The sequence below is a fragment of the Myotis yumanensis genome, unplaced genomic scaffold (assembly GCF_028538775.1).
Source record: "Myotis yumanensis isolate MYYU_CA2020_CCGP unplaced genomic scaffold, mMyoYum1.0.hap1 SCAF_19, whole genome shotgun sequence".
In the NCBI taxonomy this organism is placed as follows: Eukaryota; Metazoa; Chordata; class Mammalia; order Chiroptera; family Vespertilionidae; genus Myotis; species Myotis yumanensis.
In genome coordinates this window covers 26163501-26233660 of record NW_027223770.1, presented here as the reverse complement: position 1 = coordinate 26233660, position 70160 = coordinate 26163501, and the positions used below count along the sequence as shown (strand labels likewise).

Genomic DNA, 70160 nt, shown 5'->3' with positions numbered 1-70160 from the left:
GCCCCCTCCTGGCCCCAGCAATGTAGTTCATCCCAATCGAAACCCACCCTTAGGATCATTGCTTCCTTCCTCAGGAAACCCCTCCCATCTTCTTTGGAGGATTTTAGCAGTCAGTCCTCCCTCCAGCGGTGAGTCCTCTGTCCAGCCATGTTAGTTCCCGTCCCAGGAAAAGAGGTCTAGGGACCAGGGTTGGGGTTCCTGACTCAGACAGTTGCCCTGCCAGGCAGGGGTGGCCACTCTCTTTTGTTCTAGGAAGACATCCATTATATGGGATAGCTTTCAATGAAATACAGCTTTGAGGAGAAAATGTCACCATGATATTGTGAGAAACTGATTAACATCTGATATAACGAAATAGAAGCATGTATGTTGTGATCAGAAATGAGATCAACACAGTGTAAGCAGTTGGTGTGAACATCACAAAGCAGTTTAAAAGTCCCTTTCCCTGAGGGGCAGGAAGAATGGGAGGGATGGAGAAATGTAAGGGGATGAGCAGGGGACAACATGTCTCCAGTCTTTGGGGAAGGTAATGCACACACTGGCATCCATGAGAGGGGAAATGACACTGTGATTTATGGTATTTATGTTGGAATCAGTAGCCAATCATTTACATATTAAAACTATTACTTTGCTAATAGTTGTATGATTGCTTCTCTCTCTTTGCCTGTGAATGAGGCCTGGACAATGACTCCATGAGGGAGGGGTGAGACATGAGACAAGTGTGGGTGTCAGAGCTGAGGGCTCATGTGGCTCCTGGGTCCCAGGTGCAGGGAAGTCACACTTGAGTGAGGACCTGCCTGCCCAAGTGTGCAGGGGCCAGGAGAGTGTGTTCCTAGCTGCCTGGCCCAGAGCCCTGAGCTCTCAGTCCCAGTGCACCAGCGCCCCCTGCTGGTCCCAGAGCACCTGTCCTCCAGCCCATTTCCTCCACCCAGGCCTCCTGGAAGGGCTCTGTGATCTTCCTGAGGCCACTCCCCAGGCAGGAGGATGAGCAGGTCCCACCTCTGCTGCTGGGGTTGAGCCGTTATTTCCTCAGATTCCTCGGGACCTGCACTAAAGTAAATGACACGCTACGTTCCCAGACCTTAAAGGAACCTGCTTGTTGGCTTTCCCTCTGTCAACCTGGCCGCTGGGTTAATTTCTGGTACATGAGCATTTGGAGCAAAGTTTGAGGCTTAAGGTTCCCCAGAAAGCCCGTCAGGTCCTACCTGGTCGTGATTCCACTGGGTGATCCTTTAGAGCCGAGGTTCTCAACCTTCTGGCCCTTTAAATACAGTTCCTCATGTTGTGACCCAACCATGAAATTATTTTCGTTGCTACTTCATAACTGTAATGTTGCTACTGTTACGAATCATAATGTAAACATCTGATATGCAGGATGGTCTTAGGTGACCCCTGTGAAAGGGTGGTTTGACTGCCAAAGGGGTCATGACTCACAGGTTGAGAACCGCTGCTTTAGGGTGAAATTCATGGTTGCTATTGTTGTTGTCTCTGTGGCTGTTGTGAGGGGCTCCTGTCAGAGTCCCAGCCCCCAGAGGACTTGTCATGGCTTTTTCCCTCTGCCTTTGCCAGGAGAATATGACAATCTCTTGTGTTCTTGGGTTACTTCTGCAGGTTCTCATTTACTCTCAAATGTTATATTGGCAATACTTGCTTTTGGCTCTTGACGTATTTAAGATGTGTTTCTCTAGTTTTCTCATTATGTTCAGGACAAGGTTTGACATAAAACTGTGTTAACATTCATGTACTCTACCCCGTTGTGGAGTTCTCTTCTCCCTCATGGGATGTAGAAGTCCTCACTTTCTGTTCTCCAATCTTTTTGGCCTTAAGTATATGTGTGAGGATATCCATGGATTTCATGGGAATTGGGTTTCTAAGGTTTAGGGCCAAATCAACTAACCTTGATCACACATCATCCCAACAACAACAGCAGAACGCAGAGAGGAAAGAGGGAGAGGCCTCGGGATAAACTGGAGGAAGTGCGCCTCCTCTGAGAGCCACGTCCTTCCTGGGGAGGGGCCCGGAGCCTGGAGATCAGATGCTCCTCACAGTGTAATTTCCAGGAAGAAACACCCAGCTTCCCTCAGGTGTCAGGGTTTAAGAAAAAACATCAGGAGCAAGGCAGGGAGCAGGAGACACACAGGGCCTGGGTGAGGTCACCTCGGTCTCCCAGGCCACAGAAGCTGGGCCTGTGCTTAAAAAAAACAAAACACTTTTATTTTTCAACTTTAGTTCACATTTAATCTTATTTTGTATCGGTTTCACGTGCACAGCATAGCGGTTGCACAATCCTGTGCTTTCCAAAGTGTTCCCTTGGTACCTGGACCCACCTGGCACCGCACAGAGTTATCACAGGCTATTGTCTGGCTTCCCTGTGCTGTGCTTTCACTTTCCCGTCACTGTTTGGGGAAGCCATCCATTATATGGGATAGCTTTCAATGAAATACAGCTTTGAGGAGAAAATGTCACCATGATATTGTGAGAAACTGATTAACATCTGATATAACGAAATAGAAGCATGTATGTCGTGATCAGAGGGAGACACTGAGGGAGGGGGTTGATGTCTTTCACCAAGTCAGTGTCCTAGTGTCCTGGTGACCTGAGTCCTCACTTCCTTCCCTGGAGGGTCTGAGGCTGAAGGAGGAGGTGGGAATGTAGTTCATCCCAATCAATGTAGTTCATCCCAATCCAAACCCACCCTTAGGATCATTGCCTCCTTCCTCAGGAAACCCCTCCTGTCTTCTTTGGAGGATCTTAGCAGTCAGTCCTCCCTCCAGCGGTGAGTCCTCTGTCCAGCCATGTTAGTTCCCGTCCCAGGAAAAGAGGTCTAGGGACCAGGGTTGGGGCTCCTGACTCAGAGAGTGATCAGAGGGAGACAGTCTCCTAGAACCCCTGCCCTCAGGAAACCATGAGTTTGTACTCTGAGTCCACATCAATTTTTTTTGTTTATTTTGGTCTTTACATTCCACATATGAGTGAAATCATCTGGTATTTGTGTTTCTCTGTCTAACTTACTTTACTTAGCATAATACTCGCTAGGTCCATCCATAGTGTTATAAGATTTCAATGTTGTTTTTATAACTGAGTAATATTCCACTGTATACATGTACCACCACTTTTTATCCATCCTCTCTTGGTGGGCACCTGGGTTGCTTCTATAGCTTCGCCGTTGTAAATAACGCTGCAGTTAACATAGGGACTCATGCATTTCTTCAATATAGTGTTTTGGGGTTTCTTCAGATAAATACCGAGATGTGGAATCTCTGAGTAATGAGCCACTTTGGCCTGCAATTATTCAAGGCCCCTCCGTACAGCTTTCTAGAGTGACGGCACCAATCTGCATTCCCCCCAACAGTGCATGAGGGTTCACTCTTCTTCACATCTTTGCCAACACTTGTTGTTTGTGGATTTGATGACAGCCATTCTGAGGATGTGAGGTGGCATTGCATTGTGGGTTTAGTTTACATTTCTGAGATAGTCAGTGATGTGGAGTATCTTTTCCTCTGTCTGTTGGCCTCTGTGTGTTCTGTTTGGAGAAGTCTATTCAGGTCCTCTGTCCATGTTTTAATTGGATTGTTTTGTGGATTTGGTTTCTCTTCTTGCTGTTGAGTTGTGTGAGCTCTTTATAAATGTGGGACATGGACGTCTTTATGGGATGATCATTAGTGAATACCTACTTCCATTATATCACTGTAGACTGTCTTTTTGTTTTGCTGATGGTTTCCTTTGTAGTGCAAAAAACTCTTTACTTTAATGTAATCCCTTTGATTTATTTTTCCTTTTGCTTTCCGTGTCTGAGGAGATGCATTAGAGAAAATGTTGGTAAGATTAATGTCAGAGACTTTAGTGCCTACGTTTTTTTCAGAGTTTTATGGTTTTGAGTCTTACATTTCAGTCTTTCATGCATTTTTAGTTGATTATTTGATGTGGAGGAAGGAAGGTAACAATGGAAGGAGAGGAGCTTCTCCAGCATTCATGTTGAACCTTTTACTGGAGAGCGTGTGACGGAGAGATTCTGGGGCAACAACACGTTTCTGACTCAGTGGGTCTATCATGGGAATTGCATTTCTAACAAGCGCCAGGTAATGCGCCATTTCAAGGCCAAAATAAACATTAACTTTGTCTCAACTGTCGAATTCATAACTGAGAATATCTTGTTATTGCTCTTTAAGTTAGGGGAGTCTTATAGGTACTGCTAAGACTTCGGAGTCTCACTGTAGGTTGATCCAGTTGGGAGCTGAGCCCTTGCCTGTAACTATGGGCGGAGAGGAGGAGGGAAAGGCCGTTCTTGCAGGAGTCTCATGACAATATGGACACACCCTGGGAGAGACTGAGGAAACACAGGACAAAAATTTCTGGACAGGAGAATGGGGCCATGGAACATGCCCTCCTCCCATGGTGTGTGGCCATTTCCACCCTCACTCTTCTTTCTGCATCTAAGCCTGAGCCAGTCTGAGCCCATGAGGAGGTTTTGGTTGCACTTCCCCGTGGGTTTACATCACCGTGTAAACATTACTACCCACGTGCAAATTACAGTAATAGTCATCTTCATCCTCAGGCTGGGCCCCCGAGATGGTGAGGGCGGCTTTGTTCCCAGAGATGGAGCCAGAGAAGCGATCAGGGACCCCAGAGGGGCGCTTGTTTGTGTCGTAGATGAGCATGCGGGGAGGCTTGCCTGGGGTCTGCTGGTACCAGCCAGGGTAGTTACCGCTAGAGACGGCCCCAGAGCTAAGGCCACAGGTGAGTGTGACTGTCCCTCCTGCAGATACTGACAGTGACGGCTCCTGGGTCACCACAGTCTGAGAATCCACCCCTGAAACCAACAGGAGAGAGACAGGTGTTATGAGGGACAAAGGTCACCTGAGACCCTGCTGTTCTGTGTCCCCCAAGGATGCAGAGGCCCTTCCTCTGACCTGAGCTGTGCGCCAGGAGCTGGAGCAGAAGCACCGTCCAGACCATGGTGGGGACACTCACAGGATGTGGCTCCTCAGGCTCCTGGGCTGCAGTGGGGAGTCCTGGGCCTTTTCATGCCTCCCTCACCCATTAGGGGGAGAAGGTGCCTCATGCAAATCAGCTTCCCCTCTAGTCCTGCCCAGGGTCACCCTGCTGTCCCCTGGGGGATCTCTAAAGGGGCAGATGCTGGGCCCTCACACAGACCAATAGACTCCACATTAACTGAGACACTGAGGGTGGGGGTTGATGTCTTTCACCAAGACAGTGACCTGGGGTCCTGGTGACCTGAGTCCTCACTTCCTTCCCTGGAGGGTCTGAGGCTGAAGGATGAGGTGGGAGTGTCTGTCCCTCCTGGACCCAGCAATCTAGTTTATCCCAAATCCAACCCTACCCTTGGGAACACTGCTTCCTTCCTCAGGAAACCCCTCCTTGTCTTCTTTGGGGGATCTAACCAGTCAGTCCTCCCACCAACTGTGAGTCCTCTGTCCAGACATGTTAATCTTTATCAAGGAATAAAGATCTGGGGACCAATGTTGGGGGTCCTGAAACAGACATTTGGCCTGCCAGGCAAGGGTGGCCACCCTCTTTTGCCCTAGGAAACCATCGGTTATATGATGGACCTTCCAGTTAAATAGGGTTTGAGGAGAAATGTCATAGTGTCACCATGATATTGTGAGAAACCAATTAACATCCGATATAACAAAATAGGAGCATGTATGTCATGATGAGACATGAGATCAGCACTGAATGTGCGGGAGTCGGTGTGAACATCACAGAACAGTTTAAAGTCCTTTTCCCTGAGGGGCAGGAAGAATGGGAGGGATGGAGAAATGTAAGGGGATGAGCAGGGGACAACATGTCTCCAGTCATTGGGGAAGGTAATGCACACACTGGCTTCCATCAGAGGGAAATGACACTGTGATTTATGGTATTCATTTTGGAATCACTAGCCAATCATCTGTGTATTCAACCTGCATGATCAATTCAATTTTCTCATCGGTCATGTTTCTTCAAGTAAAATATTTTTTGTTGTGTGATTGCTTCTCCCTCTTTGCCTGTGAATGAGGCCTGGACAATGACTCCATGAGGGAGGGGTGGGATAGGAGACAAGTGTGGGTGTCAGAGCTGAGGGCTCATGTGGCTCCTGGGCCCAGGTGCAGGGAAGTCACACTTGAGTGAGGACCTGCCTGGCCAAGTGTGCAGGGGCCAGGAGAGTGTGTTCCTAGCTGCCTGGCCCAGAGCCCTGAGCTCTCAGTCCAAGTGCACCAGCGGCCCCTGCTGGTCCCAGAGCACATGTCCTCCAGCCCATTTCCTCCACCCAGGCCTCCTGGAAGGGCTCTGTGATCTTCCTGAGGCCACTCCCCAGGCAGGAGGATGAGCAGGTCCCACCTCTGATAATTGGGTTGACCGGTTATTTTCTCAGGTTCCTAGGGACCTGCACAAAAGTAAAGGACAGGCTACGTTCCAAGACCTTAAAGTATCCCTGATAGTTGGCTTTCCCTCTGTCTGCCTGGCCACTGGGTAATTTCTGGTGCATGAGCATTTGGAGCAAATTTTGAGGCTTGAGGATTCCCTGAAAGTCCGTCAGTTCCTACCTGGTCTTGACTCCCCTTGGTGATCCTTTAGGGTGAAATTCATGTTTGTTGTTGTTGTTGTCTCTGTGGCTGTTGTGAGGGGCTCCTGTCAGAGTCCCAGCCCCCAGGGGACTTGTCCTGGCTTTTTCCCTCTGCCTTTGCCAGGAGAATATGACGATGTCGGGGAACAAGTGTCTTGTGGTCTTTGGTGACTTCTGCAGGTTCTCATTGACTCTGGAACATTATACTGGCAATACATGCTTTTGGCTCTTGAGCTATTTCAGATGTGTTTCTCTAGTTTTGTCATTATGTTCAGACAAGGTTTGACATAAAAGTGTGTTAATATGCATGAAACTCTACCACGTCTTGGAGTTTTTTTTTCTCCCTCATGGGATGTAGAAGTCCTCACTTTCTGTTCTCCAATCTTTTTGACCTTAAGTATATGTGTGAGGATATCCATGGATTTCATGGGAATTGGGTTTCTAAGGTTTAGGGCCAAATCAACTAACCTTGATCACATGTCATCCCAACAACAACAGCAGAACGCAGAGAGGAAAGAGGGAGAGGTCTCGGGATAAACTGGAGGAAGTGCGCCTCCTCTGAGAGCCATGTCATTCCTGGGGAGGGGCCCAGAGCCTAGAGATCACACGCACCTCACAGTGTAATTTCCAGGAAGAAACACCCAGTTTCCTCAGGTGTCAGGGTTCACAGAATAAACATCCAGGGCAAGGCAGGGAGCAGGGGACACACAGGGCCTGGGTGAGGTCACCTCGGTCTCTCAGACGACATAAGCGAGACCTCTGCTTTAAAAAAAACACAAAACTTTTTATTTTTCAACTTTAGTTTACTTTTAATATTATGTTGTATTGGTTTCATGTGCACAGCATAGCGGTTGCACAATCCTGTGCTTTACAAAGTGTCCCCTTGGTACCTGGGCCCACCTGGCACCGCACAGAGTTATCACAGGCTATTGTCTGGCTTCCCTGTGCTGTGCTTTCACTTTCCCGTCACTGTTTGGGAAGCAGCAATTAGTACTTTATCCCTCCAACTTTTTCACTCAGTCTCCTAGACCCCCTGCCCCCTGGAAACAATATGTTTGGACTCAATTTACTTTGCTTATTTATTTTGTCCTTGACATTCCTCATTTGAGTGAAATGTTATGGTGTTTGTGTTTCTCTGTCAGACCTACTTTACTCAGCACAATCCCCTCGAGGTCCCTCAGGGCACCTGGTGCTTCCACAGCGCGGCCATTGTCAGTGACGCTGCAGGGAGCACAGGGGGCGTGCAGTTCTTCACATCAGCGTTTGGGTTTCTTCACATAAATACCAGATGTGGCATCGCTGGGTAATGAGGCACTTTGGCCTGTAGTTTTTAAGGCCCCTCCGTACAGCTTTCTACAGTGACAGCACCAATCTGCACTCCCACCAACAGTGCATGAGGGTTCGCTTTTCTTCACGTCTTTGCCAACACTTGTTGTTTGTGGATTTGATGACAGCCATTCTGAGGTTGCGAGGTGGCATTGCAGTGTGGGTTCAATTTACATTTCTGTGATGGTCAGTGATGTTGAGTATCTTTTCCTTTGTCTGTTGGCCTCTGTGTGTTCTTCATGAAGAAGTGTGTTCAGGTCCTCTGCCAATGTTTTAATTGGATTGTTTTCTGTGTTTGCTTTCCCTTCTTGGTGTTGAGTTGCGTGAGCTCTTTATAAATGTGGGACATGGACCCCTTCATGGAATGGTCATTGGTGAATATCTACTTCCACTCAGTAGGTTGTCTTTTTGTTTTGTTGGTGGTTTCCTTTGTTTTGCAAAAAGCTCTTTACTTTGATATAGTCACTTTGGTTTATTATTCCTTTTGCTATTCATGTCTGAGGAGATGCATTAGAGAAAATGTTGGTAAGATTAATGGCAGAGATTTTCGTGCCTACATTGTTTTTGGAGTTTTATGGTTTTGAGTCTTACATTTCAGTCTTTAATCCATTTTGAGTTTATTATTTGATGTTGGGGAAGGAAGGCAACAATAGTAGGAGAGGTGCTTCTCCAGCATTTATGTTGAACCTCCTCCTGGACAGCTTGTGGGCATAGAGTTTCTGGGACAAGAACGGAGTCCCTGATTCAGCGGCTCTATCATGGGAATTGCATTTCTAACCACCCGAGGTAATGCCCCCATTTCAAGGCCAAAGTGAATATCAACGTTGTCCCCACAGTGGAATTCATAACTGGGGTTGTGTCGTCAATGCTTTTTGAGTCACAGGAGACTTACAGCCTCACAGTGCGGTCTCTGAGTCTCACTGTAGGTTGATCCAGTTGGGAGCTGAGCCCTTGCCTGTAACTATGGGCAGAGAGGAGGAGGGAAAGCCCATTCTTGCTGGAGTCTCATAAAGAGATGGACCCGTCCTGGGAGAGACTGAGGAAGCTCATGACCACGATCCCTGGACACAAGAATGGGGCCAGGGAGCCCCCTTCCCATGGTGTGTTGGCCATTTCCAACCTCAGTCTTTTTCTGCATCAAAGGCCGAGTCAGTCTGAGCCCATGAGGAGGTTTTGGTTGCACTTCCCCTTGGGTTTACATCACTGTGCAAACGTAACTACCCATGTACAGACCACAGTAATAGTCGGCTTCATCCTCAGGCTGGGCCCCCGAGATGGTGAGGGCGGCTTTGTTCCCAGAGATGGAGCCAGAGAAGCGATCAGGGACCCCAGAGGGGCGGCTGTTTGTGCTATAGATAAGCGTGCGGGGAGGCTTGCCTGGGGTCTGCTGGTACCAGGCAGGGTATTTACCAGAGACTGACCCAGAGCTGAGGCCACAGGTGAGTGTGACTGTCCCTCCTGCAGATACTGACATTGACGGCTCCTGGGTCACCACAGTCTGAGAATCCACCCCTGAAACCAACAGGAGAGAGACAGGTGTTATGAGGGACGAAGGTCACCCTGAGGCCCTGCTGTTCTGTGTCCCCCAAGGATGCAGAGGCCCTTCCTCTGACCTGAGCTGTGCGCCAGGAGCTGGAGCAGAAGCACCGGCCAGACCATGGTGGGGACACTCACAGGATGTGGCTCCTCAGGCTCCTGGGCTGCAGTGGGGAGTCCTGGGCCTTTTCATGCCTCCCTCACCCATTAGGGGAGAAGGTGCCTCATGCAAATCAGCTTCCCCCCTAGTCCTGGCCCAGGGTCACCCTACTGTCCCCTGGGGATCTTTAAAGAGGCAGATGCTGGGCCCTCACAAAGACCAATAGATTCCACATTAACTGAGAGTCTAAGAGAGGGGGTGGAGGTCTGTCATCAAGTCAGTGCCCTGGAGTCCTGATGACCTATGTCCTCACTTCCTTCCCTGGAGGGTCTGAGGCTGAAGGATGAGGTGGGAGTGTCTGCCCGCTCCTGGCCCCAGCAATCTAGTTCTTCTCAAATCTGAACCCATTTCCAGGAACATTGCTTCCTTCCTCAGGAAACCCCTCCTTGTCTTCTTTGGAGGATCATAGCAGTCAGTCCTCCCTCCAGTAGTGAGTCCTCTGTCCAGCCATGTCAGTCCCTGTACCAGGAACAAAGATCTGGGGACCAGGATTGGGGGTCCTGATGCAGACAGTTGCACTGCCAGGCAGGGGTGGCCACTCTCTTTTGTCCCAGGAAGCCATCAGTTATGTGGTGTACTTTCCAATTAAATAGGGTTTTGAAGATAAAATGTCAGGGTGTCACCATGATCTTGTGAGAAACCTGTTAACATCTGACATAACAAAATAGGAGCATGTGTGTCATGATCAGAAATGAGATCAACACTGAGTGTGAGCGAGTTGGTGTGAACATCACAGAACAGTTTAAAAGTCCCTTTCCTGAGGGGCAGGAAGAATGGGAGGGATGGAGAAATGTAAGGGGATGAGCAGGGGACAACATGTCTCCAGTTGTTAGGAAGATAATACACACACTGGCGTCCATCAGAGGCTGAAATGACACCGTGATTTATGGTATTCATTTTGGAATCACTAGCAAATCATCTATGCATTAAAACTGACATGATCAATTCAATTTTTTCATAGGTCATGTTTCTTCAAATAAAATATTTTTTGTTGTGTGATTGCTTCTCTCTCTTTGCCTGTGAATGAGGCCTGGACAATGACTCCATGAGGGAGGGCTGGGATAGGAGACAAGTGTGGGTGTCAGAGCTGAGGGCTCATGTGGCTCCTGAGCCCCAGGTGCAGGAAAGTCACACTTGAGTGAGGACCTGCCTGGCCAAGTGTGCAGGGGCCAGTAGAGTGTGTTCCTAGCTGCCTGGCCCAGAGCCCTGAGCTCTCAGTCCCAGTGCACCAGCGCCTCCTGCTGGTCCCAGAGCACCTGTCCTCCAGCCCATTTCCTCCACCCAGGCCTCCTGGAAGGGCTCTGTGATCTTCCTGAGGCCACTCCCCAGGCAGGAGGATGAGCAGGTCCCATCTCTGCTGCTGGGGTTGACCCGTTATTTCCTCAGGTTCCTCGGGACCTGCACTAAAGTACATGACACTCTACGGTCCCAGACCTTAAAGGAACCTGCTTGTTGACTTTCCCTCTGTCTGCCGGGCCGCTGGGTTAATTTCTGGTGCATGAGCATTTGGAGCAAAGTTTGAGGCTTAAGGTTCCCCAGAAAACCCGTCAGTACCTCCCTGGTCATGATTCCACTCGGTGATCCTTTAGGATGAAATACTTGGTTGTTGTTTTTGTTGTTGTTGTTGTCTCTGTATTGGTTGTGACATTCCGGGCCCCAGTGGGCATGTCTTGGCTTTTTGCCTCTGCCTTTGCCTGGCAACTATAATGACGTGAAGGGAGACATGTTTGTGTTCCAAATTAGTCCTGTAGCTTCTCCTTTATCCTTGAATGTTACACTGACAATACCTTCTTTTGGCTCTTGAGGTGTTTAAAATGCGTTTGTCTAGTGTTGTAATGTTTTTAAAGTACAAGGGTTGATATAAAATGAATATTATTATGAATGACACTCCACCCTTCTGTAGAACTTTTCTCCCTCAAGGGAGTTAGAAGTCCTCATTTCCTGTTCTCCCGTCTCCATTGGCCTCATCAAGGATATTTGTGAGGAGCCCCACGGATGCCATGAGAATTGGGTTCTAAGGTCCAGGCCCACGTCAGTTAACATTGATCACACATCATCCCAGCAACAAGAACAAGTGCAGAGGAAAGAAGGAGAGGCCACGGGATAAACTGGAGGATGGAGGCCTCCTCCGAGAGCCGTGTTCTTCCTGGGGAGGGTCCCAGAGCCTGGAGACCACACGCTCCTCACAGTGTAACTTGCAGGGAAATCCATACTCAGCTCCCTGAGGGGTCGGGATCCAGAGAACACACATCCCGCCAAGGCCAAGAGCAGGGTATGCGCAGGGTGTGGCAGAGGCTGCCTGGGCTCCCAGGTCACAGAAGCTACACTTCCGCTTTGCTTTCTATTGAATTTTATTTCTGAATGACAGTTATAATAAGTATTCTCTTGTATTCGTTTCATGGGTGTAACATAGTGGATAGATAATCATATACTTTACAGAGTGTCCCCTGGATATTTCCAAACCCACATGGAACCATAGGCAGTTCCTACAATGTTAGTCACTGTATTCTCTATGCTGTACCTACATGCCTGGGCTATTTTATAACCAATATATACCTCTTACTCCCTTCAACATCTTCACTCACTCCTCCATCCCCCCTTTCTTCTGGCAACCATCACTCTGTTTTCTGAATCTATGAGTCTGTTTGTATTTTGTTCATTCATTTATTATTTTGTTTAGGTTCCACATGTGGATGAAATGATCTGGTGTTTGTTTTTCTCCCTCTGACTTATTTTAATTTGCCTAATACCCTCTAGGTCCATCCCTGTGTCATAGGCTTTCATTGTTGTTTTTCTACAACCGGGTAATGTTCCACTACATAGAGGTACCAGCACTTTCCATCCACCTTTCCCCTGACAGGCACTGAGTCGCTCCCATAGCTCGGCCATTGTAAAGAAGGCTGCAGGGAGCATGGGGTGCATGTACTCCTTCCAATCAGAGCTTCCGGTTTCTTCAGAAATACACCCAGATGTGGAGTCACTGGGTCATGAACAGTCTTCCTTGGAATTTGGATGTTGTTTCTAATCCTCACTTGAGGGTATTTGTTCTACTGATTTTCAAGGAGACGAAAAGGGAGGAACAGCCATTTCCACCCTCGCTCTTTCCTCTGCATCTCAGGCTGAGCCAGTCTGAGCCCATGAGCAGGTTTTGGTTGCACTTCCCTGTGGGTTTACATCACCGTGTAAGTATCAGTACTCATGTACAGAGCACAGTAGTAATCAGCCTCATCCTCAGGCTGGGCCCCCGAGATGGTGAGGGCGGCTTTGTTCCCAGAGATGGAGCCAGAGAAGCGATCAGGGACCCCAGAGGGGCGGCTATTTGTGTTGTAGATGAGCGTGCGGGGAGGCTTGCCTGGGGTCTGCTGGAACCAGCTGGGGTAGTTACCACTAGAGACAGACCCAGAGCTGAGGCCACAGGTGAGTGTGACTGTCCCTCCTGGAGATACTGACATTGACGGCTCCTGGGTCACCACAGTCTGAGAAAATGCCCCTGAAACCAACAGGAGAGAGACAGGTGTTATGAGAGACAAAGGTCACCTGAGACCCTGCTGTTATATGCCCCCCGCACCCCCGACCCAAGGATGCAGTGTTTCTTCATTATACCTGATCCAGAAGCAAGGACCTGGAACAGAAGCACCGTCCAGACCATGGTGGGGACACTCACAGGATGTGGCTCCTCAGGCTCCTGGACTGCAGTGGGAAGTCCTGGGCCTTTTCATGCCTCCCAGACCCATTAGGGGAAGAGGGCCTCATGCAAATCAGCTTCCCCTCTAGTCCTGCCCCAGGGTCACCCTGCTGTTCCCTGGGGGTTTATTGAAGGGCAGATGCTGGGACCTCAGCAGTGACTACATGGTGACTCAGACACTGAAGGAGGAAAGCTGACTTCTGTCACCAAATCAGTGCCACCACGACCCTGGTCACCTCAATCCTAAATTTGTTTTTTGGAAATGGCTTTGGGCGACATGACCAGATAACTGTGTTCTCCTCCGGGGCTCAGCAATCTAGTTCGTTTCAAATCTGACCCCATTTCTGGGAAAATTTTCTTCCTTCTTCAGTGACTCCCCTGCCTATCTTATGTGAAGGAGCTTAGCAGGCAGGTCTCTCTCCTACAGGGAGTCAGTCCCCTAGGAAATCATAGCATTGGTGTCAGGGAGTGAAGGGACAGGGTCTCCCCCTGGCACAGTCCCGACCAAATAAGAGTGGGGAGTAGACCAAGGCTGAGTGTGCGACACACAGGGCTGCACTGCCCACATGATGGCAACTCACATGTGTCCTAGGAAGCCAACAGTTATATGCAGTAGGTTCATTGTAACACAGTGGTTCTCAACCTTCTGGCCCTTTAAATACAGTTCCTCATGTTGTGACCCAACCATAAAATTATTTTCATTGCTACTTCATAACTGTAATGCTGCAACTGTTATGAATGGTAATGTAAATATCTGATATGCAGGATAGTCTTAGGCGACCCCTGTGAAAGGGTCATTTGACTGCCAAAGGGGTCACGACCCACAGGTTGAGAACCGCTGCTTTAGGGTGAAATTCATGGTTGTTGTTGTCTCTGTGGCTGTTGTGAGGGGCTCCTGTCAGAGTCCCAGCCCCCAGGGGACTTGTCCTGGCTTTTTCCCTCTGCCTTTGCCAGGAGAATATGACGATGTCGGGGAACAAGTGTCCTGTGTTCTTTGGTGACTTCTGCAGGTTCTCATTTACTCTGGAACGTTACACTGGTAATACTTGCTTTCAGCTCTTGAGCTATTTAAGATGTGTTTCTCTAGTTTTGTCATTATGTTCCGGACAAGGTTTGACATAAAAACTGTGTTAATATTCATGAAACTCTACCCTGTTGTGGAGTTCTCTTCTCCCTCATGGGATGTAGAAGTCCTCACTTTCTGTTCTCCAATCTTTATGGCCTTAAGTATATGTGTGAGGATATCCATGGATTTCATGGGAATTGGGTTTCGAAGGTTTAGGGCCAAATCAACTAACCTTGATCACACATCATCCCAACAACAACAGCAGAACGCAGAGAGGAAAGAGGGAGAGGCCTCGGGATAAACTGGAGGAAGTGCGCCTCCTCTGAGAGCCACGTCCTTCCTGGGGAGGGGCCCAGAGCCTGGAGATCAGATGCTCCTCACAGTGTAATTTCCAGGAAGAAACACCCAGCTTCCCTCAGGTGTCAGGGTTCACAGAATAAACATCCAGGCCAAGGCAGGAGGCAGGGGACACACAGGGCCTGGGTGAGGTCACCTCGGTCTCCCAGGCCACAGAAGCTGGGCCTCTGCTTAAAAAAAACAAAACACTTATTTTTCAACTTTAGTTCACATTTAATCTTATTTTGTATCAGTTTCACATGCACAGCATAGTGGTTGCACAATCCTATGCTTTACAAAGTGTCCCCTTGGTACCTGGGCCCACCTGGCACCGCACAGAGTTATCACAAGGCTATTGTCTGGCTTCCCTGTGCTGTGCTTTCACTTTCCCGTCACTGTTTGAGAAACAGCAATTAGTACTTTATCCCTCCAACTTTTTCATTCAGTCTCCTGACCCCCTGCCCTCAGGAAACCATCAGTTTGTACTCTGAGTCCACATCAATTTTTTTGTTTATTTATTTTGGTCTTTACATTCTACATATGAGTGAAATCATCTGGTGTTTGTGTTTCTCTGTCTGACTTACTTTACTTAGCATAATACTCGCTAGGTCCATCCATAGTGTCATAAGATTTCAATGTTGTTTTTATAACCGAGTAATAGTCCACTGTATACATGTACCACCACTTTTTATCCACTCCTCTCTTGGTGGGCACCCGGGATGCTTCTATAGCTTCGCCATTGTAAATAATGCTGCAGTTAACATAGGGGCTCATGCATTTCTTCAATATAGTGTTTTGGGGTTTCTTCAGATAAATACCCAGATGTGAAATCACTGGGTAATAAGGCAGTTTGGCCTGCAATTTTTTAAGGCCCCTCCATGCAGCTTTCTAGAGTGACGGCACCATCTACATTCCCAACAGTGCATGAAGGTTCATTCTTCTTCACATCTTTGCCAACACTTGTTGTTTGTGGATTTGATGACAGCCATTCTGAGGATGTGAGGTGGCATTGCATTGAGGGTTTAATGTACATTTCAGTGATGGTCAGTGACGTTGAGTATCTTTTCCTCTGTCTGTTGGCCTCTGTGTGTTCTGCTTGGAGAAGTCTATTCAGGGCCTCTGTCCATGTTTTAATTGGATTGTTTTGTGGGTTTGCTTTCTCTTCTTGCTGTTGAGTTGTGTGAGCTCTTTATAAATGTGGGACATGAACTCCTTTATGGGATGATCATTGGTGAATACCAACTTCCATTACATTACTGGAGGCTGTCTTTTTGTTTTGTTGATGGTTTCCTTTGCAGTGCAAAAAACTCTTTACTTTGATGTAGTCCCTTTTGCTTTCCATGTCTGAGGAGATGCATTAGAGAAAACGTTGGTAATATTAATGTCAGAGATTTAGTGCCTACTTTTTTTGGAGTTTTACGGTTTTGAGTCTTACATGTCAGTCTTTCATGCATTTTGAGTTGATTATTTGATGTGGAGGAAGGAAGATAACAATGGAATGAGAGGAGCTTCTCCAGCATTCATGTTGAACCTCTTCCTGGAGAGCGTGTGGACATAGAGATTCTGAGACAACAACACGTTTCCGACTCAGTGGATCTAACATGGGAATTGCATTTCTAACAAGCGCCAGGTAATGCGCCATTTCAAGGCCAAAATAAACATTAACTTTGTCTCCGCTGTCAAATTCATAAATGAGAATATCTTGTTATTGCTCTTTAAGTTAGGGGAGTCTTATAGGTACTGCTAAGACTTCGGAGTCTCACTGTAGGTTGATCCACTTGGGAGCTGAGCCAATCCCTGTAAGTATGGGCAGAGAGGGAGAGGGAAAGCCCATTCTGGCAGGAGTCACATGGCGAGATGGACATGCCCTAGGAGAGTCTTGGGAGGCACATGACCACAAATTCCTTGACAGGAGATGGGGCCATGAAACATGCCCCCTTCCCATGGTTTGTTCGCCATGTCCACCCTCGCTCTTCTTTCTGCATCTAAGGCTGAATGAGTCTCAGCCCATGAGGAGGTTTTGGTTGCACTTCCCCGTGGGTTTACATCACTGTGTAAACATTACTACCCACGTACAAATTGCAGTGATAATCGGCCTCGTCCTCAGGCTGGGCTCCCGTGATGGTCAGGGCGGCTTTGTTCCCAGAGATGGAGCCAGAGAAGCGATCAGGGACCCCAGAGGGGCGGGTGTTTGTACCGTAGATGAGCATGCGTGGAGGCTTGCCTGGGGTCTGCTGGTACCAGCTGGGGTAGTTACCACTAGAGACTGCCCCAGAGCTAAGGCCACAGGTGAGTGTGACTGTCCCTCCTGGAGATACTGACATTGACGGCTCCTGGGTCACCACAGTCTGAGAATCCACCCCTGAAACCAACAGGAGAGAGACAGGTGTTATGCGGGACCAAGGTCACCCTGAGGCCCTGCTGTTCTGTGTCCCCCAAGGATGCAGAGGCCCTTCCTCTGACCTGAGCTGTGCGCCAGGAGCTGAAGCAGAAGCACCGTCCAGACCATGGTGGGGACACTCACAGGATGTGGCTCCTCAGGCTCCTGGGCTGCAGTGGGGAGTCCTGGGCCTTTTCATGCCTCCCACACCCATTAGGGGAGAAGGTGCTTCATGCAAATCAGCTTCCCCTCTAGTCCTGCCCCAGGGTCACCCTTATGTCTCCTGAGGGATCTTGAAAGGGGCTGATACTGGGCCCCCACACAGACCAATAGTCTCCACATTAACTGAGATCCTGAGGAAGGGATTGAGGTCTTTCACCAAGTCAGTTCCCTGGTGTCCTGGTGACCACATTCCTAACTTCCTTCTCTGGAAGGACTGAGGCTGAAGGATGAGGTGGGAGTGTCTGCCCTCTCCTGGCTCCCGCAATCTACTTCCCAAATCTACCCCTGGGAACACTGCTTCCATCCTCAGGAAACCCCTTCTTGTCTTCCTTTGGGGAACTTAGCAGTCAGTCCTCCCTCCAGCCGTGAGTCCTCTGTCCATCCGTACTAGTCCCTGAACCAGGAGTAATGCTCAGGGGACCAGGGTTAGGGTTCCCGGTGCAGAGAGCTGCGCCTCCCGGCAGGAGTGGCCCCTCTCTTTTGTCCTAGGAAGCCATCAGTTATATGATGTACTTTCCAATTAAATAGGGTTTGAGGAGAAAATGTCACAGTATCCCAGGTTATTGTAAGAAACGGATTAACATCTGATAAAACAGAATAGAGCATGTAGCTCATGATCAGAAATGAGATCAACACGGAGTGTGAGCCAGTTGGTGTGAACATCACAGAACAGTTTTAAGTCCCTTCCCTGAGGGGCAGGAAGAATGGGAGGGATGGAGAATGTAAGGGGATGAGCAGGGGACGACATGTCTCCAGTCGTTGGGGAAGGTAATGCACACACTGGCGTTCATCGGAGGGGAAATGACACTGATTTATGGAATTTATGGTGGAATCACTAGCCAATCATCTATACATTAACACTGGCATGCTCAATTTAATTTTTGATAGGTCACAATTCTTCCACCAAAATTACTTTTTGTTGTGTGATTGCTTCTCTCTCTTTGCCTGTGAATGATGCCTGGACAATGGCTCCATGAGGCAGGGGTGGGATAGGAGACAAGTGTGGGTGTCAGAGCTGAGGGCTCATGTGGCTCCTGGGCCCCAGGTGCAGGGAAGTCACACTTGAGTGAGGACCTGCCTGCCCAAGTGTGCAGGGGCCAGTAGAGTGTGTTCCTAGCTGCCTGGCCCAGAGCCCTGAGCTCTCAGTCCCAGTGCACCAGCGCCCCCTGCTGGTCCCACAGCACATGTCCTCCAGCCCATTTCCTCCACCCAGCCCTCCTGGCAGGGCTCTGTGATCTTCCTGAGGCCACTCCCCAGGCAGGAGGATGAGCAGGTCCCACCTTTGCTGCTGGGGTTGAGCCGTTATTTCCTCAGATTCCTCGGGACCCGCACTGAAGTAAATGACACGCTATGTTCCCAGACCTTAAAGGAACCTGCTTGTTGACTTTCCCTCTGTCTGCCTGGCCACTGGGTTCATTTCTGGTGCATGAGCATCTGGAGCAAAGTTTGAGGCTTAACATTCCCCAGAAAGCCCTTCAGGTCCTACCTGGTCGTGATTCCACTGGGTGATCCTTTAGAGCCGAGGTTCTCAACCTTCTGGCCCTTTAAATACAGTTCCTCATGTTGTGACCCAACCACAAAATTATTTTCGTTGCTACTTCATAACTGTAATGTTGCTACTGTTACGAATCATAATGTAAATATCTGATATGCAGGATGGTCTTAGGCGACCCCTGTGAAAGGGTGGTTCAACCGCCAAAGGGGTCACGACCCACAGGTTGAGAACCGCTGCTTTAGATTGAAATTCATGGTTGTTATTGTTGTTGTCTCTGTGGCTGTTGTGAGGGGCTCCTGTCAGAGTCCCAGCCCCCAGAGGACTTGTCATGGCTTTTTCCCTCTGCCTTTGCCAGGAGTATATGACAATCTCTTGTGTTCTTGGGTTACTTGTGCAGGTTCTCATTTACTCTTGAACGTTATATTGGCAATACTTGCTTTTGGCTCTTGACGTGTTTAAGATGTGTTTCTCTAGTTTTGTCATTATGTTCAGGACAAGGTTTGACATAAAACTGTGTTAACATTCATGAACTCTACCCTGTTGTGGAGTTCTCTTCTCCCTCATGGGATATAGAAGTCCTCACTTTCTGTTCTCCAATCTTTATGGCCTTAAGTATATGTGTGAGGATATCCATGGATGAATGGGAATTGGGTTTCTAAGGTTTAGGGCCAAATCAACTAGCCTTGATCACACATCCCAACAACAACAGCAGAACGCAGAGAGGAAAGAGGGAGAGGCCTCGGGATAAACTGGAGGAAGTGCGCCTCCTCTGAGAGCCGTGTCCTTCCTGGGGAGGGGCCCGGAGCCTGGAGATCACACGCTCCTCATAGTGTAATTTCCAGGAAGAAACACCCAGATTCCTCAGGTGTCAGTGTTCACAGAATAAACACCCAGGCCAAGGCAGGAGGCAGGGGACACACAGGGCCTGGGTGAGGTCACCTCGGTCTCCCAGGCCACAGAAGCTGGGCCTCTGCTTAAAAAAAACAAAACACTTTTATTCTTCAACTTTAGTTCACATTTAATCTTATTTTGTATCGGTTTCACATGCACAGCATAGTGGTTGTACAATCCTATGCTTTACAAAGTGTTCCCTTGGTACCTGGGCCCACCTGGCACCGCACAGAGTTATCACAGGCTATTGTCTGGCTTCCCTGTGCTGTGCTTTCACTTTCCCGTCACTGTTTGGGAAACAGCAATTAGTACTTTATCCCCCCAACTTTTTCATTCAGTCTCCTAGACCCCCTGCCCTCAGGAAACCATCAGTTTGTACTCTGAGTCCACATCAATTTTTTTTTGTTTATTTTGGTCTTTACATTCCACATATGAGTGAAATCATCTGGTGTTTGTGTTTCTCTGTCTGACTTACTTTACTTAGCATAATACTCGCTAGGTCCATCCATAGTGTCATAAGATTTCAATGTTGTTTTTATAACCGAGTAATATTCCACTGTATACATGTACCACCACTTTTTATCCACTCCTCTCTTGGTGGGCACCCGGGTTGCTTCTATAGCTTCGCCATTGTAAGTAATGCTGCAGTTAACATAGAGGCTCATGCATTTCTTCAATATAGTGTTTTGGGGTTTCTTCAGATAAATACCCAGATGTGAAATCACTGGGTAATAAGGCAGTTTGGCCTGCAATTTTTTAAGGCCCCTCCATGCAGCTTTCTAGAGTGACCGCACCAATCTGCATTCCCCCCAACAGTGCATGGGGGTTCACTCTTCTTCACAACATTGCCAACACTTGTTGTTTGTAGATTTGATGACCGCCATTCTGAGGATGTGAGGTGGCATTGCATTGTGGGTTCAATTTACATTTCAGTGATGGTCAGTGATGTTCAGTATCTTTTCCTCTGTCTGTTGGCCTCTGTGTGTTCTGTTTGGAGAAGTCTATTCAGGTCCTCTGCCATTTTTTAATTGGATTGTTTTGTGGATTTGCTTTCTCTTCTTGCTGTTGAGTTGTGTGAGCTCTTTATAAATGGGGGCCATGGACCCCTTTATGGGATGATCATTGGTGAATACCTACTTCCATTACATCACTGGAGGCTGTCTTTTTGTTTTGTTGGTGGTTTCCTTTGCTGTGCAAAAAACTCTTTACTTTGATGTAGTCCCTTTGGTTTATTCTTCCTTTTGCTTTCTGTGTCTGAGGAGATGCATTAGAGAAAACGTTGGTAATATTAATGTCAGAGATTTTAGTGCCTACTTTTTTTGGAGTTTTATGGTTTTGAGTCTTACATGTCAGTCTTTCATGCATTTTGAGTTGATTATTTAATGTGGAGGAAGGAAGGTAACAATGGAAGGAGAGGAGCTTCTCCAGCATTCATGTTGAACCTCTTTCTAGAGAGCGTGTGACAGAGAGATTCTGGGACAACAACACGTTTCTGACTCAGTGGGTCTATCATGGGAATTGCATTTCTAACAAGCGCCAGGTAATGTGCCATTTCAAGGCCAAAATTAACATTAACTTCGTCTCCTCTGTTGAATTCATAAATGAGAATATCTTGTTATTGCTCTTTAAGTTAGGGGAGTCTTATAGGTACTGCTAAGACTTCTGAGTCTCACTGTAGGCTGATCCACTTGGGAGCTGACCTCATCCCTGTAACTATGGGCAGAGAGGAGGAGGGAAAGCCCGTTCTTGCAGGAATCACATGACGAGATGGACCCGCCCTGGGAGAGAAGGAGGAAGCACATGACAAAAATTTCTGAACAGGAGAATGGGGCCATGGAACATGCCCTCTTCCCATGGTGTGTTGGCCATTTCCACCCTCGCTCTTCTTTCTGCATCTAAGGCTGAGCCAGTCTGAGCCCATGAGGAGGTTTTGGTTGCACTTCCCCATGGGTTTACATCACTGTGCAAACATAACTACCTATGTCCAGAGCACAGTAATAGTCGGCCTCATCCTCAGGCTGGGCTCCCGTGACGGTGAGGGCGGCTTTGTTCCCAGAGATGGAGCCGGAGAAGCGGGCAGGGACCCCAGAGGGGCGGCTGTTTGTGCCGTAGATGAGCGTGCGTGGAGGCTTGCCTGGGGTCTGCTGGAACCAGCCGGGGTAGTTACTAGTAGAGACGGACCCAGAGCTGAGACCACAGGTGAGTGTGACTGTCCCTCCTGGAGATACTGACATTGACGGCTCCTGGGTCACCACAGTCTGAGAAAATGCCCCTGAAACCAACAGGAGAGAGACAGGTGTTATGAGGGACAAAGGTCACCCTGAGGCCCTGCTGTTCTGTGTCCCCCAAGGATGCAGAGGCCCTTCCTCTGACCTGAGCTGTGCGCCAGGAGCTGGAGCAGAAGCACCGTCCAGACCATGGTGGGGACACTCACAGGATGTGGCTCCTCAGGCCCTTGGGCTGCAGTGGGGAGTCCTGGGCCTTTTCATGCCTCCCACACCCATTAGGGGAGAAGGTGCCTCATGCAAATCAGCTTCCCCTCTAGTCCTGCCCCAGGGTCACCCTGCTGTCCCCTGGGGGATCTTTTTTTTTTTAAATATATTTTATTGATTATTTACAGAGAGGAAGAGAGAGGGATAGAGAGTTAGAAACATCGATAAGAGAGAAACATCGATCAGCTGCCTCCTGCACACCCCCTACTGGGGATGTGCCTGCAACCAAGGTACATGCCCTTGACCGGAATCGAACCTGGGACCCTTCAATCCGCAGGCTGCTGCTCTATCCATTGAGCCAAACCAGTTAGGGCCCCTGTGGGATCTTGAAAGGGGCAGATGCTGGGCCCTCACACAGACCAATAGTCTCCACATTAACTGAGAGGCTGAGGGTGGGGGTTGATGTCTTTCACCAAGTCAGTGCCCTGGTGTCCTGCTGACCACAGTCTTAACTTCCTTCCCTGAGGGTCTGAGGCTGAAGGATGAGGTGGGAGTGTCCACCCTCTCCTGGCCCCAGCAATCTAGTTATTCCAAATCCCACCCCTGCGAACACTGCTTCCTTCCTCAGGAAACCCCTCCTTTTCTTCCTTGGGGGATCTTAGGAGTCAGTCCTCCCTCCAGGAGAGAGTCCTCTGTCCATCCGTACTAGTCCCTGAACCAGGAGTAATGGTCAGGGGACCAGGGTTGGGGTTCCTGGCGCAGAGAGCTGAGCCTCCAGGCAGGGGTGGCCACTCTCCTTTGTCCTCGGAAGCCGTCACTTATATGATGGACCTTCTAATTAAAAAGGCTTTTGAGGAGAAATTGTCACAGTATCACCATGATATTGTGAGAAACCGATTAACATCTGATATACCAAAATAGAGCATGTGTGTCATGATAAGACGTGAGATCAACGCTGAGTGTGAGTGAGTTGGTGTGAACATCACAGAACAGTTTAAAGTCCCTTTTCCCTGAGGGGCAGGAAGTTGGGAGGGATGGAGAAATGTAAGGGGATGAGCAGGGGACAACATGTCTCCAGTTGTTGGGGAAGGTAATGCACACACTGGCGTTCATCGGAGGGGAAATGACACTGATTTATGGAATTTATGTTGGAATCACTAGCCAATCATCTATACATTAACACTGGCATGATCAGTTTAATTTTTCATAGGTCACAATTCTTCCACCAAAATTACTTTTTGTTGTGTGATTGCTTCTCTCTCTTTGCCTGTGAATGAGGCCTGGACAATGACTCCATGAGGGAGGGGTGGGATAGGAGACAAGTGTGGGTGTCAGAGCTGAGGGTTCATGTGGCTCCTGGGCCCCAGGTGCAGGGAAGTCACACTTGAGTGAGGACCTGCCTGCCCAAGTGTGCAGGGGCCAGGAGAGTGTGTTTCTAGCTGCCTGGCCCAGAGTCCTGAGCTCTCAGTACCAGTGCACCAGCGCCCCCTGCTGGTCGAGAGCACATATCCTCCAGCCCATTTCCTCCACCCAGCCCTCCTGGAAGGGCTCTGTGATCTTCCTGAGGCCACTCCCCAGGCAGGAGGATGAGCAGGTCCCACCTCTGCTGCTGGGGTTGACCCCTTATTTCCTCAGGTTCCTCGGGACCTGCACTAAAGTAAATGACACGCTACGTTCCCAGACCTTAAAGGAACCCTGATAGTCAACTTTCCCTCTGTTTGCCTGGCGACTGGGTTAATTTCTGGTGCATGAGCATTTGGAGCAAAGTTTGAGGCTTAACGTTCCCCAGAAAGCCTGTCAGTTCCTACCTGGTCATGATTCCACTGGGCGATCCTTTAGGGTGAAAGTCCTGGTTGTTGTTGTTGTTGTTGTCTCTGTATTGGTTGTGACATTCCGGGCCCCCGTGGGCATGTCTGGGCTTTTTGACTCTGCCTTTGCCTGGCGACTATAATGATATGAAAGGTGACATGTTTGTGTTCCAGATTAGTCCTGTAGCTTCTCATATCTCCTTGTTATACTGACAATACCTTCTTTTGGCTCTTGAGGTGTTAAAATGCATTTGTCTAGTGTTGTAATGTTTTTTCAGTGTGAGGATTGATATGAAATGAATACTATTATGAATGAAACTCCACCCCTTTTAGAACTTTTCTCCCTCATGGAACTTAGAAGTCCTCATTTTCTGTTCTCTAATCTTCATTGGCCTCATCAAGTATATTTGTTAAGAGCTCCAAGTGTTATATTGTAAATTAGAAGATGCCTTAATCAATCAGCCAAATTAATTTGGAGTCTTTTTGGTCCACTAGCACTAGCCGGCCTAGAGGAAATATTGCGTCTCAAATTCTGGGGCCCAACATGGTGGAAGTCTTTCCTATTTATACTTCTTTCAGTTCTTTGTTTTCCAAATTTGGAATGAGCCTTCCGGACCTTCTGAGAAAAAGGTCCTGTGTGCTGGGAAGGGGCCGTAAGACCATATCTCAAGGCCTGGGCTGGTGCCAGCACTGAGCTCTGTCTGGGGCATAGCTTTTGGCCTCTCTGGAATGGGAGTAGTCTTATTTTACCCTATTATTTAAGCAAGCCAATGTTTACAGTAGCCAGAATAGCAGGGTTAAAATTTCAAAGAGCAGTTTTTTTACACAGGATGGAGGTTACTGTGCTTCACATGGATTCCATGGGAATTAGGTTTCTAAGGTCCAGACCCACGTCAGTTAACATCGATCACATATCATCCCAACAACAAGAACAAGTGCAGAGGAAAGAAGGAGAGGCCACGGGATAAATTGGAGGACGGGGGGCCTCCTCTGAGAGCCGTGTCCTTCCTGGGGAGGGTCCCAGAGCCTGGAGACCACACGCTCCTCACAGTGTAATTTCCAGGGAAACCCATACCCAGCTCCCTGAGGGGTCGGGATCCAGAGAACACACATCCCGCCAAGGCCAGGAGCAGGGTATGTGCAGGGTGTGGCAGAGGCTGCCCAGGCTCCCAGGTCACAGAAGCTACACTTCTGCTTTGCTTTTTAATTTAAAGTTATTTCTGAGTGACAGTTATAGTCAATGGTCCTTTGTGTTCGTTTCATGGGTGTAACATGGTGGATAGATAATCATATGCTTTACAAAGTGTCCCCTTGATATTTCCAAATCCATATGGAACCATAGGCAGTTCCTACAATGTTAGTCACTGTATTCTCTGTGCTGTACTTAGATGCCTGCGACTGTTTTATAACAACCACCAACTTATACCTCTTACTCCCTTCAATGTCTTCACTCACTCCTCCATCCCCCCTTTCCTCTGGCAACCATCACTCTGTTCTCTGAATCTATGTGTCTGTTTATTTTGTTCATTTATTTCTTTTGTTCTCTAGGTTGTACATGTGGGTAGAATCATCTGGTGTTTGTTTTTCTGTGTCTGACTTACTTTACTTTGCATAATACCCTCTAGGTCCATCAATGGTGTCATAGGCTTTCATTGTTGTTTTTCTATAACCGGGTAATGTTCCACTACATAGAGGTACCAGCACTTTCCATCCACCTTTCTCCTGACAGGCACTGAGTCGCTCCCAGAGCTCGGCCATTCTAAAGAAGGCTGCAGGGAGCATGGGGGGCATGTACTCCTTCCAATCAGAGCTTCCAGTTTCTTCAGAAATACACCCAGATGTGGAGTCACTGGGTCATGAACAGTCTTCCTTGGAATTTGGATGTTGTTGCTAATCATCATCTGAGGGTATTTTTTCTACTGATTTTCAAGGAGACAAAAAGGGAGGAACAGCCATTAGCACCCTCACTCTTTCCTTCTGCATCTCAGGCTGAGCCAGTCTGAGCCCATGAGCAGGTTTTGGTTGCACTTCCCCATGGGTTTACATCACCGTGTGAGTATCAGTACTACTACCCGTGTACAGAACACAGTAATAGTCGGCCTCGTCCTCGGGCTGGGCCTCGGAGATGGTGAGGGCGGCCTTGTTCCCAGAGATGGAGCCAGAGAAGCGGGCAGGGACCCCAGAGGGGCGGTTGTTTGTGTTGTAGATGAGCATGCGTGGAGGCTTGCCTGGGGTCTGCTGGTACCAGCTGGGGTAGTTACTAGTAGAGACGGACCCAGAGCTGAGGCCACAGGTGAGTGTGACTGTCCCTCCTGGAGATACTGACATTGATGGCTCCTGGGTCACCACAATCTGAGAATCCACCCCTGAAACCAACAGGAGAGAGACAGGTGTTATGAGGGACCAAGGTCACCCTGAGACCCTGCTGTTCTGTGTCCCCCAAGGATGCAGAGGCCCTTCCTCTGACCTGAGCTGTGCGCCAGGAGCTGGAGCAGAAGCACCGTCCAGACCATGGTGGGGACACTCACAGGATGTGGCTCCTCAGGCTCCTGGGCTGCAGTGGGGAGTCCTGAGCCTTTTCATGCCTCCCACACCCCTTAGGGGTGAAGGTGCCTCATGCAAATCAGCTTCCCCTCTAGTCCTGCCCCAGGGTCACCCTGCTGTCCCCTGCAGGGGAGGGGAGGTTTTGAAAGAGGCAGATACTGGGCCCTCATACAGACCAATAGACTCTACATTAACTGAGATGCTGAGGGAGCGGGTTGGTTCTGTCACCAAGTCAGTGCCCTGGAGTCCTGGTGACCTGAGTCCTAACTTCCTTCTCTGGAGGTTCTGAGGCTGAAGGATGAGGTGGGAGTGTCTGCCCCGCTCCCGGCCCCAGCGACCTAGTTCTTCTCAAAACTGACCCCATTTTCAGGAACACTGCTTCCTTCCTCAGGAAACCCCTCCTTGTCTTCTTTGCAGGATCTTAGCAGTTAGTCCTTCCTCCAGCAGTGACTCTTCTGTCCAAAAATGTTCATTCCTGAACCAGGAAAATAAATCTGGGGACCAGGGTTGCGGGGTGTGACACAGACAGCTGCACTACCAGGCAGGGGTGGCCACCCTCTTTTGTCCTAGGAAGCCATCAGTTATATGATGCACCTTCCAATCAAATAGGGTTTTGAGGAGAAAAATGTAATATTGTCACCAGGTTATTGTGAAAAACCGATTAACATCTAATATAACAAAATAGGTGCATGTATGTCATGATGAGACATGAGATAAACACTGAGTCTGAGCGAGTGGGTGTGAACATCACAGAACAGTTTAAAAGTCTCTTTTCCCTGAGGGTCAGGACAAATGGGAGGGATGGAGAAATGTAAGGGGATGAGCAGGGGACAACATGTCTCCAGTCGTTGAGGAAGGTAATGCACACACTGGTGTTCATCAGAAGGGAAATGACACTATGATTTATGGTATTTATGTTGGAATCACTAGCCAATCATCTATACATTAAACTGGCATGGTCAATTCAATTTTCTCATAGGTCATGTTTCTTCAAGTAAAATATTTTTTGTTGTGTGATTGCTTCTCTCTCTTTGCCTGTGAATGAGGCCTGGACAATGACTCCATGAGGGAGGGGTGGGATAGGAGACAAGTGTGGGTGTCAGAGCTGAGGGCTCATGTGGCTCCTGGGACCCCAGGTGCAAGGAAGTCACACTTGAGTGAGGACCTGCCTGGCCAAGTGTGCAGGGGCCAGTAGAGTGTGTTCCTAGCTGCCTGGCCCAGAGCCCTGAGCTCTCAGTCCCAGTGCACCAGCGCCCCCTGCTGGTCCCACAGCACATGTCCACCAGCCCATTTCCTCCACCCAGCCCTCCTGGAAGGGCTCTGTGATCTTCCTGAGGCCACTCCCCAGGCAGGAGGATGAGCAGGTCCCACCTCTGCTGCTGGGGTTGACCCGTTATTTCCTCAGGTTCCTCGGAACCTGCACTAAAGTAAATGACACGCTACGGTCCCAGACCTTAAAGGAACCTGCTTGTTGGCTTTCCCTCTGTCTGCCTGGCCGCTGGGTTAATTTCTGGTGCATGAGCGTTTGGAGCAAAGTTTGAGGCTTAACGTTCCCCAGAAAGCCCGTCAGTTCCTAACTGGTCGTGATTCCACTGTGTGATCCTTTAGGGTGAAATTCTTGGTTTTTGTTGTTGTTGTTGTCTGTGTGTTGGTTGTGACATTCAGGGTCCCCGTGGGCATGTCTGGGCTTTTTGCTCTGCCTTTGTCTGGCGATTATAATGATGTGAAGGGAGACATGTCTGTGTTCCAGATTAGTCCTGTAGCTTCTTGTTTATCCTTGAACATTACACTGACAATACCTTCTTTTGGCTCTTGAGGTCTTTAAAATGCCTTTTTCTAGTGTTGTAATGTTTTTTCAGTGTGAGGGTTGCTATACAATGAATACTATTATGAATGAAACACCACCCCTTTTAGAACTTTTCTCCCTCATGGGAGTTAGAAGTCCTCATTTCCTGTTCTCCCATCTGCATTGGCCTCATCAAGGATATTTGTGAGGAGCCCCATGGATGCCATGGGAATTGGGTTCTAAGGTCCAGGCCCACGTCAGTTAACATCGATCACATATCATCCCAACAACAAGAACAAGTGCAGAGGAAAGAAGGAGAGGCCACGGGATAAACTGGAGGACGGGGGGCCTCCTCTGAGAGCCGTGTCCTTCCTGGGGAGGGTCCCAGAGCCTGGAGACCACAAGCTCCTCACAGTGTAACTTCCAGGGAAACCCATACCCAGCTCCCTGAGGGGTCAGGATCCAGAAAACACACATCCCGCCAAGGCCAGGAGCAGGGTATGCGCAGGGTGTGGCAGAGGCTGCCCGGGCTCCCAGGTCACAGAAGCTACACTTCCGCTTTGCTTTCTATTGAATTTTAGTTCTGAATTACCTTTATCATCAATGTTGTTTTGTATTCATTTCATGGGTGTAACAGAGTGGATAAATAATCCTATACTTTACAAAATGTTCGTTTGATGCTTCTAAACCCCCATGGAACCATAGGTAGTTCCTACAATGTTAGTCACTGTATTCTCTGTGCTGTACTTAGATGCCTGCAACTGTTTTATAACAACCACCAACTTATACCTCTTACTCCCTTCAATGTCTTCACTCACTCTTCCATCCCCCTTTTCCTCTGGCAGCCATCACTCTGTCCTCTGAATCTATGAATCTGTTTAAATTTTGTTCATTTTTTTTCTTTTGTTCTTTAGGTTCTACATGTGGGTGAAATCATATGGTGTTTGTTTTTCTGTGTCTGACTTACTTTACTTTGCATAATACCCTCTAGGTCCATCAATGGTGTCATAGGCTTTCACTGTTGTTTTTCTATAACCGGGTAATGTTCCACTACATAGAGGTACCAGCACTTTCCATCCACCTTTCCCCTGACGGGCACTGAGTCGCTCCCAGAGCTCGGCCATTGTAAAGAAGGCTGCAGGGAGCATGGGGTGCATGTACTCCTTCCAATCAGAGCTTCTGGTTTCTTCAGAAATACACCCAGATGTGGAGTCACTGGGTCATGGGCGGTCTTCCTTGGAATTTGGATGTTGTTCCTAATCCTCACCAGAGGGTATTTGTTCTCCTGATTTTCAGAGAGACGGGAAGGGAGGAACAGCCATTTCCACCCCCGCTCCTTCCTTCTGCATCTCAGGCTGAGCCACTCTGAGCCCATGAGCAGGTTTTGGTTGCACTTCCCTGTGGGTTTACATCACCGTGTCAGTACCACTACTCATCCACAGAACACAGTAGTAGTCAGCCTCATCCTCAGGCTGGGCCCCCGAGATGGTGAGGGCGGCTTTGTTCCCAGAGATGGAGCCAGAGAAGCGATCAGGGACCCCAGAGGGGCGGTTGTTTGTTTGGTAGATGAGCGTGCGGGGAGGCTTGCCTGGGGACTGCTGGTACCAGCCGGGGTAGTTACCACTAGAGACGGACCCAGAGCTGAGGCCACAGGTGAGTGTGACTGTCCCTCCTGGAGATACTGACAATGATGGCTCCTGGGTCACCACAGTCTGAGAATCCACCCCTGAAACCAACAGGAGAGAGACAGGTGTTATGAGGGACGAAGGTCACCCTGAGACCCTGCTGTTCTGTGTCCCCCAAGGATGCAGAGGCCCTTCCTCTGACCTGAGCTGTGCGCCAGGAGCTGGAGCAGAAGCACCGTCCAGACCATGGTGGGGACACTCACAGGATGTGGCTCCTCAGGCTCCTGGGCTGCAGTGGGGAGTCCTGGGCCTTTTCATGCCTCCCACACCCATTAGGGGGAGAAGGGCCTCATGCAAATCAGCTTCCCCTCTAATCCTGCCCCAGGGTCACCCTGCTGTCCCCTGTGGGGGGTATTGAAAGAGGCAGATGCTGGGTCCTCACACAGACCAATAGACTCCACATTAACTGAGATGCTAAGGGATGGGTTGAGGTCTTTCACCAAGTCAGTGACCTGGGGTCCTGGTGACCTGAGTCCTCACTTCTTTCCATGGAGGGTCTGAGGCTAAAGGATGAGGTGGGAGTATCTGCCCCCTCCTGGACCCAGCAATCTAGTTCATCCCAAATCCAACCCCATTTCCAGGAACACTGCTTCCTTCCTCAGGAAACCCCTCCTTGACTTCTTTGGGGGATCTAACCTGTCAGTCCTCCCACCAACTGTGAGTCCTCTGTCCAGACACCTTAATCATTATCCAGGAATAAAGATCTGGGGACCAATGTTGGGGGACCTGACACAGACATTTGCCCTGCCAGGCAGGGGTGACCACCCTCTTTTGTCCTAGGAAGCCATCAGTTATATGATGTACCTTCCAATTAAATAGGGTTTGAGGAGAAATGTCATAGTGTCACCATGATATTGTGAGAAACCGATTAACATCTAATATAACAAAATAGGAGCATGTATGTCTTGATGAAACATGAGATCAGCACTGAGTGTAAGCGAGTTGGTGTGAACATCACAGAACAGTTTAAAAGTCTCTTTTCCCTGAGGGGCAGGAAGATTGGGAGGGATGGAGAAATGTAAGGGGATGAGCAGGGGACAACATATCTCCAGTTGTTGGGGAAGGTAATACACACACTGGTGTCCATCAGAGGGGAAATGAAACTGTGATTTATGGTATTTATTTTGGAATCACTAGCCAATCATCTATACATTAAACTGGCATGGTCAATTCAATTTTCTCATCGGTCATGTTTCTTCAAGTAAAATATTTTTTGTTGTGTGATTGCTTCTCTCTCTTTGCCTGTGAATGAGGCCTGGACAATGACTCCATGAGGGAGGGGTGGGATAGGAGACAAGTGTGGGTGTCAGAGCTGAGGGCTCATGTGGCTCCTGGGACCCCAGGTGCAGAGAGGTCACACTTGAGTGAGGACCTGTCTGCCCAAGTGTGCAGGGTTCAGTAGAGTGTGTTCCTAGCTGCCTGGCCCAGAGCCCTGAGCTCTCAGTCCCAGTGCACCAGCGCCCCCTGCTGGTCCCAGACCTCACGTCCTCCAGCCCATTTCCTCCACCCAGGCCTCCTGGAAGGGCTCTGTGATCTTCCTGAGGCCACTCCCCAGGCAGGAGGATGAGCAGGTCCCACCTCTGCTGCTGGGGTTGACCCCTTATTTCCTCAGGTTTCTATGGACCCGCACTAAAGTAAATGACACGCTACGGTCCCAGACCTTAAAGGAACCTGCTTGTTGGCTTTCCCTCTGTCTGCCTGGCCGCTGGGTTAATATCTGGTGCATGAGCATCTGGAGCAAAGTTTGCCGCTTAAGGTTCCCCAGAAAGCCTGTCAGTTCCTAACTGGTCGTGATTCCACTATGGGATCCTTTAGGGTGAAATTCTTGGTTTTTGTTGTTGTTGTTGTCTCTGTATTGGTTGTGACATTCAGGGCCCCCATGGGCATTTCTTGGTTTTTGCATCTGCCTTTGCCTGGCGACTATAATGACGTGAAGGGAGACATGTCTGTGTTCCAGATTAGTCTTGTAGCTTCTCCTTTATCCTTGAACGTTACACTGACAATACCTTCTTTTGGCTCTTGAGGTGTTTAAAATGCATTTGTCTAGTGTCGTAATGTTTTTAAAGTGCAAGGGTTGACATAAAATGGAATATGACTCAGTTATAAAAACAACAACATTGAATCTTATGACACTGTAGATGGACCTAGAGCTGTGATGGTGAACCTATGACACTCGTGTCAGAGGTGACACACGAACTCATTTTTTTGGTTGTTTTTTTCTTTGTTAAATGGCATTTAAATCTATACAATCAATATCAAAAATATAAATCTTGCCCTAGCCGGTTTGGCTCAGTGGATAGAGCGTTGGCCTGCAGACTCAAGTGTCCCCGGTTCGATTCCGGTCAAGGGCATGTACCTTGGTTGCGGGCACATCCCCAGTGGGGAGTGTGCAGGAGGCAGCTGATCGATGTTTCTCTCTCATCAATGTTTCTAACTCTCTATCCCTCTCCCTTCCTCTCTGTAAAAAATCAATACAATATATTTTTTTAAAAAAAGAATGATCTCTTGAAAAAAGGAAAGAAATACTTTAAAAATATATAAATCTTACTATGGTTGCAAATATCAAAAAATTTCTATATGTGACATGGCACCAAGGTTAAGTTAGGGTTTTACAAAATGCTAACATGCTGAGCTCAAGAGGTTCGCCATCACTACTCTATACTGGACCTACATGCCTGGGCTATTTTATAACCTATTTATACCTCTTACTCCCTTCAACGTCTTCATTCACTCCTCCATCACCCCTTTCCTCTGGCAACCATCACTCTGTTCTCTGAATCTATGAGTTTGATTACATTTTGTTCATTCATTTCTTTTGTTATTTAGGTTCCACATGTGGGTGAAATGATCTGGTGTTTGTTTTTCTGTGTCTGACTTACTTTACTTTGCATAATACCCTCTAGGTCCATCCCTGGTGTCATAGGATTTCACTGTTGTTTTTCTATAACCGGGTAATGTTCCACTACATAGAGGTACCAGCACTTTCCATCCACCTTTCTCCTGACGGGCACTGAGTCGCTCCCAGAGCTCGGCCATTGTAAAGAAGGCTGCAGGGAGCATGGGGTGCATGTACTCCTTCCAATCAGAGCTTCCGGTTTCTTCTGAACTACACACAGATGTGGAGTCACTGGGTCATGGGCAGTCTTCCTTGTAATTTGGATGTTGTAGCTAATCCTCACCTGAGGGTATTTGTTCTCCTGATTTTCAGAGAGACGGGAAGGGAGGAACAGCCATTTCCACCCTCGCTCTTTCCTTCTGCATCTCAGGCTGAGCCAGTCTGAGCCCATGAGCAGGTTTTGGTTGCACTTCCCTGTGGGTTTACATCACCATGTAAGTATCAGTACTACCACCCGTGTTCAGAGCACAGTGATAGTCGGCCTCATCCTCAGGCTGGGCCCCCGAGATGGTGAGGGCGGCTTTGTTCCCAGAGATGGAGCCAGAGAAGCAATCAGGGACCCCAGAGGGGCGCTTGTTTGTGTCGTAGATGAGCTGGCGGGGAGGCTTGCCTGGGGTCTGCTGGTACCAGCCAGGGTAGTTACCACTAGAGACGGACCCAGAGCTAAGGCCACAGGTGAGTGTGACTGTCCCTCCTGGATATACAGACTTGGACGCCTCCTGGGTCACCACAGTCTGAGAATCCACCCCTGAAACCAACAGGAGAGAGACAGGTGTGATGAGGGATGAAGGTCACCCTGAGGCCCTGCTGTTCTGTGTCCCCCAAGGATGCAGAGGCCCTTCCTCTGACCTGAGCTGTGCGCCAGGAGCTGGAGCAGAAGCACCGTCCAGACCATGGTGGGGACACTCACAGGATGTGGCTCCTCAGGCTCCTGGGCTGCAGTGGGGAGTCCTGGGCCTTTTCATGCCTCCCTCACCCATTAGGGGGAGAAGGTGCCTCATGCAAATCAGCTTCCCCTCTAGTCCTGCCCCAGGGTCACCCTGCTGTCCCCTGTGCGGGGTATTGAAAGAGGCAGATGCTGGGCCCTCACACAGTCCAGGCTGCATGGCGACTGAGACGCTGAGGGACGGGTTGACTCTGTCACCAAGTCAGTGCCCTGGGGGCCTGGTGACCTCAGTCCTAACTTCCTTCCCTGGAGGGTCTGAGGCTGAAGATTGAGGTGGGAGTGTCTGCCCCTCTCCAGGCCCCATCAATCTAGTACACCCCAAATCCCGCGCCACCCCTGGGAACACTGATCCTTCCTCGGTGAAACCCCTTTTTGTCTTCGTTGGAGGATCTTAGCGGTCACACTCCACCAGTGGTGAGTCAGGAGGAGGTCACAGATCTCAGGTCTGGGCTGTGAAGGGACTGGGGTCTCCCTGACTCAGTCCTGGACCGTGTCCCACTAACACTGTTTGGAGACACGGCTGGGGGTGCTCACACGGGCAGTTGCACCTGCAGGCAGGGATGGCCCCTCTCTGTTGTTCTAGGACAGTGGTCGGCAAACGGGCTCGAGAGCCACATACGGCTCTTAGGCCCCTTGAGTGTGGCTCTCCCACAAAATACCGACTTCTGCACTTGGGCCACGAAGTTTCAGTCGCACTGTATATGCACCCCTCACATGGTCTTTTGTGGTATTTTGTGGAAAAGCCACACACTCAAGGGGCCAAAGAGCCACATGTCGCTCTCGAGCCGCAGTTTGCCGACCACAGTTCTAGGAGGCCATTAGTTATATGGGGTAGTTTTACATTAAATGGGATTTTGAGCAGAAAATGTCACAGTGTCTCCATGGAATTATGGGATACCTATGCACATCTGATGTAACAACATAGGAGCTTTCTCAAAAATTTGAACAATGTTGTGTGTGAACACGTTGGCGTGAACATCACATAGGACATTGTAACGGCCCCTGTCCCTTTCCCGTCTGCTGTGGGGCAGGAAGAATGGGAGGGTGAGCAAGGGATTGGGATGTAAGGGGGGTGAGCAGTGCACGTGTCCCAAACTGACATCCTTCCCATCCCTCTAATGAAACTACTTGTCCAGCGAGGGAGGAGGGGGAAGAGCAGAGGGACCTGGGTCCCCATGGGGAAGCCCCAGAGCTCCTCGGGCTCAGGCCTTGTTGTAGGCACTGAGTCTCCCAACCACAGGTGTCTGTGATCCTGTGTCCAAGGCACCCACAGGCCATGTTTCTTCATGCACACGTGTCCCGGGATGTGACTGTCCATCTGTCTCTCCTTGACGTCAGGCGAGAACAACACCTCTAGGAAGGGAGAGGGGGGTGATTAAAAAAAAAAAGGCGAGTGTGTGAGGCAGGCGGAGCGCTCAGGTGGTTCCAGTGATCCCTCAGGCTACAGGGCCCATCAAGGCTGATCCTGTAGACCTTCCCCTCGCCTGGGCCTAATGAGATATGACAGGCCTCCTGCTGCCCACCCATTGTCTCTGAGGAATTCGAGGACTCCTGCTGTGCAGACAGGAGCACAGCCTGGGTATGTGATTTCAGCAAGAATTCAGTTAAACCACCACAGATCCTTGGATCTTATTCTAACTGAGAAGAGCATGTAGCACATGGAAGGATGCTCAACGTCGTTGATCCTTTGAAAAGGACCAGTGAGAACTGCAGTGAGTTGTCACCTCCCCAGGCCAGCAGGGCTGTGTGAACGTGAGACGTAGTGACAAAGGTGGGTGCAGCCTTGGAGAAATCAGAACCCTGGTCATTGCAGGGACAAACGACAAGCAACGCAGCCATATTGGAAAATGTCCACCAGTGACTCAAAAGCTGTCCTGTCCAGTCATCCTCTGTCTCCGTAATCCCACTCCTAAGTGTCTCCCAGGAGAAATGCAAACATACATCGTCTAAAAGCCAAACAAGCCACACCTGGTGCACAGGTCCCAGCAGCGCTATGCGTAGCAGCCAAGGATGCAAACCCCTCAGATGCCCATCAGCAGAAGCGTCAGCAAACGCTGGTGTGCTCAGACATTGCAATATATTTGGTCAAAAATAATTGGACTGTTGACCCATGTCCCAGTATGGATGGGCCTCAAGTACATTATTTGGAAGAATTAATAGAGACTGTCCTAGGAGTTTGCCTCAGCGGATAGAGTGTCAGCAGATGGACTAAAGGTCTCAGGTTTGATTCCTTGTCAGGGCAGATGCTTGGGTTGTGGGCTCCCTCTCCAACGGGGGACATGCAAGAGGCAGCCAATCAATGATTCTCTCTCATCATTGGTTTCTATTTCTTTCTTCCTCTCTGAAATCAATAAAAACATATTTTAAAAAAGAATTCTAAGAAACAATAGCCACAAAGGGCTACCTGTTTTCCAGTTCCATCCGTGTGAAATGCCCCTCATAGGAAATATGTAAATCCAGAGAGTGAGTCTGCAGTTACCCGGGACTGGCAGGGGTGTGATGGGCATGATTAGTACGTGTGGGACCCTCTCTGAGGACTAAGGAAAACGTTACAGCTAGACTATGGGATGGTTCCAGCACTCTGCACATGTACTAAATGCTGGTCTATTGTGCACAGTAAACCAGTGACATTTAGGGCATGCAAACCATATCACAATGAAGTTGGGATAAAAAAAACATTTTGAGAGAGATCAACTCTCACTACCTATTTTAAGTGGGCCTGTGTGACCTAGCCAGTGTGGCTCTATGGATAGAGCATTGGCCTGCAGACCAAAGAGTCCCGAGCTCAATCATGGTCAAGGGCATGTACCTCAGTTGCAGGCTCCTATGCACCCTGGGCCCTGGTCGGGGCTCCTGCAGGAGGCAACTAATCAATGTGCTTCTCACATTGATGTCTCTCTCTGTCTCTCACTCTCCTTCCACTCTCTCTAAAAATTGATGGGAAAAATATCCTCAGGTGAGGATTCAGAAATTAATAAAATAATAAATCGAGGCTGTGCTCAGAACGACTCTCGAGTCGGACCCTGTAGGGTCTGCCACAGCCACCGCTTCTGTGTCACGGCATTCAGGGGCGATCAGGGGGAACAGGGCGGGTTTTTGTCTCACTTCCCCGTGGGTGTGGAGCAGTGTGTGATGGCTGATGCCGTTGTCCCATGTTGAACAGTAATAATCAGCCTCGTCCTCGGGCTGCAGGCCCGTGATGACCAGCGAAGCCGTGTTGCCAGACTTGGAGCCAGAGAACCGCTCCGGGATCCCCGAGGGCCTGGAGCTGCCAAGCATCACGGTTTTGGGGGCAGAGCCCGTGACCTGCTGGTACCAGCCCACAGTACGTGCTCCAACATTGTTGCTGTTCCCCGTGCAGGACAGGGTGACCTTCTGGCCCAGAGACCCCGACAGCGAGGCTTCCTGCGTCAGCCCGGCCCGCACCCCGGATCCTGGAACAAAGGACACAGACACAGACAGTGGGGCTGAGGTCATTTCTCAGGGCGGGCGCTCAGGAGAGGAGCACAGTGCATCCCCAGGTGCCCCATCCTCCCTTGTCCCGCTCCCCCAGTCAGTCACCTGAGCTGTGAGCAAGGAGGGCGAGGAGGAGAGGGGCCCAGGCCATGGTGGAGACGCCCACGCTCTGCTTCTGAGCCTCAGACCTGAGAGGCCCGCACTGTCTCTCTTATCCTGTCCCCTCCTGGGAGGGCCCAGGGGAGCCCTTCATGCAAATGCCCCCTCCTCCTGGTGTCCCCGGGGATAATGTGGTGAAAGCTGTGTGGCTGGGGAGGGGGAGCCTCTCCTGGGGCCCTTGGAGGTCACAGCTGCTGGTCCCCAGTGAGCACAGAGCAAAGGCACAAAGAAGGGTTCCCCACCCTGGCTTCCCAGCTGAGGGCCCTCACTGACCCAGGCACAGACCCACAGCGCCCCCTGCTGGTCCAGAGTCCAGATTCACTAATGACCAGATGGGTAACCTGGAGCTGAGCAGGGAGAGACTGAGGCTCTGGAATTCAGCCCTGCCTTTGCCACCCCCTCCCTCTCAGGGCAGGGCTGTGTGGTGCATTGTGGGAATCTGCACTTTCCTACTCCTCCCACTGGGTCCTGTGCTCAGAAAGCAGCTCCCCTAACCGGGAACAAGTTTCCTGGTGAAGCAACCTTTCCGGGGGCTGGAGAGTCCGGAGCCCCTTCAGTGTGAAGCTCTGAGCTTGTCACACTGTGCTCCCCTCTGAAAGAATGGATGACCGCCGGGAGGATTCCTGGAGAGGAGGGTGATGGGAAATAGGAGGAGTGAGTGGTCGTCCATTGTTTCCATTTCTTTGATTTTTTCTTTCTACAACCTGTATCTTGCCTTTCACATTCTTCTGGGTGTCATTTGATAAGCAGCTGCTTTTGCTTTTCATGAAGTGCGATTTACAACCCCCCCCCCGCCTTTTTTTTGCATCCTTGGGACCTTTGTGCCTTCTCTTTGCCAAGATTATGAAAATAGTCTTATGTGGTTTCTTAGAAGCGTTTCCACATTTGGACCAAGAATCCATCTCAATAAATTTTGTGTGTTGTGTGAGATAGGGGGTCCAAGTTCTTACTGTTTTCCTCTGTCTGTTGGCCTCTGTATGTTCTTTTTGGAGAAGTCTACTCAGGTCCGCTGCCGTTTTTAATTGGGTTGTGTTGAGGGTTTGCTTTCTTCCCTTGGCGTCGAGTGGTGTAAGCTCTTATATGTGTTGGACATGAACCCATTTATGCGATGATCGTTGGTGAATATCTACTTCCATTCTATCACTGGAGGCTGTTTTTTTGTTTGGTTGATGATTTCCTTTACTGTGAAAAAACCCTTTAGTTTGATGTATCCCATTGCTTAATTTTTCCTTTTGCTTTCCTTGCCTGAGAAGATATATTAGAAAATGTTGGTAACATTAATGTCAGAGATTTGACTGCTTCCTTTTTGGGGGGGAGTGGAGTTTTATGGTTTCAAGTTTACATTTCAGTCTTTAATGCATTTTGAATTTATTGCTTGGTGTGGAGTAAGGACGGCAACAAGAGAAGGAGAGGTGCTGCTCCAGTGCCGGGGCTGACCAGCTGGCCCTGAGCCACGGGTGAACAGATCGCTCTGACACAGGTTTCCGTGAAAGAGAGGCTACGGGACTCTCTTACTTCAGTAGTAAAAGCAGTCCTGTTCACCTGCCTCGTTAACATTTTAGTGTAACAACCGCTTGAACTCAAATTAACCTCTAGGTACAATCAGCAGGGAACTGTCCTTAAGAAAGCACGTGCTTCTGGTACAGAAGACCCAAGAAAAACCAAGCGATGCTTTAAAGAAATGGAGGGACACTGTTTAATTACGCCAGCGGACTCAGGGAATAGCTTTCCAATCTGAGTACCCAAACATGCAGGGGGCTTCTTTTTATATCTCCCTGTGGTCTTTTGTCCTGCAACTTGCAAGAAGGCCCTCAGGTGTTGGGGGACTCCAGGCCATATCTGATGGTTTGGCCTGGCGCCAGCGTTAACCATTCCTCCGGGGTGGTGCACTGTTCACAGTTTTATGGCCTCTGTAACAGGTTCTGCAAGACCAGTTCTGGGAAGGAGGTAATGACTTAGTTATAAGTTTTCAAGAATGTACACTGAGCTTCTGGCATGGATTCCAATGGCTAGCCGTCAAAATATCAGGGTTACTTTAGAACTGGCCCCTTTTGGCCTTCTCACTTCTAGAAGGTCCCATCTTAAAGACTAAGCATAGAGATTCTAGCAAAACACCCGGGAATCGGACTTGTTTGAAAAAGTCAAGGCAGGGGCTGCCGCCTTTGGCAAGGTCCCCTCAGAGGCCCCCGACCTATCGGACAATCCTCCTTACAGACATTCCTACCAAGTCCCGTGCTTCCCCACACACCAGCATTCATGTGGAACCACCTCCTGGAGGGCTTGTTCACATGGAGATTCTGGGAAACAACACAAGTCCCTGACTCAGTGGGTCTAACATGGGAATTGCATTTCTCACAAGCGCCAGGTAATGCTCCATTTCAAGGCCAAGATAAATATTAAAGTTGTCCCCACAGTCAAATTCATGACTGAGGCTATGTCGTCAATGCTCTTTGAGTCAGAGGACACTTACAGCCTCACATTGGGGTCACTGAGTCTCACTGTAGGTTGATCTGGTTGGGAGCTGAGCCCGTCCCTGTAACTATGGGCAGAAAAGAAGAGGGAAAGCCCATTCTTGCAGGAGTCTCATGACGGGATGGACCGCCCCTGGGAGAGACTGAGGAGGCACATGACCACGAATCCCCGGACAGGAGAATGGAGCCAGGGAGCCCCTTCTCATGGAGTGTGGCCATTTCCACCTTCAGGCTTTTTCTGCATCAAAGGCTGAGCCATGCTGAGCCACGTGGAGGTTTTGGTTGCACTTCCCCGTGGGTTTATATCACCGTGTAAACATCACCAACATTGTACAGAATACAGTAATAGTCGGCCTCATCCTCAGGCTGGGCCCCCGAGATGGTGAGGGCGGCTTTGTTCCCAGAGATGGAGCCAGAGAAGCGATCAGGGACCCCAGAGGGGCGGCTGTTTGTTTGGTAGATGAGCGGGCGTGGAGGCTTGCCTGGGGTCTGCTGGTACCAGCCGGGGTAGTTACCACTAGAGACGGCCCCAGAGCTGAGGCCACAGGTGAGTGTGACTGTCCCTCCTGGAGATACTGACAATGATGGCTCCTGGGTCACCACAGTCTGAGAATCCACCCCTGAAACCAACAGGAGAGAGACAGGTGTGATGAGGGACGAAGGTCACCCTGAGACCCTGCTGTTCTGTGTCCCCCAAGGATGCAGAGGCCCTTCCTCTGACCTGAGCTGTGCACCAGGAGCTGGAGCAGAAGCACCGTCCAGACCATGGTGGGGACACTCACAGGATGTGGCTCCTCCGGCTCCTGGGCTGCAGTGGGGAGTCCTGGGCCTTTTTATGCCTCCCACGCCCATTAGGGGAGAAGGTGCCTCATGCAAATCAGCTTCCCCTCTAGTCCTGCCCCAGGGTCACCCTGCTGTCCCCTGGGGAAAGTCCCGAAAAAGATAGATGCCGGGACCTCACACAGTCCAGGCTGCATGGCGACTGAGACGCTGAGTGAAGGGGTTGACTCTGTCACCAAGTCAGTGCCCTGGTGTCCTGGTGACCTCAGTCCTAACTTTCTGACCCTGGAGGGTGTGAGGCTGAAAGATGAGGTGGGAGTATCCACTGCCCCTCTGGCCATAGCAATCTAGTTCACCTCAAATCCAAACCACCCCTGGGAACACTGATTCTTCCTCAGTGAAACCCCTTTTTGTCTTCGTTGGAGGATCTTAGCAGTCACACTCCCTGCAGCGGTGAGACCAGGAGAAGGTCACGATCTCAGGTCTGGGCTGTGATGGAACTGGAGTCTCCCCGACTCAGTCCTGGACCCTGTCCCTTTCCCGTCTGCTGTGGGGCAGGAAGAATGGGAGGGTGAGCAAGGGATTGGGATGTAAGGGGGTGAGCAGTGCACGTGTCCCAAACTGACATCCTTCCATCCCTCTAATGAAACTGCTTGTCCAGCGAGGGTGGAGGGGGAAGAGCAGAGGGATCTGGGTCCCCATGGGGAACCCCCAGAGCTCCCTGGGCTCAGGCCTCGTTGTTGGTACTGAGTCTCCCATCCGCAAGTGTCTGTGATCCTGTGTCCAAGGCACCCATAGGCCTTGTTTCTTCATGCACATGTGTCCCGGGGGTGTGACTGTCCATCTGTCTCTGCCTGTACGTCAGGCGAGAACAACAACTCTAGGAAGGGGGTGTGGGGTGATAAAATACAAGGCGAGTGTGAGGCAGGGGGAGCGCTCAGGGGGCTCCAGTGATTCCTCAGGCTGCAGGGCCCATCTAGGCTGATCCCGTAGACCTTCACCTCGCCTGGGCCTCACAGGAGATGACAGGCCTCCTGCTGCCCCCCGCCCCCCCTCCCATTGTCTCTGAGGAATTCGAGGACTCCTGCTGTGCAGAGAGGAGCACAGCCTGGGTATGTGATTTCAGCAAGAATTCAGTTAAACCACCGCAGATCCTTGGAGGAGACCATGTAGCACATGGGAGGATGCTCAACATCGTTGGTCCTTAGAGAAGGACCAGTGAGAACTGCAGTGTGAACGTGAGACGTAGTGACCTTGGTGGGTGAAGCCTTGGAGAAATCAGAACCCTGGTCATTGCGGGGACAAACGACAAGCAACGCAGTCATATTGGGAAACGTCCACCGGTGACTCAAAAGCTGTCCTGTCCAGTCATCCTCTGTCTCCGTAATCCCACTCCTAAGTGTCTCCCAGGAGAAATGGAAACAGACATCTTCTAAAAGCCAAACAAGCCACACCTGGTGCACAGGTCCCAGCAGCGCTATGCGTAGCAGCCAAGGATGCAAACCCCTCAGATGCCCATCAGCAGAAGCGTCAGCAAACGCTGGTGTGCTCAGACATTACAACATTATTAGGTCAAAAATAATTGGACTGTTGACCCATGTCCCAGTATGGAAGGGCCTCAAGTACATTATTCAGACTGTTTTTGCTCAGTGGATAGAGCGATAGCCTGTGGACTGAAGGGTCACAGGTTCAAGGGCACATGCCGGGGTTGCGGGCTCCATCCCCAGTGGAGACCATGCTGGAGGCAGACAATCAATGATTCTCTGTCATCATTGGTGTTTCTATCTCTCTCTCCCTCTCTGAAATCAAAAAGATATTTTTTTAAAAAAAGAATTAAAAGAAGCAATAGCCACAAAGGACTACCTATTTTACAGTTCCATTCTTGTGAAATGCCCTCCTAGGAAATATCTAAATCCAGGGAGTAGGTCAGCAGTTACCAGGGACTGGCAGGGGTGTGATGGGCATGATTAGTACGTGTGGGACCCTCTCTGAGGACTAAGGAAAACGTTACAGCTAGATGGTTCCAGGACTCTGCACATATACTAAATGCTGGTCTATTGTGCACATTAAACCAGTGACATTTAGGGCATGCAAACCATATCACAATGAAGTTGGGATAAAAAAACACTTTGAGAGAGATCACCTCTCACTACCTATTTAAAGTGGGCCTGTGTGCCCTAGCCAGTGTGCCTCAATGGATAGAGCGTCGGCCTGCAGACCAAAGAGTCCTGGGTTCAATCCTAGTCAAGGGCATGTACCTCAGTTGCAGGCTCCTCTATGGACCTGGCCCTGGTCGGGGCTCCTGCAGGAGGCAACCAATCAATGTGCTTCTCTCACATCGATGTTCCTCTCTATCTTCCTCTCTCTCCCACTCTCTCTAAAAAGTGATGGGAAAATATCCTCAGGTGAGGATTAAGAAATTAATAAAATAGCCCTGGCCGGTTTGGCTCAGTGGATAGAGCGTCTGTGGACTGAAGGGTCCCAGGTTCGATTCTGATCAGGGGCATGTACCTTGGTTGCGGGCATATCCCCAGTGGGGGGTGTGCAGGAGGCAGCTGATCGATGTTTCTCTCTATCCCTCTCCCTTCCTCTCTGTAAAAAAATCAATAAAATATATATTTTTTAAAAAAGAAATTAATAAAATAATAAAGTGAGTCTGTGCTCAGAACGACTCTTGAGTCGGACCCTGTAGGGTCTGCCACAGCCACCGCTTCTGTGTCATGGCATTCAGGGGCGATCATGGGGAACAGGGCGGGTTTTTGTCTCACTTCCCCGTGGGTGTGGAGCAGTGTGTGATTGTCGATGCCATAGTCCCATGTTGAACAGTAATAAACAGCCTCGTCCTCGGGCTGCAGGCCCGTGATGACCAGCGAAGCCGTGTTGCCGGACCTGGAGCCAGAGAACCGCTCCGGGATCCCCGAGGGCCGGGAGCTGCCAAGCATCACCGTTTTGGGGGCAGCGCCCGTGACCTGCTGGTACCAGCCCACACCATAGGTTCCAACATTGTTGCTGCTCCCCGTGCAGGACAGGGTGACCTTCTGGCCCAGAGACCCCGACAGCGAGGCTTCCTGCGTCAGCCCGGCCCGCACCCCGGACCCTGGAACAAAGGACACAGACACAGACAGTGGGGCTGAGGTCATTTCTCAGGGCGGGCGCTCAGGAGAGGAGAACAGTGCATCCCCAGGTGCCCCATCCTCCCTTGTCCCGCTCCCCCAGTCAGTCACCTGAGCTGTGAGCAAGGAGGGCGAGGAGGAGAGGGGCCCAGGCCATGGTGGAGACGCCCACGCTCTGCTTCTGAGCCTCAGACCTGAGAGGCCCCCACTGTCTCTCTTATCCTGTCCCCTCCTGGGAGGGCCCAGGGGAGCCCTTCATGCAAATGCTCCCTCCTCCTGGTGTCCCTGGGGATAAATGTGGTGAAAGCTGTGTGGGTGGGGAGGCGGGGCCTCTCCTGGGGCCCTGGGAGGTCAGAGCTGCTGGTCCCCAGTGAGCACAGAGCAGAGGCACAAAGCAGGGTTCCCCACCCTGGCTTCCCAGCTGAGGGCCCTCACTGACCCAGAGACAGACCCACAGCGCCCTCTGCTGGTCCCAGGTCCAGATTCACTAATGACCAGATGGGTAACCTGGAGCTGAGCAGGGAGAGACTGAGGCTCTGGAATTCAGCCCTGCCTTTCCCACCCTCTCCCTCTCAGGGCAGGGCTGTGAGGTGCATTGTGGGAATCTGCACTTTCCTACTCCTCCCACTGGGTCCTGTGCTCAGACAGCAGCTCCCCTAACCGGAAACAAGTTTCCTGGTGAAGCAACCTTTCCGGGGGCTGGAGAGTCCAGAGCCCCTTCAGTGTGAAGCTCTGAGCTTGTCACACTCTGCTCCTCTCTGAGAGAATGGATGACTGCCGGGAGGATTCCTGGAGAGGAGGGTGATGGGAAATAGGAGGAGTGAGTGGTCGTCCATTGTTTCCATTTCTTTGATTTTTTCTTTCTACAACCTGTAGCTTGCCTTTCACTTTCTTCTGGGTGTCATTTGATAAGCAGCTGCTTTTGCTTTTCATGAAGTGCGATTTACAACCCCCCTTTTTTTTTGCATCCTTGGGACCTTTGTGCCTTCTCTTTGCCAAGATTATGAAAATAGTCTTATGTGGTTTCTTAGAAGCGTTTCCACATTTGGACCAAGAATCCATCTAAATAAATTTTGTGTGTTGTGTGAGGTACGGGGTCCAAGTTCGTACTGTTTTCCTCTGTCTGTTGGCCTCTGAGTGTTCTTTTTGGAGAAGTCTACTCAGGTCCGCTGCCATTTTTAATTGGATTGTGTTGTGGGTTTGCTTTTCTCTCTTGGCGTTGAGTTGTGTGAGCTCTTATATGTGTTTGACATGAACCCCTTTATGCGATGATCGTTGGTGAATATCTACTTCCATTCTATCACTGGAGGCTGTTTTTTTGTTTGGTTGATGATTTCCTTTACTGTGAAAAAACCCTTTAGTTTGATGTATCCCATTGCTTAATGTTTCCTTTTGCTTTCCTTGCCTGAGGAGATATATTAGAAAATGTTGGTAACATTAATGTCAGAGATTTGACTGCTTCCTTTTTGCGGGGGAGGAGAGTTTTATGATTTCAAGTTTACATTTCAGTCTTTAATGCATTTTGAATTTATTGCTTGGTGTGGAGTAAGGACGGCAACAAGAGAAGGAGAGGTGCTGCTCCAGTGCCGGGCTGACCAGCTGGCCCTGAGCCACGGGTGAACAGATCGCTCTGACACAGGTTTCCGTGAAAGAGAGGCTAAGGGACTCTCTTACTTCAGTAGTAAAAGCAGTCCTGTCCACCTGCCTCGTTAACATTTTAGTGTAACAACCGCTTGAATTCAAATTAACCTCTAGGTACAATCAGCAGGGAACTCTCCCTGAGAAAGCATGTGCTTCTGTTACAGAAGACCCAAGAAAAACCAAGCGATGCTTTAAAGAAATGGAGGGACACTGTTTAATTACGCCAGCGGACTCAGGGAATAGCTTTCCAAACCTGGGGCTGTGTCGTCAATGCTCTTTGAGTCAGAGGAGACTTACACCTCACAGTGGGGTCTCTGAGTGTCACTGTAGGTTGATCCAGTTGGGAGCTAAGCCCGTCTGTGTAACTATGGGCAGAGAGGAAGAGGGAAAGCCCATTCTTACAGGAGTCTCATGACAAGATGGATCCGCCCTGGGAGAGACTGAGGAGTCACATGACCACGAATCCCTGGACAGGAGAATGGGGCCTGGGAGCCCCCTTTCCATGCTATGTTGGCCATTTCCACCTTCAGGCTTTTTCTGCATCAAAGGCTGAGCCAGTCTGAGCCCATGAGGAGGTTTTGGTTGCTCTTCCCCGTGGGTTTACATCACCGTGTCAATAGTAACTACTACCACCACCTGTGTGCAGACCACAGTAATAGTCGTCCTCGTCCTCGGGCTGGGCCCCCGAGATGGTGAGGGCGGCTTTGTTCCCAGAGATGGAGCCAGAGAAGCGAACAGGGACCCCAGTGAGGCGCTTGTTTGTTTCGTAGATGAGCTGGCGGGGAGGCTTGCCTGGGGTCTGCTGGAACCAGCCAGCGTAGTTACTAGTAGAAACTGCCCCAGAGCTGAGGCCACAGGTGAGTGTGACTGGCCCTCCTGGAGATACTGACATTGATGGCTCCTGGGTCACCACAGTCTGAGAATCCACCCCTGAAACCAACAGGAGAGAGACAGGTGTTATGAGGGATGAAGGTCACCCTGAGGCCCTGCTGTTCTGTGTCCCCCAAGGATGCAGAGGCCCTTCCTCTGACCTGAGCTGTGCGCCAGGAGCTGGAGCAGAAGCACCGTCCAGACCATGGTGGGGACACTCACAGGATGTGGATCCTCAGGCTTCTGGGCTGCAGTGGGGAGTCCTGGGCCTTTTCATGCCTCCCAGACCCATTAGGGGAGAAGGGCCTCATGCAAATCAGCTTCCCCTCTAGTCCTGCCCCAGGGTCACCCTGCTGTCCCCGGGGAAAGTCCCCAAAGAGATACATGCCGGGACCTCACACAGTCCAGGCTGCATGGCTACTGAGACGCTGAGGGAGGGGTTGACTCTGTCACCAAGTCAGTGCCCTGGTGGCCTGGTGACCTCAGTCCTAACTTCCTTCCCTGGACGGTGTGAGGCTGAAGATTGAGGTGGGAGTGTCCACCTTCCCCTGTCCCCAGCAATCTAGTTCACCCCAAATCCAACCAACCCCTGGGAACACTGATCCTTCCTCAGTGAAACCCTTTTTGTCTTCTCTGGAGGATCTTAGCAGTCATACTCCCTGCAGCTGTGAGTCCAGGAGGAGGTCACAGATCTCATGTCTGGGCTGTGAAGGGCCTGGGGTCTCCCCAACTCAGTCCTGGACCCTGTCCCACTAACACTGTTTGGAGACAGGGCTGGGGGTGCTCACACAGACAGTTGCACCTCCAGGCAGGGATGGCCCCTCTCTGTTGTTCTAAGAGGCCATCAGTTCTATGGGGTAGTTTTACATTAAATGGGGTTTTCAGGAGAAAATGTGACAGTGTCTCCATGGAATTATGGGATACCTACCCACATGTGCTATGACAACATAGGAGCTTTCTCAGAAATTTGAACAACGTTGTGAGTGAACAAGTTGGCGTGACCATCACATAGGACATTGTAACGGCCCCTTTCCCTTTCCCGTCTGCTGTGGGGCAGGAAGAATGGGAGGCTGAGCAAGGGATTGGGATGTAAGGGGGGTGAGCAGTGCACGTGTCCCACACTGACATCCATCCCATCCCTCAAATGAAACCGCTTGTCCAGAGAGGGAGGAGGGGGAAGAGCAGAGAGATCTGGGTCCCCATGGGGAAGCCCCAGAGTTCTGCAGGCTCAGGCCTCGTTGTTGGCACTGAGTCTCCCATCCCCAAGTGTCTGTGATCCTGTGTCCAAGGCACCCATAGGCCATGTTTCTTCATGCACATGTGTCCCTGGGGTGTGACTGTCCATCTGTCTCTGCCTGGACGTCAGAAAAATTCATGGGAAAATATCCTCAGGTGAGGATTAAGAAATTAATAAAATAATAAAGCAAGTCTGTGCTCAGAACGACTCTCGAGTCGGACCCTGTAGGGTCTGCCACAGCCACCGCTTCTGTGTCACAGCATTCAGGGGCGATCAGGTGGAACAGGGCGGGTTTTTGTCTCAGTTCCCCGTGGGTGTGGAGCAGTGTGTGATTGCTGATGCCGTTGTCCCACGTTGAACAGTAATAAACAGCCTCGTCCTCAGGCTGCAGGCCCGTGATGACCAGCGAAGCCGTGTTGCCGGACTTGGAGCCAGAGAACCGCTCCGGGATCCCCGAGGGCCGGGAGCTGCCAAGCATCACCGTTTTGGGGGCAGAGCCCGTGACCTGCTGGTACCAGCCCACACCATAGGTTCCAACATTGTTGCTGCTCCCCGTGCAGGACAGGGTGACCTTCTGGCCCAGAGACCCCGACAGCGAGGCTTCCTGCGTCAGCCCGGCCCGCACCCCGGACCCTGGAACAAAGGACACAGACACAGACAGTGGGGCTGAGGTCATTTCTCAGGGCGGGCGCTCAGGAGAGGAGAACAGTGCATCCCCAGGTGCCCCATCCTCCCTTGTCCCGCTCCCCCAGTCAGTCACCTGAGCTGTGAGCAAGGAGGGCGAGGAGGAGAGGGGCCCAGGCCATGGTGGAGACGCCCACGCTCTGCTTCTGAGCCTCAGACCTGAGAGGCCCCCACTGTCTCTCTTATCCTGTCCCCTCCTGGGAGGGCCCAGGGGAGTCCTTCATGCAAATGCTCCCTCCTCCTGGTGTCCCTGGGGATAAAGGTGGTGAAAGCTGTGTGGCTGGGGAGGGGGGAGCCCTTTGGCGGGGCCCTGGGAGGTCAGAGCTGCTGGTCCCCAGTGAGCACAGAGCAGAGGCACAAAGCAGTGTTCCCCACCCTGGCTTCCCACCTGAGGGCCCTCACTGACCCAGGCACAGACCCACAGCGCCCCCTGCTGGTCCAGAGTCCAGATTCACTAATGACCAGATGGGTAACATGGAGCTGAGCAGGGAGAGACTGAGGCTCTGGAATTCAGCCCTGCCTTACCCACCCCCTCCCTCTCAGGGCAGGGCTGTGTGGTGCATTGTGGGAATCTGCACTTTCCTACTCCTCCCACTGGGTCCTGTGCTCAGACAGCAGCTCCCCTAACAGGGAACAAGTTTCCTGGTGAAGCAACCTTTCCGGGGGCTGGAGAGTCCGGAGCCCCTTCAGTGTGAAGCTCTGAGCTTGTCACACTGTGCTCCCCTCTGAGAGAATGAATGACCGACGGGAGGCTTCCTGGAGAGGAGGGTGATGGCAAATAGGAAGAGTGAGTGGTCGTCCATTGTTTCCATTTCTTTGATTTTTTCTTTCTACAACCTGTATCTTGCCTTTCACATTCTTCTGGGTGTCATTTGATAAGCAGCTGCTTTTGCTTTTCATGAAGTGCGATTTACAACCCCCCTTTTTTTTTGCATCCTTGGGACCTTTGTGCCTTCTCTTTGCCAAGATTATGAAAATAGCCTTATGTGGTTTCTTAGAAGCGTTATTCCTTTGATCTTCACATTTGGACCAAGAATCCATCTGGAGTAAATTTTGTGTGTTGTGTGAGGTACGGGGTCAAAGTTCTTACTGTTTTCCTCTGTCTATTGGCCTCTGAGTGTTCTTTTTGGAGAAGTCTATTCAGGTCTGCTGCCATTTTTAATTGGGTTGTGTTGTGGGTTTGCTTTTTTCTCTTGGCGTTGAGTTGTGTGAGCTCTTATATATGTTGGACATGAACCCCTTTATGCGACGATCATTGGTGAATATCTACTTCCATTCTATCACTGGAGGCTGTTTTTTTGTTTGGTTGATGATTTCCTTTACTGTGAAAAAACCCTTTAGTTTGATGTATCCCATTGCTTAATGTTTCCTTTTGCTTTCCTTGCCTGAGGAGATATATTAGAAAATGTTGGTAACATTAATGTCAGAGATTTGACTGCTTCCTTTTTGGGGGGAGTGGAGTTTTATGATTTCAAGTTTACATTTTAGTCTTTAATGCATTTTGAATTTATTGCTTGGTGTGGAGTAAGGACGGCAACAAGAGGAGAGGTGCTGCTCCAGTGCCGGGCTGACCAGCTGGCCCTGAGCCACGGGTGAACAGATCCCTCTGACACAGGTTTCCGTGAAAGAGAGGCTAAGGGACTCTCTTACTTCAGTAGTAAAAGCAGTCCTGTCCACCTGCCTCGTTAACATTTTAGTGTAACAACCGCTTGAATTCAAATTAACCTCTAGGTACAATCAGCAGGCAACTCTCCTTGAGAAAGCATGTGCTTCTGTTACAGAAGACCCAAGAAAAACCAAGCGATGCTTTAAAGAAATGGAGGGACACTGTTTAATTACGCCAGCGGACTCAGGGAATAGCTTTCCAAACCTGGGGCTGTGTCGTCAATGCTCTTTGAGTCAGAGGAGACTTACACCTCACAGTGGGGTCTCTGAGTGTCACTGTAGATTGATCCAGTTGGGAGCTAAGCCCGTCTGTGTAACTATGGGCAGAGAGGAAGAGGGAAAGCCCATTCTTACAGGAGTCTCATGACAAGATGGATCCGCCCTGGGAGAGACTGAGGAGTCACATGACCACGAATCCCTGGACAGGAGAATGGGGCCTGGGAGCCCCCTTTCCATGCTGTGTTGGCCATTTCCACCTTCAGGCTTTTTCTGCATCAAAGGCTGAGCCAGTCTGAGCCCATGAGGAGGTTTTGGTTGCTCTTCCCCGTGGGTTTACATCACCGTGTCAATAGTAACTACTACCACCACCTGTGTGCAGACCACAGTAATAGTCGTCCTCGTCCTCGGGCTGGGCCCCCGAGATGGTGAGGGCGGCTTTGTTCCCAGAGATGGAGCCAGAGAAGCGAACAGGGACCCCAGTGAGGCGCTTGTTTGTTTCGTAGATGAGCTGGCGGGGAGGCTTGCCTGGGGTCTGCTGGAACCAGCCAGCGTAGTTACTAGTAGAAACTGCCCCAGAGCTGAGGCCACAGGTGAGTGTGACTGGCCCTCCTGGAGATACTGACATTGATGGCTCCTGGGTCACCACAGTCTGAGAATCCACCCCTGAAACCAACAGGAGAGAGACAGGTGTTATGAGGGACAAAGGTCACCCTGAGGCCCTGCTGTTCTGTGTCCCCCAAGGATGCAGAGGCCCTTCCTCTGACCTGAGCTGTGCGCCAGGAGCTGGAGCAGAAGCACCGTCCAGACCATGGTGGGGACACTCACAGGATGTGGATCCTCAGGCTCCTGGGCTGCAGTGGGGAGTCCTGGGCCTTTTCATGCCTCCCAGACCCATTAGGGGAGAAGGGCCTCATGCAAATCAGCTTCCCCCCTAGTCCTGCCCCAGGGGCACCCTGCTATCCCCGGGGAAAGTCCCCAAAGAGATACATGCCGGGACCTCACACAGTCCAGGCTGCATGGCTACTGAGACGCTGAGGGAGGGGGTTGACTCTGTCACCAAGTCAGTGCCCTGGTGGCCTGGTGACCTCAGTCCTAACTTCCTTCCCTGGACGGTGTGAGGCTGAAGATTGAGGTGGGAGTGTCCACCTTCCCCTGTCCCCAGCAATCTAGTTCACCCCAAATCCAACCAACCCCTGGGAACACTGATCCTTCCTCAGTGAAACCCTTTTTGTCTTCTCTGGAGGATCTTAGCAGTCATACTCCCTGCAGCTGTGAGTCCAGGAGGAGGTCACAGATCTCATGTCTGGGCTGTGAAGGGCCTGGGGTCTCCCCAACTCAGTCCTGGACCCTGTCCCACTAACACTGTCTGGAGACAGGGCTGGGGGTGCTCACACGGACAGTTGCACCTCCAGGCAGGGATGGCCCCTCTCTGTTGTTCTAAGAGGCCATCAGTTCTATGGGGTAGTTTTACATTAAATGGGGTTTTCAGGAGAAAATGTGACAGTGTCTCCATGGAATTATGGGATACCTACCCACATGTGCTATGACAACATAGGAGCTTTCTCAGAAATTTGAACAACGTTGTGAGTGAACAAGTTGGCGTGACCATCACATAGGACATTGTAACGGCCCCTTTCCCTTTCCCGTCTGCTGTGGGGCAGGAAGAATGGGAGGCTGAGCAAGGGATTGGGATGTAAGGGGGGTGAGCAGTGCACGTGTCCCACACTGACATCCATCCCATCCCTCAAATGAAACCGCTTGTCCAGAGAGGGAGGAGGGGGAAGAGCAGAGAGATCTGGGTCCCCATGGGGAAGCCCCAGAGTTCTGCAGGCTCAGGCCTCGTTGTTGGCACTGAGTCTCCCATCCCCAAGTGTCTGTGATCCTGTGTCCAAGGCACCCATAGGCCATGTTTCTTCATGCACATGTGTCCCTGGGGTGTGACTGTCCATCTGTCTCTGCCTGGACGTCAGAAAAATTCATGGGAAAATATCCTCAGGTGAGGATTAAGAAATTAATAAAATAATAAAGCAAGTCTGTGCTCAGAACGACTCTCGAGTCGGACCCTGTAGGGTCTGCCACAGCCACCGCTTCTGTGTCACAGCATTCAGGGGCGATCAGGTGGAACAGGGCGGGTTTTTGTCTCAGTTCCCCGTGGGTGTGGAGCAGTGTGTGATTGCTGATGCCGTTGTCCCACGTTGAACAGTAATAAACAGCCTCGTCCTCAGGCTGCAGGCCCGTGATGACCAGCGAAGCCGTGTTGCCGGACTTGGAGCCAGAGAACCGCTCCGGGATCCCCGAGGGCCGGGAGCTGCCAAGCATCACCGTTTTGGGGGCAGAGCCCGTGACCTGCTGGTACCAGCCCACACCATAGGTTCCAACATTGTTGCTGCTCCCCGTGCAGGACAGGGTGACCTTCTGGCCCAGAGACCCCGACAGCGAGGCTTCCTGCGTCAGCCCGGCCCGCACCCCGGACCCTGGAACAAAGGACACAGACACAGACAGTGGGGCTGAGGTCATTTCTCAGGGCGGGCGCTCAGGAGAGGAGAACAGTGCATCCCCAGGTGCCCCATCCTCCCTTGTCCCGCTCCCCCAGTCAGTCACCTGAGCTGTGAGCAAGGAGGGCGAGGAGGAGAGGGGCCCAGGCCATGGTGGAGACGCCCACGCTCTGCTTCTGAGCCTCAGACCTGAGAGGCCCGCACTGTCTCTCTTATCCTGTCCCCTCCTGGGAGGGCCCAGGGGAGCCCTTCATGCAAATGCTCCCTCCTCCTGGTGTCCCTGGGGATAAAGGTGGTGAAAGCTGTGTGGCTGGGGAGGGGGGGCCTCTCAAGGGGCCCCGGGAGGTCAGAGCTGCTGGTCCCCAGTGAGCACAGAGCAGAGGCACAAAGCAGGGTTCCCCACCCTGGCTTCCCACCTGAGGGCCCTCACTGACCCAGGGACAGACCCACAGCGCCCCCTGCTGGTCCAGAATCCAGATTCACTAATGACCATATGGGTAACCTGGAGCTGAGCAGGGAGAGACTGAGGCTCTGGAATTCAGCCCTGCCTTTGCCACCCCCTCCCTCTCAGGGCAGGACTGTGCGGTGCATTGTGGGAATCTGCACTTTCCTACTCCTCCCACTGGATCCTGTGCTCAGACAGCAGCTCCCCTAACCGGGAACAAGTTTCCAGGTGAAGCAACCTTTCCGGGGGCTGGAGAGTCCGGAGCCCCTTCAGTGTGAAGCTCTGAGCTTGTCACACTCTGCTCCTCTCTGAGAGAATGGATGACCTCCTGGAGGTTTCCTGGAGAGGAGGGTGATGGGAAATAGGAAGAGTGAGTGGTCGTCCATTGTTTCCATTTCTTTGATTTTTTCTTTCTACAACCTGTAGCTTGCCTTTCACTTTCTTCTGGGTGTCTTTTGATAAGCAGCTGCTTTTGCTTTTCATGAAGTGCAATTTATCCCCCTTTTTTGCATCCTTGGGACCTTTGTGCCTTCTCTTTGCCAAGATTATGAAAATAGTCTTATGTGGATTCTTAGAAGCATTATTCCTTTGATTTTCACATTTGGATCAAGAATCAATCTGGAGTAAATTTTGTGTGTTGTGTGAGGTACGGGGTCCAAGTTCTTACTGTTTTCCTCTGTCTGTTGGCCTCTGAGTGTTCTTTTTGGAGAAGTCTATTCAGGTCCGCTGCCGTTTTTAATTGGGTTGTGTTGAGGGTTTGCTTTTCTCTCTTGGCGTTGAGTTGTGTGAGCTCTTATATATGTTGGACATGAACCCCTTTATGCGACGATCATTGGTGAATATCTACTTCCATTCTATCACTGGAGGCTGTTTTTTTGTTTGGTTGATGATTTCCTTTACTGTGAAAAAACCCTTTGGTTTGATGTATCCCATTGCTTAATTTTTCCTTTTGCTTTCCTTGCCTGAGGAGATATATTAGAAAATGTTGGTAACATTAATGTCAGAGATTTGACTGCTTCCTATTGGGGGGGAGGGGAGTTTTATGATTTCAAGTTTACATTTCAGTCTTTAATGCATTTTGAATTTATTGCTTGGTGTGGAGTAAGGACGGCAACAAGAGAAGGAGAGGTGCTGCTCCAGTGCGGGGCTGACCAGCTGGCCCTGAGCCACGGGTGAACAGATCGCTCTGACACAGGTTTCCGTGAAAGAGAGGCTAAGGGACTCTCTTACTTCAGTAGTAAAAGCAGTCCTGTCCACCTGCCTCCTTAACATTTTAGTGTAACGACAGCTTTAACTCAAATTAACCTCTAGGTACAATCAGCAGGGAGCTGTCCTTAAAAAAGCATGTGCTCCTGTTACAGAAGACCCAAGAAAAATCAAGGGACGCTTTAAAGAAATGGAGGGACACTGTTTAATTACGCCAGCGGACTCAGGGAATAGCTTTCCAATCTGAGTACCGAAACATGCAGGGGGCTTTATATCTCCCTGTGGTCTTTTGTCCTGCAACTTGCAAGAAGGCCCTCAGGTGTTGGGGGTCTCCAGGCCATATCTGATGGCTTGGCCTGGCGCCAGCGTTAATAACCTGCTAGGGTCCAATCCCAGCAGGTCCAGGGGTCCCCAAAGGTGTGGAGGGAGTCGGCGAAGAAGGAATGACACGAAGACAGCCTTCAGTTGATCAGCAGCCTAGTCAGGACCTCTAGCCAGGATCTCCAGCCAAAGTTCTGGTCGGAGTTCTGGTTAGGAACTGATGAGGATCTGACGTTTATTGTCTTGTTACATCCGTATTTATACCAGCCGATTTTAATCCTGTCAATTTCTATTACAAGGGTTAAAGTGTTTCTTATCTCCATTCCAGGGAGTAAAGATTATGTAGCTTAACTACCCGCCTGGCACTTAATTAAGGGGTTGTATCCCCTCCCTAACCTCAGGGAAAGATCCCCACCTGGGGAAACAACCTTTCTCGGAGAGGTGACCTTGGTTAAAACACATGGCGCTAAAGGGAGCAAACATATTAAAAACAGTATGCTTTATATGCCAGGTCCATTGAAACATATGCTGTGTAGATGTTTCTTTTCCTGCAGCGACTGTGTCAAGCAGCAAGGATGGACCGGCTTCCGGCAATAACCATTTCTCCGGGGTGGTGCACTGTTCACAGTTTTATGGCCTCTGTAACAGGTTCTGCAAGACCAGTTCTGGGAAGGAGGTAATGACTTAGTTATAAGTTTTCAAGAATGTACACTGAGCTTCTGGCATGGATTCCAATGGCTAGCCCTCAAAATATCAGGGTTACTTTAGAATTGGCCCCTTTTGGCCTTCTCACTTCTAGAAGGTCCCATCTTAAAGACTAAGCATAGAGATTCTAGCAAAACACCCGGGAATCAGACTTGTTTGAAAAAGTCAAGGTAGGGGCTGCCACCTTTGGCAAAGTCCCCTCAGAGGCCCCGACCTATCGGACAATCCTCCTTACAGACATTCCTACCAAGTCCCGTGCTTCCGCACACGCCAGCATTCATGTGGAACCACCTCCTGGAGGGCTTGTTCACATAGAGATTCCTGGAAACAACACAAGTCCCTGACTCAGTGGGTCTAACGTACAAATTGCATTTCTCACAAGCGCCAGGTAATGCTCCATTTCAAGGCCAAGATAAATATTAACGTTGTCCCCACAGTCAAATTCATGACTGAAGCTATGTCGTCAATGCTCTTTGAGTCAGAGGACACTTACAGCCTCACATTGGGGTCACTGAGTCTCACTGTAGGTTGATCCAGTTGGGAGCTGAGCACTTTCCTGTAACTATGGGCGGAGAGGAAGAGGGAAAGCATATTCTTGCAGGAGTCTCATGACGGGATGGACCCCCCCCTGGGAGAGACTGAGGAGGCACATGACCATGAATCCCCGGACAGGAGAATGGGGCCAGGGAGCCCCCTTCCCTTGGTGTGTTGGCCATTTCCACCTTCAAACATTTTCTGCATCAAAGGCTGAGCCAGTCTGAGCCCATGAGGAGGTTTTGGTTGCACTTCCCCGTGGGTTTACATCACCGTGTAAAGAGCACCAACATTGTACAGAGCACAGTAATAGTCGGCCTCGTCCTCAGGCTGGGCCCCCGAGATGGTGAGGGCGGCTTTGTTCCCAGAGATGGAGCCAGAGAAGCGGGTAGGGACCCCAGAGGGGCGGTTGTTTGTGTAGTAGATGAGCTGGCGGGGAGGCTTCCCTGGGGTCTGTTGGTACCAACCAGGGTAGTTACCACTAGAGACGGCCCCAGAGCTAAGGCCACAGGTGAGTGTGACTGTCCCTCCTGCAGATATTGACATTGACGGCTCCTGGGTCACCACAGTCTGAGAATCCACCCCTGAAACCAACAGGAGAGAGACAGGTGTTATGAGGGACGAAGGTCACCCTGAGGCCTTGCTGTTCCGTGTCCCCCAAGGATGCAGGGGCCCTTCCTCTGACCTGAGCTGTGCGCCAGGAGCTGAAGCAGAAGCACCGTCCAGACCATGGTGGGGACACTCACAGGATGTGGCTCCTAGGGCTCCTGTGCTGCAGTGGGGAGTCCTGGGCCTTTTCATGCCTCCCACGCCCATTAGGGGAGAAGGTGCCTCATGCAAATCAGCTTCCCCTCTAGTCCTGCCCCAGGGTCACCCTGCTGTCCCCGGGGAAAGTCTTGAAAGAGATAGATGCCGGAACCTCACACAGTCCAGGCTGCATGGCGACTGAGACGCTGAGGGAAGGGGTTGACTCTGTCACCAAGTCAGTGCCCTGGTGTCCTGGTGACCTCAGTCCTAACTTTCTGACCCTGGAGGGTGTGAAGCTGAAAGATGAGGTGGGAGTATCCACTGCCCCTCTGGCCACAGCAATCTAGTTCACCTCAAATCCAAACCACACCTGAGAACACTGATTCTTCCTCAGTGAAACCCCTTTTTGTCTTCATTGGAGGATCTTAGCAGTCACCCTCCCTGCAGCAGTGAGACCAGGAGAAGGTCACGATCTCAGGTCTGGGCTGTGATGGAACTGGAGTCTCCCCGACTCAGTCCTGGACCCTGTCCTTTCCCGTCTGCTGTGGGGCAGGAAGAATGGGAGGGTGAGCAAGGGATTGGGATGTAAGGGGGGTGAGCAGTGCACGTGTCCCAAACTGACATCCTTCCATCCCTCTTATGAAACTGCTTGTCCAGCGAGGGAGGAGGGGGAAGAACAGAGGGATCTGGGTCCCCATGGGCAAGCCCCAGAGCTCTGTGGGCTCAGGCCTCATTGTTGGTACTGAGTCTCCCATCCCCAAGTGTCTGTGATCCTGTGTCCAAGGCACCCATAGGCCTTGTTTCTTCATGCACACGTGTCCCGGGGGTGTGACGGTCCATCTATCTCTGCCTGGACGTCAGGCGAGAACAACACCTCTAGGACGGGGGTGTGGGGTGATAAATACAAGGCGAGTGTGAGGCAGGGGGAGCGCTCAGGGGGCTCCAGTGATTCCTCAGGCTGCAGGGCCCATCTAGGCCGATCCCTTAGACCTTCCCCTCGCCTGGGCCTCATGGGAGATGACAGGCCTCCTGCTGCCCCCCCCCCCCCCCCCCCGCCATTGTCTCTGAGGATTTCGAGGACTCCTGCGGTGCACACAGGAGCACAGCCTGGGTATGTGATTTCAACAAGAATTCAGTTAAACCACCACAGATCCTTGGATCTTCTCACTGAGAAGAGCACGTAGCACATGGAAGGATGTTCAACGTCGTTGGTCCTTGGAGAAGGACCAGTGAGAACTGCAGTGAGATGTCACCTCCCCAGGCCAGCAGGGCTGTGTGAACGTGAGTCGTAGTGACAAAGGTGGGTGAAGCCTTGGAGAAATCAGAACCCTGGTCATTGCGGGGACAAACGTCAAGCAACGCAGCCATATTGGAAAATGTCCACCAGTGACTCAAAAGCTGTCCTGTCCAGTCATCCTCTGTCTCCGTAATCCCACTCCTAAGTGTCTCCCAGGAGAAATGGAAACAGACATCGTCTAAAAGCCAAACAAGCCACACCTGGTGCACAGGTCCCAGCAGCGCTATGCGTAGCAGCCAAGGATGCAAACCCCTCAGATGCCCATCAGCAGAAGCGTCAACAAACGCTGGTGTGCTCAGACATTGCAATATTATTAGGTCAGAAATAATTGGACTGTTGACACATGTCCCAGTATGGATGGGCCTCAAGTACATTATTCAGACTGATTGGCTCAGTGGATAGAGCGATAGCCTGTGGACTGAAGGGTCACAGGTTCAAGGGCACATGCCTGGGTTGCGGGCTCCAAACCCAGTGGAGACCATGCTGGAGGCAGACAATCAATGATTCTCTGTCATCATTGGTGTTTCTATCTCTCTCTCCCTCTCCCTTCTTCTCTGAAATCAAAAAGATATTTTTTTAAAAAAAGAATTAAAAGAACCAATAGCCACAAAAGACTACCTATTTTGCAGTTCCGTTCTTGTGAAATGCCCTCCTAGGAAATATGTAAATCCAGGGAGTGGGTCAGCAGTTACCCGGGACTGGCAGGGGTGTGATGGGCATGATTAGTACGTGTGGGACCCTCTCTGAGGACTAAGGAAAAGTCTACAGCTAGACTATGGGATGGTTCCAGCACTCTGCACATGTACTAAATGCTGGTCTATTGTGCACAGTAAACCTGTGACATTTAGGGCATGCAAACCCTATCACAATGACCTTGGGATAAAAAACACTTTGAGAGAGATCACCTCTCACTACCTATTTAAAGTGGCCTGTGTGCCCTAGTCGGTGTGGCTCAATGGATAGAGTGTCACTCTGAAGACCAAAGAGTCCTGGGTTCAATCCTGGTCAAGGGGGGTACCTCAGTTGCAGGCTCCTATGCAGCCCGGGCCCTGGTCGGGGCTCCTGCAGGAGCAACCAATCTATGTGCTTCTTTCACATCGATGTTTCTTTCTGTCTCCCTCTCTCTCTCCCACTCTCTCTAAAAATTGATGGGAAAGTATTCTCGGGTGAGGATTAAGAAATTAATAAAATAATAAAGCAAGTCTGTGCTCAGAACGACTCTCGAGCCGGACCCTGTAGGGTCTGCCACAGCCACCTCTTCTCTGTCACGGCATTCAGGGGCCATCAGGGGGAACAGGGCGGGTTTTTGTCTCAGTTCCCCGTGGGTGTGGAGCAGTGTGTGATTACTGATGCCGTTTTCCCATGTTGAACAGTAATAATCAGCCTCGTCCTCGGGCTGCAGGCCCGTGATGACCAGCGAAGCCGTGTTGCCGGACTGGGAGCCAGAGAACCGCTCCGGGATCCCCGAGGGCCGGGAGCTGCCAAGCATCACCGTTTTGGGGGTGGCGCCCGTGACCTGCTGGTACCAGCTTACACCATAGCTTCCAACATTGTTGCTGTTCCCTGTGCAGGACAGGGTGACCTTCTGGCCCGGAGACCCCGACAGCGAGGCTTCCTGCGTCAGCCCGGCCCGCACCCCGGACCCTGGAACAAAGGACACAGACACAGACAGTGGGGCTGAGGTCATTTCTCAGGGCGGGCGCTCAGGAGAGGAGAACAGTGCATCCCCAGGTGCCCCATCCTCCCTTGTCCCGCTCCCCCAGTCAGTCACCTGAGCTGTGAGCAAGGAGGGCGAGGAGGACAGGGGCCCAGGCCATGGTGGAGACGCCCACGCTCTGCTTCTGAGCCTCAGACCTGAGAGGCCCGCACTGTCGCTCTTATCCTATCCCCTCCTGGGAGGGCCCAGGGGAGCCCTTCATGCAAATGCCCCCTCCTCCTGGTGTCCCTGGGGATAAAGATGGTGAAAGCTGTGTGGCTGGGGGGGTGGGGGGGCCTCTGGCGGGGTCCTGGGAGGTCAGAGCTGCTGGTCCCCAGTGAGCACAGAGCAGAGGCACAAAGCAGGGTTCCCCACCCTGGCTTCCCAGCTGAGGGCCCTCACTGACCCAGGGACAGACCCACAGCGCCCCCTGCTGGTCCAGAGTCCAGATTCACTAATGACCAGATGGGTAACCTGGAGCTGAGCAGGGAGAGACTGAGGCTCTGGAATTCAGCCCTGCCTTTGCCACCCCCTCCCTCTCAGGGCAGGGACTTCTCACCCCCACCAGGGGTCCCTGATTGTACTGCAGGTGTCCCTAGGTCTTATTCCTTAATTTAAAGACATGGCCTCATCCTGGCCCGTTTGGTTCCCAGGGTATGTGCTTTATCCCCAGCAGGGGGCAGCCAATCACTGATTCTCTCTCATCATGGATGTTTCTCTCTCTCTCCCCCCTCCCTCCCTCTCTGAAATTAATTTTAAAATATATTTTTAAAAATTTATTTTTCAGACATTACATATTAAAATATATACAATTCAGGTAACGGCCTTATTCCCACAGAAATTGACCAGGTTACGCCCCTAAGGAAATACTGCATGGATATTGTGACATGAGCTGACTGGGTCTGACACATGGTACGCTCTAGAGAAGGAGCTGTTGAGTCAGGAAACACACGCACTGAGGATGGCGAAAGAAGGGCTCAGCCAGGGCCCCTGGGACTGCAGTGTCCTCCTCCTGAGCGCCCTCCTCGCAGCTTCGCCCCTTCCTGGCCAGCCTCGATGCTGCCCCCCAAAGCTGAATGGGAGTCATGAGCCTCGTCCTCAGGCTGGGGCCCGTGATGGTCAGACAGGTGTGTTCCCCAACTCGGAGCCAGCGAAGCAACCTGGGATCCCCAGGGGCCGAGCACATCTGAGCATCCGTGTTGGGGCCTCACCTACGTCCATCTCACTCCTACTTATTTTGGAAATCCCCCAAATTGGATATTACTCCTATTGATCGGCCTCTTTGGCCCAACTCCCCCCCCCCCCCCCCCCCCCCGCCCACCGCCCCCGCTAGCACCGTCCACCACGGTGCTCCTTGTGCCGCTGTAGTTTTTCTCTCATAGCACAGCTTCAGTGGCTGGTAACGAGCAGATACAGAGCTTTTAGTATTTACTTTTAAAATATATTTTTATTGAGTTCAGAGAGGAAGGGAGAGGAAGAGAGAGATAGAAACATCAATGATGAGAGAGAATCATTGATCAGCTGTCTCCTGCACGCCCCCTACTGGGGACCGAGCCCACAACCCAGGCATGTGCCCTGGACCAGAATCGAACCTGGGACCCTTCAGTCCACAGGCCAACAGTCTATCCACTGAGCCAAACCAGCCAGCACAGATGGCATTGCTTTGGATTTGCTTGTGATTCAGAAGAGACTTGTAAGTCCTTCAGATAAAAATTCCTGTTTGCCGCATCCCTGGAGCGTCCAAGGGCTGTTTCCCAGCATGAAACCTTCAGAGCCCGCTCCTTCCCGGAACAGCCTCACCTCCCCCCGCACCCCTGTTCTCCTTCAAACGTTCCATGGGGCGGACCTGCCTCAGGGGAGTGGCCCCAGCCGCTCAGAGTCCCGGCCTCACTGACACCTCGGCGTGGCGCAGGGATGAAGTCGAAGGTGGTGATGGCCGATCCTGCCTCGGTGCTGAGGGAGCCTTTGGGGGCACCTGGGGCACAGAGAGCTCACCAGTCACCTTTCAACCAGGAGAGGATTCTGTTTGCTCATCCTCCCAGGAGCCACCGGCACCTGCTTCCCCGGGGCCTCAGGAGGCGCCAACAGTTGCTGGAAACAGGCCGCCATCAGCACAGCAGAGGGAATGCAAACTCTTTCTTGGCACAGTTTCCTGGGAGGTGGGCTTGGGGCCTCCCGGACCCAGTGGCCCAACAGAAGCACTCACACCACCCACCCTCGGATTCACGCCTGACTGGGCCGCCCTGCCTGTCCCTATGGAGCCAATTCAGCGGAGACAGGGTGGAATCATATGAGCGTTGATTCCCATCCTGCCAGCAGCCTGGGAGAGCAGCGGGTCACCCACAGACATCTGCTCTGCCCCCCATAAGCCCGCTGCTTGTATTGGGGAGAAGGACAAGGATTACAGGGGACATAGGCAATGGGTGTGCCAAATGGGCGGTTCACAGGTAATGGGGCTGGAGATTCGCAAAGGCCGGGGGTCTTCAAAGGGCTGGCGGCTCTGGGTTCTGCAACCAGGCTGGTCATCTTTCCATGATCACAGGCAGCTCCCTGGTGGGGAGGATGGGCCGCATTCCCAGGTGAGCTCCCAGGTCCCAGGTGAGAATGCGCCTCCTTTAATTAGAATGAAACAGTCACAGTGAACAGAGCAGGATGAACCTTTCTTACAATTCCAGCTGGGCCCCAACATTCCATTTCTGCCCCCGTCAGGTTCAGCCACCTCCTTCCTTACCCATCAGCCCCCTGGAGGGGTAGGGAGTCCTACGACCTGATGTACGTCCGAGTCGACATGATCAGGCTGGGAAGATACTGCCAATGGATAAACAACATTGTCCACGGAGGACGATAAGGAAAACATTGCTCAGCCCTGGGTCCCAGGAGAAGAGATGGCCCCTGAGTGAGTGACAAGGGATGTCACCCTGAGTTACACGGGGCTCCAGGCAGGTCAGGGGTGACAGCCCCGGGCAGGAAGGGCACGCTGAGGGTTTGAGGCTCACTTCCCCATGGCCCTGGGGCACCGTGTAAGTGTTACTGTTGCCGTGGTAAGTCGCACAGTAATAGTCAGCCTCGTCCTCGGGCTGCAGCCCCGAGATGAGCAGCAGCCCCGCATTGGCCGAGGCGTCTTTGGTTCCAGAGAAATAGCTGGGGACCCCGGAGCCCTGGCCCTTATCTGAGTCTGATTTATATCTCAGGAGAAACCGGGGAGGGCTCCCTGGCTTCTGCTGGAACCAGGAAATATGGTAGCCCGCAACGACAGCGCCACTGCTCAGGGTGCAGGTGAGTCTGGCTGATGCTCCCGGAGATGCAGAGAGGAAGGGCGGTTGAGTCAGCACAGGCTGGGAGAGGGACCCTGCAGACACAGACACTCGTGGGTGATAAGGTGAGAAACAAGGGGACATTTCCCAGGCTTCTGAGCGAGGCGGGAGTGCAGCAGGGATGCCCCTGGTCCCCAGGCCTGTGCCTACCTGTGCAGTGAGCGAGGAGCAGGAGGAGGAGAGGAGTCCAGGCCATGGTGCCAGCAGCCCGGCTGCGACCTGAGCTGCAGCCCCTGGTCCAGGCCTCTTTTATCTTCACGGGCCTCCAAGGGGAGGGGCCGCGCACACAAATCTGTTTCCTTCCTGGAGAACCTGCACCACACTGGCCACCCCCTCCCTAACCCCCACCCCAACCACCACCACCACCAAGCCTGAGCGGGGCTGTTAGACAGACTAGAGCTCTAGGGTGAGTCTCAGAGTGTCCCCCTGGGAGACAGGATGGAGGAGGCAGCTGCTGGGACCTTCCCCGGGCTTCCAACATGCCCCACACTAGGGATGGAGCCTGCAACCCGGGCATGTGCCCTGACTGGGAATGAACCGTGACCTTCTAGTTCAGTGATGGCGAAACTTTAGAGCTCGGTGTGTCAGCATTTTGAAAACCCCTAACTTAACTCTGTTGCCGTGTCACATATAGAAATTTTCTGATATTTGCAACCATAGTAAAACAAAGATTTATATTTTTGATATTTATTTTATATTTTTAAATGCCATTTAACAAAGAAAAATCAACCAAAAAAATGAGTTCGAGTGTCACCTCTGACATGCGTGTCATAGGTTCGCCATCACTGTCCTAGTTCATAGGTCGACGCTCAACCACTGAACCATGGTGGCCGGGCTCCATGAAATCTTATTCTTGTAGGAACAACAGGCCAGAAGGTAGATTCTCTCTGTGTTTAGCTTTGTCCTTTGGAGAAACAAGCCAAGGCCTGGAGGCTGTAATCATAGGATCATAGAATCCCCTGGTTACTCTCTGCCACACACACACACACACACACACACACACGCACACACACATACACAGACACACACACTATATAGACACCCACAGACACACACAGAGACACACACACATACAGACGCCCCCCCCCCCCCCCACACACACACACACACGATGGTGGTGAAGCCTGAACTTTCCTAAGAAATATCGGGGCCTCTGATTGTCATGCGGGTGGACTTCACCTTCTGTCCCATTGGTTTGCTACTATGGAAAATATGTTGTCAGTGCTGCCTGTGTTTGACGGGCATTGTCGTTGTTAAGTTGGCATACATTTTAGTTCGTCTTAACATTTAAGAGTCATCATGCGCCTTTCACACTAAGAGGGGGAAGAGTCACAGTGCGGAATCGTTGCCAGTGGAAACTGTGTTCTGTCACGGGGTCTCAGGGAAAGCATCCCAGAGACTGAGAGCCGGGGGCTGTGGCGTGGTGAGTGTCAGCTGGCTGCCCCAGGCTCCCAACATCCCGTCTCCGTCCACTCCCCCATAGAAAGTCCAATCTGTCCTCATCGGGGCCAGAAATGGGGCCAATGCCCAGAGACCCTGCGCCTTATGAAAGCTCAGCCCTTGGAGCCCGGTTGTCCCTGGGCCCCAGGCAGCTGCTAGACCAACATCCCTGCTTCAGAGAGAATGTGTGAGTGAGTGCACAGGGCAAGGGGGTGTTACAGAGAGAGAGAGAGAAAGAGAGAGAGAGAGCGCCTTGTTTAGCTGATTATATTATCTCTGCTTTGGGAAGGACCTGGGGCCATTTGCCAACTAACCAGTCCGTTTCCTAAGCTCCCTGGGCTGCTGAAGGGTCCACCGGAACAAACCTATTTCTTGGATCTCCTGGGATTTCGTCCCTTCCCGTCGGATCCTTTCCCAGGTGGCCTGACCGGCCTCCCGGTGCCATCCTGGCTCCTGCAGGGCATGTGCTCCTCGCCCCCTTAGTTGTCCTATCCCCTCCCCGTGATCTGCGGGATCGGACCAGGGCTTCCCTGGAGGGTGTGAGGCGGTACCTTCCTAGGGAAGCAGGCAGCTCTGCTCCCGCGTGTACTGTGCTTAGCAGTGTCTGTCTCCTTCCCTCTCTTCCTTTGTGGATATTTAGTACCTACGGTCCCAGCATCACTTAAGCCACAAACCCCGGGGCTTAGGCCTGTGGTGACCAGTCAGGCATTTCCTGCCTCAGTAGGTGTGTCAGGAGCCTGGAGCAAGGAGGCCGAGGTTTTTGTCGCACTTCCCCATCTGTGTGTGTCACTGTGCTTAGCACCACTGCTATACACCTGACAGTAATAGTCAGCCTCGTCCTCAGGCTGCAGCCCCGAGATGAGCAGGAGCCCCGCATTGGCCGACGTGTCTTTGGATCCAGAGAAGCGGTTGGGAACCCCAGTTCCCAAACTTGTACTTGTGTAGTAGTACAGCAAGTACCGGGGAGGGCTCCCTGGCTTCTGCTGGTACCAGTATATGTCATAGCTGCCAACATTGAAGCCACTGCTCAGGGTGCAGGTGAGTCTGGCTGTGGCTCCCGGAGATGCAGAGAGGGAGGGCGGCTGAGTCAGCACAGGCTGGGAGAGGGACCCTGCGGACACAGACACATGGGAGTGAATAGAAGGCTCAGGGGGAAGGTACCCCAGGTCCCCGAGGCCTGTGGCTACCTGTGCAGTGAGCGAGGAGCACGAGGAACACAGGGGCCCAGGCCATGGTGCTCACAGCTGATCCTGGGTCCTCAGAGCAGAAGCTGAGCTGCTCCAGGCTCCGGGCTCCTCTTATCCCCGCCCAGCTGGCTTTGCAGAGGAGGGGCTGCTCATGCAAATGTGCCCCACCCCCTGCCCTTCTCCCAGGGGCACAGTGGGGTCTGGGGCCCCTGCCCAGGGAGGGCAGCCTGGTGCACTAGAGTCCCCACGGGCGGCCCTGGAGGAAGCAGCTGCTGGGGCCACACACAGCCATGTGCAGGGGCCTCGGTCAGGCCCAGAGGCGACACGCCTGCCCAGTTCTCATAAGAATCAAAGGGCCCAGCCTTGGGGCCTGGGGTCCCTGGAGGGACGCCCAGCTGGGAGCCCCTGGTTTGCAGAAACCCTCATACACGGTCTCTCGGCGCCCTCTGCTGGTCCCAGGCGAGCCCCTTTACCCTCCACCTGCTCCAAAACCTGCTTCACTGGTGTCCTTGACTCCTGTGCTTCCAGCACCTGAGACTCATCCCTCAGGTGCGGCCTTGGTGTGACCATCCCTGATTTGGGCGCACAGGAACCCTGACCCAGGAGAGCCTGGGGCTGCTGTGCAGCTAAGGACGCAGCGAGGGGAACAGAGAGCAAAGAGGATCTGTCCCTGCGGGGGGCTCAGAGGAGGGGCTCGCTCTGGGTGCTGGGCGTGAAGGGACGCTCATGAAGGGGACACAGACCTTCCCGGGAGCAGATGGAGGGGGAGGGATGCTCGCTCTGCCAGAGCAGGGGGTGGGGCAGGAACAGAACTCGGGGGAGAGATGGGTCCTGCTCTGTTCACTGCGATTTTGTTCAGATTAGAGAAAGCAGGTGGGACCTGGGAGCTCACCCGGGATTGCGGCCCCTCCTGCCCACCAGGGAGCTGCCTGTGATCATGGAAAGATGACCAACCTGGTTGCAGAAACCAGAGCCGCCAGCCCTTTGAAGACCTCCAGCCTTTGCACACCCACAGGCCTTTGCAAATCTCCAGCCACATTACCTGTGAACCGCCCATTTGGCACCCCCATTGCCTACGTCCCCTGTAATCCTTGTCCTTCTCCCCAATACAAGCAGCGGGCTTATGGGGGGCAGAGCAGATTTCTGTGGGTGACCCGCTGCTCTCCCAGGCTGCCAGCAGGATGGGAATCAACGCTCATATGATTCCTCCCTGTCTCCGCTGAATTGGCTCCAGGAGGGACAGGCAGCGCGGCCCATGGAATGTCCAGCTACACTGAGACCGCGCCCTGTGTGCTGGGACGTTTTAATCCGCCTGCGCCTGTGCCAGTGCTGCACCTTAGAGACTTAGCTCTGCGGAAAGTTCTAGGATGAAACGGGACAGGGAGACCTGGAAGGGGACATCCTGGGGCAGCTGGAGGAAATGACAGCAGAGAAAACGGGGGAGGGGTGGAAAGGCACGTGTCCCGAGTCAGGCTGAACCCCAGGCCGGGAGAGTGGAAGCAATGGCCCGAGTGTCCGGTGGAGGACGGCAGCTCTGAGAGGCGGGGATGCCCCCGACACCGGTGAGGTCAGGAGGAGGAGCAGGTGTGCGGCTGGGGGTGGGGTTTGTGGTGCATTTGTCACACCGAGACCCTGGTCTACACGTGGAGATGCGTCAGGAAAAATCAGCCCCGCCGTGGCTCAGTGGTTGAGCGTTGATCTATGAACCAGGAGGTCACGGTTCGATCCCTGGTCAGGACACATGCCCCATCGATGGCCTCGATCCCCAGTAGGGGGCGTGCAGGAGGCAGCCAGTCCATGATTCTCTCATCATGGATGTGTCTGTCTCTCCCTCTCCCTTCCCCTCTGAAATCAATAACGAAATGTTTCTTTTAAAAAGCATTTACTTTCGTACCTTTCTCTCCCCTACCCCTCGGTCTCCCTGTCCCTCTCCCTCTTTTCCCCTGAAATGAGAATGGATTGTTAGTCTGTTTCTAGGGTCTGAATCCTTCGCTGAGGCGTGAAGTGAGTTACGTTCTAACGGTGGCCATTTGGTGGCACTGCCCCCAGATACATATGGACGAAGGCATCCGTCTGCAGGGGAGCACGTGCCTGCTCCCCAGGGAACGGCCTGAGCAGGACCAGGGGTTCGGCAGGATTGCCTTTTCTCTTCTTTATTTTTTAATTAAAAAAATTCCTAAGTAATCAATTGACCCTATAGAAGCCTCGTCACCTACTTCCCGGGGAGCACATGGCAGGACTCCGTAGACAGCGAGGAATAGGAAGAAACATCCGAGGCTTCTAATGGCTCCGGACAGCGCCTCTCTGTCACCCATGTGCGATGATCTGCAGCAAGTTCGCAAGAACGGTTTTTGTCCCACTTCCCCCTTGCTCTCAACCACTGTGTACCCAAACGGCACTCCGATACCATGAGATACTCCGCAGAGGTACTCAGCCTCGTCCTCAGACTGGACGTTGGAGATGGTTAAGTAGCGGTCGGCCCCGGAGCTGGAGCCCGAGAAGCGATCGGGGATCCCGTCCCCCTTGCCTTGGCTTCCGTCGCTGTTAAGGTACATGATGTACCGAGGGGCCTGTCCTGGTCTCTGCTGATACCAGCTAATAAAGTAGCTGCTGTAGCCACTGCTCAGGGTGCAGGTGAGCTTGACCGCGGCTCCCAGGGAGGCAGATGCAGACGGCGGCTGGGTCAGCACAGGCTGGGACAGGGACCCTGAAACACAGACACACGTGATGTCCTAGAGGAAGGACAATGGGGAAGGACACTTCCAGCATGTGTGAAGGGGAGGGGTCTCGGTGAGCTGGGAGCCAGGACCCTGCGGCCGTGCTGACCTGTGCAGTGAAGGAGGAGGGTGAGGAGGGAGAGTGGACGCCAGGCCATGGTGCAGACACCAAGGAGCTCTGCTGGGCCCACCGGCTGCAGGTCCTCTTATCCCCCAGACCCAGGGGAAAGCGTTCTTTATGCAAATGTGCTCCTTCTTCTGGCCAATAAAACCCCTCCCAGGCCCTGATGCCAACCAATGGCCGGTGTGGTATCCGGGAGGGGTGGGGCTGGGCAGGGCCTCCCCTGAGGCTCCCCAGGGGCCTAGGGCGGACTCTGCGGCTGGGCCCCATGGGCACTTAGCAGACATGAGGGGACAGGCGTGTGATTGCCCAGTGGAGAGCTTCCCAGACACCCGGGCCCGCTCAGCACCACATGGCTGCCCAGGCCGCTCAGCACCCAGGTCCCTCTCCTCCCACCTCGCTCCCAGGAGGCCTGCGCGGGGCAAGCACAGCAGCGGCCAGAGTCCGGGAAGGAAGGAGCAGCACGGTGGTGCTTCCCGGGGTTGGGGAGAGCCCCAGGCAGCGGAGGAGAAGGCCCTGTTATTGATTTATTTATTTTTAAATATGTTTTTATTGGTTTCACAGAGGAAGGGAGAGGGAGGGAGAGAGAAACATTGATGAGGAGAATCACTGATCGGCTGCCTCCTGCACGCCCTGGGGCACGTGCCCTCCACAGGAATGGAACCCGGGGCCCTTCGCCGACACTCTATCCGCTGAGCCAAATCCACGCAGTCACGTGGCACTGAAATGCCTCTGACACAATGGACTTGACGAACATAAAACAGGGTTTCTTCCCTTGCCTCTCGGAGACTTCGGCACTGCAGGTCGTGGTCCTCCCGGAAGAAATGGGTTTGCCTTCAGCCCTCCATTCTAAGTCCACCCTTACGGCTCCTCTGGAACCTAAGATACTGGATTTTTCTTTCCTGAGCAAATTTCTCCCAAGTTGTTCTCGGATTTTTCTCCCTGAGGACTGAAGAGAGAGAAGATCGTATCCGACCCTTTTCTTCACATTCTCTCTCTGAGGCGTCAGGATCCAGACTGGGCTGGATCGCAGGGGTCTCTGGTCATGTGACCCTGCATCACGTGATCACATTTGTCCACCTCACTCTGAAGCGAAGGTGTGGCACCTGGTTTCCCATCCGGGTCTCACACTGTCCCGAGTCCCACTACAGAGCACTGAGTCCCAGGGTCCGGCCGGGCGGACGGCCACCACACTCCCCAGGTTGCGATGAGATCTGTGACTGTGACCTGCAGCCTCCTCATTGGGATGGGGTGGCCCAGCCCAGAGGAGGTCAGGGCGGCCATGGGCACCAGCCAGGAGCCGGGAAACAGGCTGAACCCCTGAGGGTCAGTCACCCCTGTCCTCGCTCCCCAGGTCAGAGGTCAGCCCGGGAGCCCTCGGGGCCAACAGCTCTGCTGCTCCCCCTGCAGGAGGCAGAGGGGACCTCAGACCTGGGCTTAGGGAGAGCGTCCCAGGGGAGGGAGGCGGGAGCACAGGGTTGTCTTGGTCCTGATGCCTCACAGCTAAAACCGGCCATTCGACGCCCACCGTGATGGCGAACCTATGACACGCGTGTCAGAGGTGACACGCGAACTCATTTTTTTGGTTGATTTTTCTTTGTTAAATGGCATTTAAATATATCAAATAAATATCAAAAATATAAATCTTTGTTTTACTATGGTTGCAAATATCAAAATATTTCTATACGTGACACGGCCCCAGAGTTAAGTTAGGGTTTTTCAAAACGCTGACACGCCGAGCCCAGAAGGTTCGCCATCACTGCCCTAGGAGGAGGTTTTGGTTGCACTTCCCCGAGCGTCTGCATCACTGTGTGAATGTACAGTGCTGCCCAAGTGCGTGAGACAGTGATAGTGGGCCTCGTCCTCCGGCTGGGCCCCCGA

General features: G+C 51.6%; 1 protein-coding gene and 5 gene segments (V, D, J or C); all 6 read right to left on the bottom strand.

Moving 5' to 3' along the window:
* Window positions 1-25942: 25942 nt before the first annotated feature.
* On the bottom strand, window positions 25943-26461 carry LOC138998128 (immunoglobulin lambda variable 8-61-like). The segment is given in 2 exon segments: window positions 25943-26268; window positions 26370-26461. Coding segments are annotated over 2 exon segments (372 nt in total).
* A 3177-nt stretch (window positions 26462-29638) lies between these two features.
* On the bottom strand, window positions 29639-30105 carry LOC138998127 (immunoglobulin lambda variable 8-61-like). The segment is given in 2 exon segments: window positions 29639-29958; window positions 30060-30105. Coding segments are annotated over 2 exon segments (366 nt in total).
* Window positions 30106-40145: 10040 nt separating this feature from the next.
* LOC138998125 (probable non-functional immunoglobulin lambda variable 1-50) lies at window positions 40146-43916 on the bottom strand. The segment is given in 3 exon segments: window positions 40146-40362; window positions 43311-43722; window positions 43850-43916. Coding segments are annotated over 3 exon segments (675 nt in total).
* A 12108-nt stretch (window positions 43917-56024) lies between these two features.
* LOC138998124 (immunoglobulin lambda variable 1-40-like) lies at window positions 56025-59640 on the bottom strand. The segment is given in 3 exon segments: window positions 56025-56344; window positions 59152-59448; window positions 59576-59640. Coding segments are annotated over 3 exon segments (663 nt in total).
* A 5315-nt stretch (window positions 59641-64955) lies between these two features.
* On the bottom strand, window positions 64956-65510 carry LOC138998123 (immunoglobulin lambda variable 5-37-like). The segment is given in 2 exon segments: window positions 64956-65365; window positions 65442-65510. Coding segments are annotated over 2 exon segments (456 nt in total).
* Window positions 65511-70043: 4533 nt separating this feature from the next.
* LOC138998122 (immunoglobulin lambda-1 light chain-like) overlaps window positions 70044-70160 on the bottom strand; it is a 3305-nt gene continuing 3188 nt past the window's right edge. The window contains exon 4 of the mRNA XM_070400170.1: window positions 70044-70160. This exon is cut by the window's right edge and continues 242 nt beyond it. Coding sequence (XP_070256271.1) covers window positions 70044-70160 — 117 coding nt within the window.